This window comes from the organism of the source record quoted next, unplaced genomic scaffold (assembly GCF_019419815.1).
Source record: "Pyrus x bretschneideri cultivar Hongxiangsu unplaced genomic scaffold, Pyrus_bretschneideri_v1 Contig10, whole genome shotgun sequence".
NCBI classification, from domain to species: domain Eukaryota; kingdom Viridiplantae; phylum Streptophyta; class Magnoliopsida; order Rosales; family Rosaceae; genus Pyrus; species Pyrus x bretschneideri.
In genome coordinates, this window is record NW_025999391.1 from 2,795,867 (window position 1) to 2,866,775 (window position 70,909).

A 70,909-nucleotide genomic window follows, 5' to 3' on the forward strand; every position below is an offset into this window, starting at 1 on the left:
TTTCAGAAATTTGGATTGTTGGAGGAAGAAGTTGTTTCCTTGCCATTTTGAGGTATATAATTATACACCCTCATTGTTATTCAAAGCCTAATTAGTTATTTACATTTTTTAATTTATCCTTGTAAACCTTTCATGCTTGGATTTTAAATTATATAATTCAATTTTGTTCGTTTGAACTTAGAAGGAACTGGGCTTCTTTCTATTTTGTGCGTGTATGTATCTGTCCATTTATGTAAAGCTTGAGATAACTGAGCATGTATTTGTTCTAAATCCCAATCAAATTGAATGGTTGGTGTATTTGTTCCAAACGGCATTCGAGTTGGATGATTGGTGTATTTGTTCCAAACCCCATTAGAATTGTATTTGTATTTTTGCCATTTATGGATGATTGGTGTATCTGCTGTGATTGTCAGATTGTGTATGTTGGTTATTGCTTAACTGAGCAAATAAAGTGAGCAAAAAAGTAGATGCTATGTCAGTGTATATCAAGGGGCAAGGGGGAGTGTAGCTGTGAAACATATGATTATATTGATCAGGGATGATGAGAATAGCGTAGTCCTAACTGAGCAGTGTATGTTAGTAACTCAGTGTAGATGCTATGCTTTGAATTTAGTGAATTTTTTTGGGCAAGGGTTTTCGATTTTTTTTGGTGAATTTCTCTTTCTTCATTTTATTGTTTGGTTGTACAAGAATAGAAACCTTCGGTATAGAAACTTCACATCCTCCGTCTTTTTGTTGAAATTATTCATGCCTGTCTTATGTTATGGTTTCAAAACCCAAGCAACGCGCGGACAATTTTCTAGTACATTCTATAACTAGAGGGCGGCACTTTAGTATCCAATCTCATAGCATCCACCTGCTTAGGGCCAGCCCTAAATTATTACAACTAAAATTATCTCAGTTTTTTTTCTTCTCAGAGAACTTAATGTGAGCGCCATCCCCGAATGCCAACATAGGACTTCAAGAAATCCTATTGAACAATATGGAAAAATGATTTAAGCTCTGTCAAAAACCAGAAATCGAAAAAATGATTTAAGCTCTGTCACAAAACATGTAGGCAGAGTCTGGATTTGCTACTTCTGGTGAGATGCTGAGATCAAAATACGAGGGGAGTGGTGAAATATACCTATATTTGGTGACCAAAACATGAAGAAAGGTGGACAAGAACGCTCTGGCGTACTCAGCCCCAGCACATTGCCTTAATCCGTCACCAAACGGCATGAAGTTCTTAGATATAACAAGGGAATCAAGGTCCTAATAACACACAGAACATAAATACGCAAACAAAGTTAGCGCTGTAGGATAGTTTTATGATTGTGATCAGATACTCAATTTTCAAAGACAGACGCGTACTTGCAACGCCATGGATTGAACTCCAATTGATCCTAACGTGTCGGAAGTTAAATGAAGAGCAGGGGTAACAAGCAAAATCGTCCACCCAGCCGGTATTGTGTATCCTTGAAAGCATTTACAAACATTTAATTGACAAACTAAACTAGTATTTTTAAGTAGGAAGTAACAAGGGGCCTAACCAATTTTAATTGAGGACTTACCATTTACCGGGATATGCTTTACGAAACAAGCCTGGGCTACCATTACTCAGCCTAAGAGTTTCATTGACAACCTATAGTTTCCCAAAGTCCAGCAAGTTATAACACTTACTCTATACTAATGTTCAAGGTAGAAAACAACACGAGTTAAGAGAACTAACATGGTGGGTAAAAGTCATCGATTTATATTCGTCCACCGTAAGTGCAGAATTTGGATTTTCTCTATTTTTTTAGCAGTACCTCATGCTCAGGATACTGTGCAAGTAAACTGAAAAATAATGTCAATACTGCTGAAATAGTCTAAGGGTAACGAGTAAGCCCCCAAATAACAACTGTACACACAAGTTCTCCGACAAGTTTCAAAGTATATCCCTGCAATGTGTCTAAATCACATTTGTTTCATGAATATCTATTATCGTTGTATTAACGTGCTAGTTGAGACATATGATTAAATGCATGTTAAAAGGTACCTTGCACAATCAAGGGATATATCGTATTAAACTCATAAGTTATATATGAATAAGACATGTATCAGGTTTTTAATCTGCTACCCAGATTTTTGTTTGCAATTTGTTTTATAAAATGACATGCTACTGCACACTCAATCTATATTAGGACTGGTTAACAATTTCCATTTAATATATGTGATGAAACCGAAAACAATTGATATAAATAACTAAAACTGGAAAAACTATTCTTATATATCAATACTTTTGTTGCCTAATATTTTGCATAAATCATGCCAAAATTGCTTTCAGTTTTTCAATTCGATAGCAGCTATTTTTCATATCATGCATATATAGAATTAATGCATGGTTAAGATCCTGGATGAAATTAGTTTCACATGTTTTAAAACATGGCGTCTAATTAAAACAGAAAATTGTATGTTTTCTCTTACTTTACTAAATAAGCATGCTTGTCGATAGAAAATTTTATTATTAAGACATGCAAATAGTTATGATAAGATCAATGTTTTTGAGATGTTCTTGGGTGAATGGGACACAACAAATCCATTCTATTGATTCAAGGGCTGCTAAAAATTCATAGTTTAGTTGATTGAATTGCATTAGAAGTCATAACAATATGACTATATCCCCAAACAACAATGCGACTAGTCTTACTGGTTCTACTAGTGGCTTAGTGTAAAGTATGGACTCTGTGAAACCTGTGACAACTGATTGCCAAACGAAGGTTGTGACACCCCATCCTAAATTTGTCGTATTTTATTTTATCGAACTTATGAAATTACCAAATTGCCGTTGAGGCATGAACATTGACTTTCGTTGACCATATCGTCATGACGTGTATTACTAATTTTCTTAGTTTATTCTTATTGTGCTCATTACCACTAATGCGTGGGCACGAACATATTCGAATTTGGAGTTACAACGAAGATTTTACATTACGAAACGTCGAATGTTTTTCGAATATTTCATGTTTCCTCTTTAGTGAACTTAATGTGTGAGCCACTAGGGCTCACAATAGATTCTTGTCCCCCAATCCCCTCCCTTTTCCCTGTGACCCTCTCTTCCCTCTTCCATCTTCCCTCTATTATTTTCTGAAAATATCCCTCTCTCTAAGTTCTCTCTCAAACCAGCCTTCCCCGAGGGCACCAGAAGCACGCAACAACAACCATGACTACACCACCACTCTCCCTTGTAGTCCCTACTAGTTTTTAAACCAAAAAAGAAAAGAAAAACATTTCGAAAACTCTCCCCGTGTTGCACAGTGCATTTACTATGCAACGAACTTCTTCAACGATTTCTCGCCATCTCTGACGAAGGTAAGCATCAAAATTGGTCCCTATTATTGTAGATTATGTCTAGGTTCACGATTAGTAAGTTTTTGGGTGGTTTTGGTGGTGCATAAACACATAAAAGCTCAAAGAAATTTACTGTGCAAATCTAGAATTTTTTAAGCCTTAGTCATTTGGCCATCTTCTGGCCAAATCTAGCCACCATTATGTCCCAACTTGGTAAGAATCTCTTCTCCACATTCCTAATTACATTTTGGCCTTTGAATCACTCAATTTGGACTTGTATCGAGCTCGGAATGGGCTCTTGAAGTTGGGAGAAAAATTTGAGAAATTCCTAGAATTTTGAAGGTGGCTCGTAGGCCGCACATGGGTGTGCATAGAGGGCTGCCATGGCCACCGCATAGAGCACACGCGTCTCTACCAGAGGTACTGTGCTCTATCACCGTCCATCTTAGAGCATGCCCTCCTAGGCCACCGCCCTGTGGTGGCGCATGGGGGAAACCGAGGTCCATCCTTAGGTTTTTCATTCGTTTTCCCAAGTTCAATTGTGTTAGTAGAGTTTTATTAATTGGTCCCTTTATGTGCTTAGGTGCATTTGTTAGTGGTGTTTCCATCCTCCGTAGTTCGAACGGCTCTTCGGTGACGAAGTATCTGTGAGTGGACCCTTTCCAAAATGCATAATTTCATTACTAGAAATGCATACATGAAAAGCATGATTTTATGACTACATTTTAAGAAACGTTTATTGAGTTATCGGTTTTACGCTTTATGAAATGTCATGCTTTATCGAAATTATGTTACTAAGATATTTAAGATTATGATTTATGATATGATGTTTGAGCTATTAAGCTCTGATGAGATATATTTTGGAAAGATTATGTTTATAATTTGTTGTGCTTAGTGGATATTTAGATATATATACCTTCAGGTCATCAATGTAGGGCCATTGGGGGGAAGATTTATATATGCCTTCAGGCGGGCGATGTAGGGTCTTTGGGTGATTGTGATACCACTATGAAGCACACTATATATGATATATGTTTTATGAAGGTTTTATGGCATGCTAGGATTTTCAAAAAACCTATTACTTATTAGCTATATGAGTTTTTCTAAAACTAGGGGTTAGTACGTTTGAAGAGTAATTGTTTCAGTATTACTTATATATAAACTTGGTCCACTCATGCTTTGTTTTGTGCCCCCTCAGGATCTAGGAACGAGGCATACGACTCGAGCTACGAGGCATTCCCATATCAATGAATTTGTGTCTTCCTCTCTACATAGGACATCTCTTGCAATCGCACTTTCTAATATTCCTTTCGCTTGTATTTCAAATTAGTAGTATGCTTTTAATATGTCATGCATTATCACTTTTAAATTGTTGGCAATTGAATATTATATTTTATTAAGGTTTGTACTTGAATATTATATTGCGTAGTTACACGCGAAATTATTATGCACGTTTCACATGTTCTCAGCGTATGCATTCATACAATGGCTTGCATCACCCTCGGGTGTCGACCAGCTCGTGACCATCTAGTTGTCCTTCAGACACCAGGACCGAGGCGTGTTAAATTGGTATCAGAACATATTTAGGACTTCATTCTTTCCACTTAGTAGTCATAATCCTTCACGCAACCACAATATTTCGTCTTTCTAAATCTTTTTTGCCTCTTATTAGAATCATGGATACTTATGGTGGGAATGTGCCTCGTTGGCCTTGTTCTGGTTTAAAAGGTGGAATTCAGCAATTGACCTCTGCTCTACGACATGATTTCCCTAAGAATAGCAAGCAGAGTCATACTTACATGGAAATTGCTCAGATCCACGGTGTTACTAAGTTGAATGTAGTTGGTGCTTGTGAAAAGGCCGAGGATTGGTTTGAGTAAATGGAGGACACTTTGGAGGGTATGTCCTACCAGTGGCTGAGTAGGTGAAGACGACATGTTACTTTCTCCATGGTAATGCGAGATTTTGGTGGAAATTAGTAAAGGATTCTCGGCCACCTAACTCGATGATGACTTAGGCTACTTTCAAGAAACTCTTTAGTAAACACTTTTTGAGCCCCAAATACTAGTTGAGAAGGAGAGAATTCTTAAGTTTTTGCCAGGGCAACTTAACGATTATAGAGTTGGATAATACTATTTGACGATTGGCGAGACACCACCTTCTGGTCTATGGGAACCCTCGACAGATGATTGTACAACTTGAAATTGCTCTGAATGATGACATCTGTGAACTTTTGGCACCACAAACTTATGCATCCTATAAAGAGATGATTCAAACAGCTTTGAAGATTGAACAGTCTCGTTATAACAGAGTTACCTAGAATTAGCCTCGAAATCAGAATCAGCGAGGTTGAGGTTTCAAATCTCGGAGCATGACGAAGCCTTTCACTTTTTCTTCTTTTTTGGCCCTAGACACTCATTTTCATTCAAACGTTGTGGTCAAGGTTTGGGATCTTCCAATGAGGGATCTGGCAATGAGATGATGAGATAGTCTTTCAGTTACTTTAATCTAGCTGTCACGGTTTGTGCGCGTTGTGGTATGCGTCATCGGGGAGAATGTATTACAGATGCAAGCACATGTTTCAGGTGTGGTGGCACTATACACATTGCCTGTAATTGCGCTACTACGCACTCACTTGAGAATCTTACTTTTGGTTCAGGTTATGGTGGAAGTAGTAGTTCAGGAACTCAGAATCATGTTCAGAGACAATCGCAGTATTCTAGTGCAACTTCTGGCATTTGTACTTAGGGTACCGAGCAGGCCCCAATACGTAGGATGCTAGGACTCGTGGAAGTCGTAGTGGTGGTTCATGACGACAAGCCCACAGACTTATCAATGCCATGACTCAGCGGGAGGCAAAGCAGGATCCCAAAGTCATCATGGGCACGTTACTTGTTTTTTGTCATTGGGCTCATGTTCTGATTAATTCGGATGCTACATATTCTTTCATATCTCCACCATTTGCACAGGTTGTGAACCCGTAACCTACATCCCTTGGGTTTGATATGTTTATACAATTGCCTATGGATATTTATTTTGTGCACAATGGGAGTTTAGGGATTGCCTAATTATTGTCGAAGAGAACTTATGGATGCCAATTTGACTCTTTTTAAACTAGTGGAGTTCGATATCATTTTGGGAATGGATTGGCTATCCAAACACAATGCGGATGTCAATTATAAAGATAAATTGATGACATTTGATTGGTCTAGACGACCAGCAATCACATTTCAAGGTGAGCGAAGGATTCTTCAAAATAGTATTATTTCTGCCATCAGGATGACGAAGTTATTACTGAAGGATTGTGAGGGATTCTTGGCTCATATGGTCACCAAGGGTGAACCTTCTTCGTGTGCTGAGGATGTGCTAGTGGTGAAAGAATTCACCGATGTTTTTCCTGAAGATTTTCCAGGGTTACCACTTGCAAAGGAAGTTGAATTCACCATAGACTTAATTCCAGGTTCTAACCCTATTTCTTTATCACCACATCAAATGACACCAACTGAATCGAGGAAATTGAAAATTCAACTTCAAGATCTTGTGGACAAAGGCTATGTCCAACCGAGTATGTCTCCCTAGAGTACTCTTGTAAAGACCATCTCCAACCCTTGGCCTAAAACCTAAAATTTTTAGCCCAGAAAATTTAGGTTCCAATCCAGAAACAACTTTTCTGCTCCAACCCTTTTAGCCTAAAATTTTAGACCCAGATTATTAAAGAACGAATTTAGGCCTTTTTTTTTAAATTAACTTTTTTTTAAAAAAAAAAAAAAATATATATATATATATATAGACTATCCTAAATTAATTTTATGAACATTTTAACCCAAAAATATTTAAATTATTATAAACATTGAAAAATCACTAAACTGACAAGTGAAACTTATGAAACACTATAGAAGAATATGAAACACATGATAGAGATGTATAAACACACATGAGTAAACACATGGTTTTGGAAGATGGTAGAAAGAAAAATTGGAAGAATTGTAGGAGAAAAGTGAGTTTTGTGTGGATGTTTCAACAAATATATAGGTATTTATAGAGTTTTTGGGTGAATTTTGAGTTAAATATTTTTTTATAATTATTTTAACCGTTGAATTTAAATTTGGGTCGTCAGATCTTTTTTTTTTTTTTTTTTTTTTACCATTAGATTTGATCATATTCGATCTCAGTCGTTGGATTAAATAAATTTATAAATATAAAACAAAAATATTAACTAAATTAAATGTCGACCGTTGGATAACCAACATTCCATTTGAATGTGAGTCGTTGATCAACCAAAAGAGCCGTTGGGCTCAATTTTATTGGCAAACAAGTGAAAGACACCCTCATGTGGGTGGGGGCTCCACCACTAATCTTGGCCTAAATCTAGCTTTTTTTAGGTTTTAGGTCCAAATTAGAACTTGGGATGGAATGGATTGGGAGGAATAGAATGGGAATTATAGGTTTTAGGCCATAGGTTGGAGTTGGCCTAAGATCGATCTTCGTTCGAGTTACCATCAACTATTGATCCGGAATGAGGATGTACCAAAGATAGCTTTTCGCACTTGGTATGGACATTATGAATTTTGTGTCATGCCTTTTGGTTTAACGAATGCACTTGTAGCTTTCATGGATTTGATGAATAGAGTTTTCAAAATGTATCTTGATTGGTTTGTGATTGTATTTATCGATAACATCTTGATTTACTCCAAGGGTAATATCGAGCATACAAAATATTTGAAGTTAGTATTGGAGAAGTTAAGGAAGCATCAGCTGTATGTGAAGTTTAGTAAGTGTCAATTTTGGCTCGACCAGATCAGTTTCCTCGGACATGTGATTTCCGCTAAGGGATTTTGTGTGAACACCCAAAAGATTTCTACAATGTCTATGTGAAAATAACCGAGGAATGTCACAGAAGTTATTACCGACGCTTTGTGCAGGATTTATTAGCGATTGCCTTGCCTCTTACTAAATTAACACAGAAGTGAGTCAAATTCGAATAGGATGAAAATTCCAAGAACTTAAACATCGTCGTACTCATGCCCCCGTCCTTGCTCTTCCGGAATATGGTTGTGAGTTTGAAATCTATAAGGATGCATCTTTGTCAGGCTTGGGTTGTGTTCTGATGCAGCATGGGAAAGTCATCACTTATGCTTCCAGACAACTCAAACCTCACGAGAAAAATTACCACACTCATGATCTGGAACTTGGAGCATTAGTCTTTGCTTTGAAAATCTGGCAACATTACTTATACAGTGAGAAGTGTCGCATCTTTACGAATCATAAGAGCTTGATATACATCTTCACCCAGAAGGAGTTAAACTTGAGAAGGAGAAGGTAGATGGAACTCATTAATGACTATGATTGCACTATTGAGTATCATCATGGTCAATCAAATGTCGTAACAGACGCTCTTAGCTAGAAATCCTATGGACAGCTTATCTCCATGCAAACTATCCATGTTTCGCTATTGTTTTGTCTTAAAGGAATCAGCGTTGCAGTGATGCCAAATCCATAAGGAGCATTGTTGGCGCACTTCCAAATTATGCTTGTTTTGGGGGATCTGGTTCGGGAAGCTTAAGAGCACGATCAACAGTATGCAGACCTGAAAGAACATGTGTAGAATGGTTTAAGGTGAGATTTAAGGATCTGGAGAGGTAGAGCCTTGACGATGTGAAATAGATTATTTATGCCTAAAACAATGAAGTCGTGAAAAAGGAAATTCTTGATTGTCACATCCTAGACCGGCTCCGCCGTAGCACGATATTGTCCGTTTTGGGCTTACCATTCCCTCACGGTTTTGTTCTTGGGGACTTGGCACGAGAACTTCCCAGTGGGTCACCCATTATAAGAATGCTCTCGCCCGAACTCGCTTAACTTCGGAGTTCCGATGGAATCTGAAGCTAGTGAGTTCCCAAAAGGCCTCGTGCTATAGGGAGGGGAGCATGTACATATAAGGCACATCACCCCCTCTCTGTTGGTCGATGTGGGATCTTACAATCCACGCCACTTAAGGGGAATCCAGCGTCCTCGCCAGCACATCCACACCGAACAGCAGAGTGAATTCGAAGAGCAAGTTTGGGCTAGAGCATTCCTAGGATGGATGACCTACTAGGAAGTTCTCGTCTGAGTTCCCAGAAACAAAACCATAAGAGAATGGTAAGCCCAAAGCGGACAATATCGTGCAACGACAGAGTTAGGATGTGACATTGATGAAGCTCACATTTCGGCGTATGCCATGCACTTGGGCAGTACTAAGTTGTATCACATTATTCGCCCATTCTACAATTGTTATGGGATGAAACGGGATGTTGCAGAGTATGTGAAGAGATGTATAATTTGCCAGCAAGTGAATATAGTGTGCATACTATATTCTTGATATTAAGTTAATAATATAGTCTGCATATTATTGTTACAATAGTTAATTAATCTCATAATACCAAAGCATGGGCCATAACATAAGCAATATATATATTCAAGGTCATAAAGTATCATTAGTTAGAGCTGAAAACTAAGCCATACATGGTTATGACCTTTAAATTAAAATCCATTGAAATAGACATAGATTGAACATATGCATACCTCACCGAATGCATTCCAGACTTATCATGCCTGAAAAATATGTATATCACTGAAGACAAACATGAGATTTACATATGTGCATATGAATTGCAAGACTGTAAGTACCACTGATAGCATATAACATAAACTTAAATGAATAATAGGTAATCAAAATCACTTTAAATTACCACTTTGATGCTATCAAATTTTTCATATATTTATACACATATCAGGACTTCAATGTATGTGAATTAACCAATAACATGAAACACAATACATTAGTAGTACCGAGAATCTCCAAAAAGTAATTTATCAAAAAACTTGAACAAGGAACTCAAGTCAAATTGAACCATATGTTAGAAAAAACTATATATTGTATATATTGAGTTGTGACACACACACACACACACACACACACACACACATACACACACACATACATACATACATACATATATATATATGCCTATTTACATTCCTGAAATTTTCTATGTCAACAAAATAAAAATAAAAAAGGAAAATTAATAGGTTTAAGAACCATTTTTACCCCTTTTGCCGAAAAATGTATGTGGCAAAAAAGGTTTGTCATCATGCTATTTAATATATACATATGCCAACTTCATGAAGTTCTAGATCATGACGAATATACTTAAATATCTTTTTCATAATTTTTTAATTTTAACATCTCAAATTATATGTTCACAACCACATAGGAGACTCAATTAAGGTAGTTGTGATAAAGCAAATAAACATGTATAAATCCAATAGGACAATGAAATCGAAATAGGATGCAATATCAATTAATAGGTTGTAATATTCCTTCCAGTCAAAGGACAAGTTTTAATATATAGTTATCTCAGATTTCAGTATGAATTAGGTTAGAACACAATTCATATTGAAAACCAATTCCTTTTGCCGTGAAACATGAGTATGAAAATTGAGCAAAACTTAAAATATGTCATCGATTCAAGACATAAACTTTTAGGGTTTACCAAGTAGGTCTTTAGTTGTATTATGACATGCTCTGATACCAACTGTTAGACTTTATATATTTCATAAACAACTAAAAACACTAACCTAGAAGAATCCATAGATGATACACGATTAATAGAGTACTTGAAGTCAAAAATGCATGTAGTAAATATGAACCATCTTTGACAGAGCTGTGCAGAATAGAATGAACCATAGGCAGGCTTCTTCATATAATGGATAACATATTGTAATCCTAAAAATAATATGTTAGTTAACCAAAGTCTTCTGCACACTCAACACTTTTTTAAACTTGAACTAATGAAGCGTTCATCTGAGTTTCTGTGTGTTGCAAGCAGGGACCTTAGCCTTGTATTTAAATGACTTAACCCTAATGAATCCTCCCATAATAATGTCATTAGGATTCCTTGCAATCAAAGATAATTGATACACCAAATCTCATTCCATATAGGATAGAATTAGGAGCCCTTATTTCCCAAGGAAATTCAAAATATATTAACTTTACTTGTGGTACAAGCTATAGCTATTACCTAAATCATAATTTTATTTATATTCCAAGCCATTCTTAGATTAACTGTGTAGACCTATTAGTCATTAGATTATGATCCAACGTCCAACACCCTCCACCACCGTCACACTTTGAGCCTAACGCTAGAGTTTATCACCTTTCCTGGTGATTGCGTAGTTTCAATAGCTGTTTTGATTGTAGAATCGACAGAAGCCCTTTTCAACAACAATGAGCATGAGAGTCCAATCAGATTTGGGATTGAGAGAGTGAGGTGAGGATGGCGGAATTGGTTAGAGAGAATAGGTGGAGGAGACGGGGGAGGATGGGGATGTGGTATGATTTTATTTTCTGGGTTTAGGATGGGATGGTATGATTTTGTGGATTTGGTTTGGGTTAGTATGATTTTCTGAGTATGGGAGTTGCGGTGACAATTTGGCAAGTGTGGGGGTGATATTGGCAAATGGGAGAGAGGAGTGGGAGTGAGGGGAGGAAGAATGGACAGCTGGCGTTCTAGAGAGAAATGAGGCGTTTTGGAGAGAAATGAGGGTGAAAGTTTATTTTTAATTTAGTTTTAATTACTAAATAAAAAATTCTTAATTTTTTAATTTTTTAAATTTAGTTAGGTGAGCCCTATGCCTGCCACATCATCACTTAACAGCGAAATTGACAGAAAATTTAACAGAGGTCTGACATTGTAATGTTTAAAACATGAGCTATGAGATTGTGGTTCGACCCATAGTTAAAGTAGTTTTATGTAATTTACCCAATAATTAATGTAAGAATTAGGTCTTAACAAAAATAAATGATTGAATTGAAAATAGAGAAATGGGTCAGGTACTGTTTGATCTATGTGCAAAACATGGGTCTCTATATGGGTTTCAAATGTAATGAAACTATTTCTTTTTTCTTTTTTTTTTTTTATAAAAGGGGGACAACTAACGGTAAGTCACAGTTATTCACTCCTTCCGGGCTTAAAGAGGCTAATGAGAGTTTCACCCTGCTCATGACCACAATTAAGCAGACTCACCAACTTGAAGATCGAACCCTGAACCTCCCACATGAAACTATTAACTATAGTATAAAAAATACGAGTTCTCACATGAACCTTACGTACATTGCCTAGGAGCTGCTTGAGTGCTTGTGGAATCCTTCTCTGAAGTGTCAAAAGAAGAGAATATATATATATATATATATTCACAGCTTTAAGACGATAAATAATTATCATAAAAAATCTATAATTTAATATATTTTTAAATGCAAATGCAGTAAACTCATAGTGGGCTAATTCATGAATTGAATCAAATAGACCTTTTTAACTAAGCGGTACAGTCGCACTCTTTAAACGTCCTAAGAAATAGGCGTAAGTCATCGATTCCAATCAGATCCGAAAAATGAGAAATCAATCAAAGGTAAGTGCAGCAGATCTGAATTGAATCATGACTATATAAGATATTCTGATAATAAGATTCGATATAAATGAAACGGTGGACTTAAAATCTTTCCTGAACTATGACCAGCCATCATATTAGCAAATAAACGTATTCCTAAGCTTAATGCGTGAAAACAATGAGGAATTAGCTCAAGGAGTACTAAAAGGGGTGCTAACGGCACTGAGACTCCTGCAGGTAATGAAAAGTCCTACACTTCCTGAAGACAATAATGGTCAAGGAAATGACCAAGGATGCCTGTGAACGCCTTCAACTTTTATGGGAGGTGCTCAACTTTTTTCAGATTTTCTTAGGATGGTTGGAACCACATGTTCTATCTGTTAATTAGAGCTTATCTTTGAGGCTTAATTTTCTGATATAATTCTTCTCACCAAGGAGGAAAATATATAATGTACAAGAGTGATTTACAAGGAAAGAAATAAACATCAAATAACCTAATTACAATATGATTATAAGAACTCGAAAAAAGGTAACTAAACTAATTAAAAAAAGTCAACTCTCCAACACTCCCCCTCAAGTTGGTGCATAAATGTCGTTCATGCCCAACTTGACAAGAGAGTTGTAAAACGCTTGACTTGCAATAGCTTTAGTTAAGATACCCGCTAATTGATCCTTTGACTTTACGAACGGGAATTAAATAATATTCCCATCCAACTTCTCCTTAATGAAGTGTCTGTCAACTTCCACGTATTTTGTGTGATCATGTTGAATTGGGTTGTGTGAGATATCGATAGCTGCTTTATTATCACAAAATAAATCTGAGGTTGAATTCGAAGGATACCCAAGTTCACCAAGTAACCTCTGAAGCCATAATAGTTCACATACTCCTTTTGCCATACCCCTGTATTCCGCCTCTGCACTTGATAAAGCAACCACTTTCTGTTTCTTACTCCGCCAAGTCACTAAATTTCCTCCCATAAATGTAAAGTAACCAGATGTGGACCGACGATCAGTAGCGTTGCCTGCCTAATCTGTATCCGTGTAACCCTCTTTTCGGCAATGATCATTCTTGGAAAACATGATACCTCTACCTGGTGAGGACTTCAGGTATCGTAGAATGCGTTCAACTGCACCCATATGTGCCTTACTCGGAGAATGCATAAATTGACTAACAACACTTACTGCGTATGCAATATCAGCCCTGGTGTGAGATAAATAAATTAACCTCCTAACTAACCTTTGATAACGATCTCTGTTAGTGGGAACTTGATCACGATGCATGGCAAGATGGTGATTTTGAACTATAAGGGTGTCAGCCGATTTACAATCAAGCATTCTGGTGTCAGCTAACAAGTCAAGAACATATTTTCTTTGAGATAGAAATATACCCTGTTTAGATCGAGCTACTTCTATACCCAAGAAATATTTCAATCCACCAAGATCTTTCATTGAACTCAATTGCTAAGTAATCTTTTAGCCTTGAGATTTCCTCTTTATCATCACCTGTAACAAGCATATCATCCACATAAATAATAAGTGCCGTCAATTTACCCATTCGACGTTTCAAGAAAAATGTATGATCGGAATTGCTCTGCCTGAACCCATACTTCCTCATAGTCATCCGGAACCTACCAAACCATGCTTGAGGTGATTGTTTCAATCCATACAATGCCTTATTCAACTTACACACCAATCCAGGTTGTGAAACCGATGCATAACCAGGTGAAATATCCATATACACTTCTTCTTTAAGATTACCATGTAAGAAAGCATTTTTCACATCAAATTGCTGTAATGGCTAATCCAAGTTAGCTGCCAACGAAAGTAACACTTTTACCGTATTAATCTTTCCTACAAGAGCAAATGTTTCTGTATAACCAGCACCATACGTCCAAGTGTATCCTTTGGCCACTAATCGTGCTTTGTATCGTTCAATCGACCCATCAGCTTTGTACTTAATGGTGTACACCCATCGACATCCCACTTTCTTCTTTCCTCGGGGTAGCAGAACTAAATCCCATGTTTGATTTTTCTGAAGTGCATCCATTTTTTCCTCCATTGCCTTGGTCCATCGATCATTAGATAGTGCCGCCTTCAATGAACTTGGTGTGCTATCATTGGATATTTGTTGTACAAAAGCTTTGCTGGGTTCTGATAATTTATGTGATGACACATAGTTGGTAATGCGATATTTAGAGCCTTTCATTGTTTCCGGTGAATATCGATTAGGTGGCTTTCCCCGGTTATGCCTGAAAGGTAACTGATAATTCAAAATATCGGATACATCAATAGGGATAGTAGATCTTACCTTAAGAATATTCTCTGGAGTATGGTCATCTGGTGGTACTATATTTTGAGACGAGGGGGATTAGTATCAGTAGAAGTCTCAAGATTGGCAAGTGGCAGCACTGTTGCTGTGGGTAAGCACGGTATTGCAGTGTCTGCTGCTAGTTTTGTGGGCAGCGATGCTGCTTTTGTTGGCTGGGCTGGCAGTGCAGCCACTACGAGCTCGGCTAATAGTGGCAACGGAAGATCAGTGGTAGCAGCAGCCATGGTCCAAACCTACTTGTCATGCAGTGTCTCCCCCTGAAGAGAAGGGTTGGAAGAAGCTGAAGAGTAATACATCTCAGACTCGAAAAAAGTAACATCCATAGTAGTAAACATCCGACATGAAGGAAGGTGGTAGCAACGGTACCCTTTCTAATGTAATCCATACCCTATGAAAACACACCGAAGAGCACATGGGTCAAGTTTTGTCTGTTGATTTTTATGTAGATGAACAAAGGCAACACATCCAAAAACTCGCAGTGGGAGCACCAAAACGGACGGTAGAGGCACAAATGTAGCAAGAACTTGCAAAGGTGTAAGAAAATTCAATACTTTGGATGGCATACGGTTGATAAGGTAAGTGGCAGTCTGAAGAGCAACATCCTAAGAGGAGCGGGGAACATCCACCCCAATCAATAGCGATCGCGCTTTTAATAGATGGCGATTTTTGCGCTCAACCACCCCATTCTGTTGAGGAGTCTGAGGACATGTAGTCTCGTAGACGATTTCGTGATTAGTTAAATAATGTGTAAAATCATTATTAACATATTCACCACCATTATCAGAACGCAAAATCCGAATTTTAGTAGAAAACTGTGTTTGAACCATGGTGTAGAATGTCTTAAATGCCAGCAACACATCGCTTTTATGCTTAAGAAGGTATAACCATGTCATCCGTTTGCATCTATGAACGTTACAAACCACCTAATACCGGATGAAGTAGTAATCGGAGATGGTCCCCAAACGTCCGAATGAACAAGACCAAAAGGAATATCACTTTTATTAGAATTCAACAGATAAGAGACACAGTGACTCTTGGCAAGTACGCAAGTGTCACATTTAAAGTCTGAAACCGAACAACAAACAAATAAATCATGTACTGACATCGTCCACAAAATAGAGATCCCCCATCTTAGTACCACGACCAATTATCTCTTTCGTGAGAATATCTTGAATAAAACAAAACTTCGGATACAATAGTACACAACAATTCAATTGCTCAGTAGCTTGGCCAAGAGACATTAATTTATGCTTTAGTGAAGGTACAAGTAGTGTATGTAGCAAAGAAAGAGTAGGCATGAGGCGTACAGTGCCAGCACCAGTTACCGGTAAGGTGATGCCATTAGCATTAGTAATACTTCGTCGAAGTGGAACAGTATCACAAGATAAATCAGTGGGGTCATATGTCATATAATCTGTGGCACCAGAGTCAATAATCCAATCGGACTGGGTATCACAATTATTCATATTAAAAGAATAACCATAGTTACCTGAGGACTCCGGAGGCATGTCAAAAGAACTCGAAACAGGAGGATTCATGGTAGAGTCAGTTAGGGTAGTAGTGTTCAGTATAGGGGTAGGATTGGTTAGGATGAAATTGTTTCCACTGTGGAGTGGTGGTAGGTTCTTCATGGGAGGGCCGAGTTTGCTTGAGGGAACGGACAGAGCAGAAATCCTAGGATCTTTGCTCTGATACCATGCTAATTAGGGCTTATCTTTGGGGCTTAATTTTCTGATATCATTATTCTCACCAAGGAGGAAAATATATAATGTACAAGAATGATCTACAAGGAAAGAAATAAACATCAAATAACCTAATTACAATCTGATTATAAGGACTCAAAAAAAGGTAACTAAACTAATTACAAAAAGTCAACTTTCCAACACTATCCGCTTTGAGTAAAAGCAGTTTATGGAAAGAGCGGGACGAGTCAAAAAATTGAGAGAGGATGTGGATGCTTTGGAGAATGAACTAAAGAGGCTAAGCGGAAGGGTTGGGCTAACTATTGTAGAGGTACATCTTGAGACACTCAGAAGAGAATAGCTATGAAACAAGGATTGGAGGAGACAAGTAAGATGAACAGTGTGCTAGGTTATGGGAGGCACTGGCATTTATTTTATTTGTAATCGTAATATTTGTAAATCTTGACAACAGATTTCCAAATAGGATTTTTACTACCTGCAAAAGTAGGGATAAAAATACTTAAAAATACTTGCAAGAGTACAAGGTTATCGTAGTATAGCAGCTCAAGTAAAATTGTTTTCCACAATGACTAATCCTAAGGCAAAGGGTCGAGAAACTCAACGCCACTATTCTTGAACAACTTGGAGTTGGCCTTCTTTTTGCACTATTACGAATACGAAAATAATGCGATGTCTCTGGAGTTTTGAAAAATCCAAACATCTCAGAAATAGAGAGGTAGAAATTTATCCAACGAACCGTAGGAATTAGTCACTTCAACCGTCTTCGATGGTTAATACAGGTATCCAAAAAACGAACGAGATGGATGTTTGTTGTCCCAACCATTCTTGTTAGTCCCGATCCTGATAAGGAAAATGGATAATTTATAAAAATAAAAATAAAACAAAAGAAAATAGTTTGAAAATCTATTTAAGCACTAGGGTTCTACCGTCACCTTAACAATCATACGTAGTTCTTACAATTACTTATGAATTACCCATGCATATTTGAAGGTTAGGCTTTCCTAATATATATCCTACTTGGAACCTCCAACATAGAACGTATATCTAACATGCAACCCGTCTGTAATGTCCAGATCAAATGTGAACATGCAAGACTCATTAAGTTTTGTGAAAACCTTTTGAAAAACCATATAACCCTTAAGGCGTGTCGTCCATCCTAAGAAGTTACACATACTAACCATAAGAAGTCTTAGTCAGGACAGCCCTTTGCCAAAATTGCATCAAATTGCTTTTCTAAATATCCTAATGTTGGCCAATCACTAAAACACTTAGATAGTATGAACGCGTTGAATCGGTGATTAATAACTCAAAACCTACATGGATGATATCATAAGTAAATTGAAAAGAAATTACATATTCTTACTAAGGCTCGTGGTCTCACCCTAGCAAACGAAACTAGTTACGAATAATCATAAAACAAAATATTATTAAAAACATGGATTAAAACATCTTGTAGGTAAAAAGTCTAAAATTCTCCAAAATAATGCGCTCTTCTCTCCCTCTTCTCCTAAACCCTAATGGCTAAAAAGCCTTATTTATATCACTTCAAAATAAAATCCATACTAGAAAAGGTCTTATAAAAACTAAGAAACATAATAGAATAAGTTAATTAGGAAATAAAATAAAATATTATTAAAAACATGGATATAAAACATCTTGTAGGTAAAAGGTCTAAAATTCTCCAAAATAATGAGTTCTTCTCTCCCCCTTCTCCTAAATCCTAATGGCTAAAAAAGCCTTATTTATTCCACTACAAAATAAAATCCTTACTAGAAAAGGTCTTCTAAAAACTAAGAAACATAATAGAATAAGATAACTAGGAAATAAAAAAATTTCTATTTAAACTGAAATTCGGACTGTAGAGAAAATCCATCTTTTGACCAACAAAATCTACTTCAATTTGGTCCCAAAATGTCTCTTTTAAAAGCTTAAGATGTTCCTAACAAATCCTCAAAAGGAATCTTCCTCAAAATATACCATCTTGACCTTCAAAATACCCAAAATGTCCAGAAACGTCAATTTGGGAAAGCAACGCGCCGGACCTTTATTTCATTGCCACGGTCAAACTGCTTCGTAGAAAAATGTGGAATTTTGATACAATCATCTTGAAACACTCACGAACATCCTTCAATTAGAATCACTCCAAAATTCATCCGTTTGATTACTTTTTGCTCAAGAGAAAGTCGAATGTCCTATATTAAAAATACATAACAAAGTTATACCAAAATAACCAATAAATTATAACTAACATTAGGGTAAAATATAAAGTATAAAATCGACACATCAAAATACCCCAAACTTAGCTTGTTGCTTGTCCTCAAGCAAAACAAAACTCAAAAACAAATTAAAAACTAACAAACTACAAACTTAAGCAAAAGACAATTTTCAACTTCAAGTCGCAAGCCATGGAAAATGTTAAAAATTAGAACATCTTTTCAAAAGTTCCAACCAATCCCACTACAAAGTCTAAGCCATTCATAATCAATTAGGGAAAAGAAAAAAAAAGAAAAACTAACAAAAAGTCCTCAAAAACTCTAGTTTTAATGAAAATGATAAAATAAATGTGTAAGTGAATAGTACTAGGAGTGACTTTTCAAGGTAAAAATGTCATTAACATTAAAAGTGAATGGTACCAAGAGTGTTTCGTTAAAATTCCAAAAAAAAAGAAATTCATGAACTTCTTTTGGTGTAAAGTGAACCAACATGGTTAAGAAGACTCGATTAAAATCCCTAAAATCCCTACCTTTCGTCCTCTTTATTTAATACTTCTACACATACTATCTTAATATATATTTTTTTTTTCTTTTAGATTTTTTTTCTTTTTTATTTTTTTTTTTCAGTAATAGTAGTGGCCGTGCAATGTCAATTCCCTTAAGCTTTCGATCCAACCCATGTAATGAGCCTTAGGTCAGTTCCCTGACAACTACATCAATTTCTTGATAGGATTTTTCAAGGTTCTAATTCCATACAAAACATAAATATGCATAAACAAAGTTAGCTGTCAGATAGCTTTGTGATCGTGATCAGGTTCTCCCAAAAATGAAAGTTATTTGAAAAAAAAGTCACTGGTATACTCAAGTTTGAAAGATGGATGAGTACCTTCCAACGCCATGGATTGAACTCCAAGTGATCCTTGAATGTGTTGGAAGTTAAATGAAGAGCATGGGTAACAAGCAAAATCGTCGAGCCAACTGGTATTGTGTATCCTTCAAAGCATTACAAGTACTTTTATGTATGAATTAACAAAGGGCCCAACCAATTTGAAATTGAGGACTTACCCTTTACTGGGATATCTTTCACTGCTTTACGAAACAAGCCTAGCATAGGGTTACTCAGCCTGAGTTTCATTGACAACCTGTATTTTTCCAAAGTCAAGCAAGTTATAACACTTTCATATATATACTACTGTTCAAGGTAGCACAGAACATGTTGAGCTCAAAGAACTGACTTGAAGGGTAAAATTCATCGATTTATATCGTCCCATGTAAGTGCAGAATTTTGGTCTTATCTATTTTTGAGAAGCGCCTCATGCTCAGCCTGATGATAACTTATTATAGTCTGACATAGAGAAGATGGGAACATTTCAATATATATGTAGAATGCCTAACTTACCCGGCAACTTACAATCCGGGAGATTCATTCAGGCCACGCCTTTGCCTGATAATAACTCCACCAAATGAAGGCCCAGTTGTAATCACGGCGTTAGTAGATACTGGTGCCTCCATATCTACTATACACAGCATATGCCTTCTTAGAAGCTGTTGGATTCCCACACAAGCCTCATTCATGTCGGCATCAGGAACTTTTCAATCACAAGCTTATTAAGCCTCTTCTATGTTCGCTCATGGACTCCCTTACCCATGGACATTCTTTCTACCAGTATGACCATTTTACAACAGGATCGCTACTCTCTACGATGACTCAAGCTAGAATAGATACTTAGACAAGAAAGGTTATACAAACAAGCTCTCTTTTTAAGTTTCCAAAAAACAAAAACAAGCTCTCTTTACTGATATCAAGTATCTTAAAATGCTTGGTGAACCAAGTATGAATGCTCAACTAGGTCTGAGGAATACAAAGCACAAGCACACCTATTTATAGGCCAGGGAGGAAGTCTCCCGAGCCTCACTTAGGAGACAAGATGCATCATCCTCTTTTGACATTTTCCTACAATAATAGAAGAGTGTCTCCTTTTATAACTCATCACACTTTACTTTAGTCATACTTATACTTTACAACACATAGATTCTTTACTTTATGTCACACCATACTATTCTAAGATACTTCTTATTTGGTTGTCACTTCACGTCTTGTCGGTGTCACATGTCGGTGATTGCTTGCTAGAATCTTCTAGAATAATCTCATGCATGTTTGAACTAGAACAATCTAGTTCCTTTGCACCTGACCTTGGACTGGGTTTAATGGGCTGGTGTTGATCTTGAACAAAATATTGTAACGCATCCGGTTTTGGATGCACAAGCCGGTGCAGGTTTGCCGGTGCCTTTGCCTAGGAATACGTTTGTTTTGGTGTATCAAAAGAGATTGCAGAGGAATAGAAGCACGGTTGCGTCTAACCGAAGAAAGGACATCCTTGTTTGAAAACAATGTGGATCTACTTGCATATGCTTCTCTGAATCCAAGCGCCCCCTAGTAGCTGAAAAGAACAGAGAGAGCTTCTCGTCATTCTGTTAGTTTCTTTGGTTTCATTTTCAGATGGCTTCCAATAATTCAAGGGAACCTACTGTATCTCCCGAACGGTTGTCCGCCTTCGCCTACGAAGGCGCCTTCCATCGTTTACAATACGATTTGAGGCATTAGCCTTAACAGTAGAATTCTGTATGATGTTAATCAAACCGTCCCCAGGTTACTGATAGCTGTACTATGCTTAACCCAATCTCAGGCCACATAACCCAATCTCATCAAATCGGAAACTTTAAACAGTGGGACTCTTGCATATTCTTTATTACTGAATCGCTATTAGGATCAATTCCGATTATTCCCGAATAGGGTAAAAAAAAAAAATATTGCATATCGACAGATGTAGGATAACCTACCAACAGTGTAGAAGAAACCATTATAAACCAGACCATGTGACAACGTTGGGTAATCAACAGTCTGAAGTATAGCCCAGGTAAACGCAATTGACATGTTCCCCGTCAATCAGTCCAGTTTACCAATTACGGCATCAACGACCTCTTGGGTAGTGCTGACTCCTCCGAGATCTTTTGTCCGATACTTGCCTTCTAATATTACTCGCTTCACCGCTGTTTCAAGTCGATCAGCAAATGAAGGAAACTGGAGATGCCTCAACATCATTGCTGATGATAGAAGCAAAGCAACTGGATTGGCCTTCTTTTGCTCCCACAACTTTTCATTTCCGACATTTCCTGCCGAAGCACCTTGCTCAAAAACAGCATGATCAGCACCCACATTTCCTGTAGTTACCAAAGAGATAATGAGGCACTTTTTAGAAGAAACCGACTACAAGAACAAGATATATTATAAGTGGGGTTCAGCGCTTAAAGCTAGCAAATGATCTTTCTTCTATCAAGGGATGAAGTAGATATATCATGACAGTGTTGATTAAAAAACACAACTTAAACAATCGGTATAAAATTTGCAAGGCCTGGAAGCATAATTTAATCAATTAAATTAAACAAGAGTTTCTACCTCCTGGCATGACACCGGTGCCTCCAGCAATACCAGCTGCCGTATTTGCCACTAGATTTCCATAAAGATTGGGAGTGACCTGCAAGACATGAAACAACCTCTGTAAATGGGACAGGAAAAAAAGTAGCACATATAACCAACCGTGAAGTTCGAAACCAGGCAACATCTATTTTAAATTTCAATAGACAACTCATTTTTAGCTCAACGACATAGATAGGTGTTTTGGCTAAAATGAAGAGCAAGCATGAAGCATCCGAAGCTGAGGGTTGGGCCCAGATCAATACGTTTTCTCAAATGCAAGATGATCTAATAAACAGAGCCTTTTGCCAGTGTGGGGTCTGGGAAGTGCCACATGAACAGTCTTACCATTTTGTGGAAAGGATACTTCCCATTTGGAACCCAGATTACAAGGGCAAATACCAAGTCCTAGATTCAATTTACCCTCCCCACCAGCTCCCAAGGAATAGAAAAAACCAAGTTCATGATCAACATATGAAACAAGAAGCAAACTCATTAGAAACACAAGATTTTGATCCAAGTTAAAACAGCAGAACTAGGAATTCACATTAGGAAACAAGGTATGAACAGACTATTGGACTATTCGTGTTTTATTCAACTATATGAATCCAGGCTGATATTTCACTTGAGCGCATCCATATTGTTCTTCTTTTCCCGGCTTTAAATAGAGCATTACTATCTTTCTATGCTTACTTCTCGACCTACCACACCAACTCCAAATAGACATCAGACTTGAAAAACTCAGTCAATGTTTTGATGTGACTCACAGGTTTTAAACTCTCAAACTCTTTTCCATTTACTCTTTTACTTCTTCATAGGTTATCACAATAGCATAATACCTACAAGAGCTACTAGCCCAAAGTGTAGCTCAATGCTGGCCGGTCTTGACTTTTTAGGCACCAATAAGGTTGACAAGCCCAAACTATGAAGTAATTCTCCACTTAAAATACATAATTTCTTCAAACCAAAACTAATAGTAAAAGAGAATGTCTAATTTGCATCATCAGTTGGCGTATGAGCCTTTGCAAGATTCTCAACAGACGATTCTGACATATCACAAGCACCTAATATTTCATCTTATATCCAGCCTTTGTATTACGGGTCAAACCCGATCTGAAGCATATAAGAAGATAAGAATAGAACCACTTCTTGACTAAACATTAGAAATGGCTTTCACAATTCAAATCATAGATACATCTCACAAATTCACAATTCAGATCACAGAAACTCCAAAGCTCGAAACTTTTCACATTGGCATCGTTTCAACAGCCAAATAATATTTAAAGGCGAATACCAGTAATTGCAAATTCATCACAATCCAGTCAACTGCAGTCAACCAAGTATTTCCAATAATTCCTAGTCGCAGATCATCATTCCAAGAAATCTGAACTTTGCTTAAAATCGAATCAACCCAAGTTCAAGATGCCTTTGCTAAAGCGTAAAAGGAAAATAGAACAGGGTGAGATGAAAATTAAATTACTTGGCAGCCGCCCCATCTAGGCAGCAAGTCTATTCCAATGCATTTTTTAACTAACGTCTTATTAGTTATTCCAAGCTCTTAAATACAAGAGAGAAGGACAGAATTTGTTACTAAACAAACTCCTAATCACTAGGCAGACACATCTGCCAAACAAAATCCTAGTAACCGATGTCAGACCAAGTCCAAAATTAAACCAAATTATCCACACTTAGTCAAAGCAAAAAATAAAACTTTAATCATGCCACACATCCACACTCCACATATAAAAACCATATTCACAAAACAGAATTCTGAGCTGAAGTCGCATTACCATCACATCAAATTGCTCGGGCTTCGAAACAAGTTGCATACAGCAATTGTCCACGATGATTTCATTGTAATTAATACTTGGGTACTTTGTAGCAACCTCTCTGCAGGACTCCAAGAACAACCCATCAGCCAGCTTCATAATGTTGGCTTTGTGCACAGCAGTCACCTTCTTCCTGTTGTTCAAATAGGCATACTCGAAAGCGTACTTGGCGATTCGCTCCGAGCAGAACTTGGTGATCACCTAACACATTCACAATCAATTCCCAATTTTCAAAAAACTGCAGAGCTAAAGATTGAATTTTGGGTTTTTGATTACCTTGAGGCTCTCAACGACGCCAGGGACGACCTCGTGCTCGAGCCCGGCGTATTCGCCCTCGGTGTTCTCTCTAATTACGACAATGTCCACGTTCTCGTGGCGGGTGGGGAGGCCGGGTAGGTTGAAGCAGTTTACTAGCGAAGCGTACAGGTCGAGCTCTTTTCTCAGCTGCACGTTGAGCGAGCTCACGCCGCCGCCCACCGGAGTCTTCAGCCCGCCCTTCAAGCACACCTTGTTTTTCCGGATCGACTCGATCACCTCCGGCGGGACCCGCTTCATGTCGCCGTGGACGTCGTAGCGCTCGAAGTACACGGGGGCGTGCATCGCTTCCATGACTTGCTCGACGGCGTTGGTCACCAGCGGGCCGATTCCATCGCCGGGGATCAGGGTTACGGGCCGAGGGGCACCGTCGCCGGGTCGGGGCATGTAGGTGACGGATCGGGTGTTCGGGACGGGTTTGGGAAGAAATGGTGCCGGCGTGGGGCGGTGCGTGAGGTTTTTAAAGATCGGGAGGGTCCGGCGGGCCATGGCTGAGGGTTAGGGTTTTGGGTTTTTCTGGACGGAGTAGGTTGTCGGATTTGCGAAGGGTCGACTTTAGCTGCAGAGGAGTTGAAGTTGAGCGGGCGAATGACTAGGGAGGGGAATCGGAAAATATGAGGACGTTGGAGGACTTTTTTGCAATAATGCCACGTTCTAATTTGCATTTCTGGGTGGACTAGGTTTGACTTGCCTTATTGTCCTAATAATTTCAGTGCTCCTTTTTTGAAGGGTACATGCCTAAATTTGTTGGAGGCCCTCCTAATCTCTTTTCCTTTCATTTTCCTCTTATATAAAAAATTACAGTTAAATCACATTAACATCTTATATTGATTTTTTATAAAAATAATAAGATAAAAAACAAAGTGTGAAAGAAAGAGAGGAAAGAGAATGAAAATAAAAAGAAAAAGAATCTAAGACCTCTCACTTTTCTGTACCATTTCACATGCATTTCTTCCGCATCATTCTCTTCACTAGGGGTAGGTTCGGTTCCGTTCGGTTCGATTTTTTGCAAAAATCAGAAACCGAATCGAAATTACTGTTCGGTTCGGTTCGGTTCGGTTTGTATTCGGTTCGGTTTCGGCCCGGTTCGGGTTTTTTTTTTTTTTTTTTTTTTTTTTTTCCCCCAAGTAGCTTAAAAAAAGTATATGAAAACAACTTGCATCCATTTTTGTAATAAGTCCTATTTCAACATAATCGTCAAGACTCAAAATAAGCATTCCAAATTTCTAATATAATCATAGTCTCAACTCAAAGACAATGAAAATAAACATTCAATTCAAAGTTTAATTATAATCAAGTGTTCCAAAGTCCAAAGTTAAATAAACATCAAAGTTTAAATCTTCCAAAAGTCCAAACTTAAAATAAACATCAAAGTTCAAGTATTCCACATCTAAAAGACTAAAATAAACATTCCAAATTTCAACTTTCAAGTGCCCTACAATGAGAGTGATCCACGTACTTTTTCAACGACAATTTGCTTGCTAACGCTTGGGTGGCCTAGGGGGCAACATATCACCTTTTTTTGAACTTCCACTTGCCATTTCTACATAGAAATAATAAAAGAAAAGATACTAATTAAAATGTTATTTAAAATAATCTAACAAAATCAAATGCAATAAAGGTTTAAGGGTTTTGTTAAAAAGATTAAAAAATTAAAAATAACCTCACAAATCCTGAAGGCATGAGGGTTCGAACCCATGCCTCCAGCTTGTAAAGTTTCATTGAAACCAACTTGGCAACAGGTTCTGTTTTGTTATAATTGTATGACTAAACTATTTATAAATATTCAAAAAAAGTATATATATATATATATATATCGGTTCGGTTCGGTTTCCGAGCCTCAAAAATCGAAACCGAACTGGTCAGATTTGGTTCAGTTCGGTTTGAAAATTTCGGTTCGGTTTTTTTGCGGTTCGGTTTTTTTCGGCCTCGGTCCGGTTCGGTTGTCGGTTTTTTTCGGTTTTCGGTTTTTTGAACCCACCCCTACTCTTCACCCTCCTATATCCTTATTGATGCCTACAATCTTTATTGTATTTTCTATGTATTTTTAACAGAAAGTAAACTAAAGGGAATGATAAACCCGTCATTATACTCTTACACTCATTTGTTTAATCATTTTCGTTGTTTTCATTTGATCTATTAACTAAAATTACTAGAAACAAAGAAGAGTAAGATCAGTAAAAATTCGTCTTTAGAGAGACACCAATAAAAATTAAAATATCATATTACAAAGTTCAGTTTTTAGAGAAACATCAACAAGAATTAAAGGGTAAGATCGGTAAACTCATCTTCCAACCATAGAAAGTACACATCAATGAAATACAGAAGTATGTGATTCTGAAAACTTCTGGTTATAACAAAATATAAAACTGGTTTCTTCTTGATCCCGATAGAAAGTTGACGAATCTCGTATGGAACCACCGTGCAGACCTTACAAATAAAACCAGAGAGCATAGCAGTCCTCTGCAGATTCATCCACATGGTTTCTTAGCTTCTCACAATCATCTTTCAGGTGTAAATAACAACTAAACTGCAGGATTTACGTATCAATGAGTTGAAGGAGGAGGAGGAGTAGGAGCACCACCCAATCCCATTTTTTGCCCCAGTACTGCGAGCTGCTCCACAAACTCCTGACCTGTGAGTATTTCTGTTGTTCCGTATATAACATGCTTGACAGGTTGCTGACGCTGCCCAAGCTCTTGTAGGCTCCCGTACTCCACATAATTACCACCTCCAATCATGAAGACGATAGCTTCCTTGAAAGGTCCTTTTAAATGGCTGCTACCTATTCCTGAGCTTGACTTCGGAGCACGAGGATCAAACACAAGATAGGAATCAATTTCTGGATTCGGCCTCCCCTCCACCAAGGCCTCCACTGTTCTTGTTAGTGCTAGCTGCCTATCATTGGATAAAAGATTTTTCACACCTGCTGTCACGGCGCTTATTGATTGCCCATAAAGTTTCTCTGCCCAATCGACTATGTTACTTCTGTTAGCAGAATTTGCTGATGCCAGTGAGACATTCAGCGCCTTGATCTTCTTCACATACTGAAATGCACTGGTATCAACCTCAGATTCCCTGAGGGCTGCTTCCACTGCTTCCACTTCTTGTTGATTAATGGTTTCAGAAGAAATAAGATACATGATTGAAAACCGCAGCTTATCCATCTTACTCCCTTTCCCTCTAAGCACAGCTAAAAGTTCGCTGCGATCAATGCCTCCTCTAACCATCATGTCATACTCCTTTTTAGCAAAAGAATCGAGCAGTCTCTCTTTGATCTCACTCAACAACACAGTTGCAATGTTGGTGTGCTTATCAATCACCTGCTTCCGCGCAGTCAACTCTGGCAATGAGTTCACTGCACTCATCAAATGTTTTGTGTTCCCAATCATGTGTGTCCCATCAAACTCAGCTCCATCATTCCCACCAGTTCGTCTATTGACCTCATCAACATCCCTCTTATACTTATTCAATTGGGTCTCAATCTCTACTGCTACTTCCGGAAATTCTAGAGACCCATTTGCTACCCAAAAGGGATCTGAGCTATCTAACTCATAAGACTTCATCCCACCCTTATCACCTTGAACATTCAACCTATTAAGCTTCAATCCAAGAATATCATGCACCAAGGGCCGGTACCTAAAATCATGCTGTATTCCCACAGATAACTCAAAATTACGGTCAAATATACACAATATGGGGCGCTGGAAAGAGCTCACGAAGTTTCCACCTTCAGTAAACAGATTGTTCTTCGACAACAAGTGGTCACGAAGTCTCTGATCCAATGCTGATGCTACCATCTCAGCTGGACCCCCACGAGGGCACCTGATAATTGGCACAACAGCAAGAGTAGCCAAAACGCAGAACAAGCCACCAACTATCTTTTCAATAATCTCCTCAATCTCACGGTCCCCTGCCTTGGGATCATTTAACTGAACATAAGTGTTCTTCTGTGCCAACGAGAACAAATTATCTTCCAGTGTAACAAACTCCAAGTACTGATCATGCACCTTTGAAATCCGATGAATTGAATCTGAATTCAAAGTCCCAGATGCCAGATCCTCGAGCAGTGGGCGGGGAATCAAGGACGAGAAGTTCAGATGGAAGCTATCATACAGCGAGTTCGAAGTGTCAGCAATGATCCTCTGAATGTTGGAATGGCTGGGTTGCACAAAGTAGACAGCAGGCACATCAAGGACGGGTTTTCGGTCCTTGTCAATCAGGAAGTACAGGGTCACACCGTGCTTACGAAGGTCCTTGACATGGATCAAGGGGGAGAGTATGTTTTGGCAAAACTTATCATAGATCAAGATCTTATAGACCTCTTCATTGGCCATACCGGTTGCATTAACGGGTTGGTTCAGATTCAGCATGCGGGTAATACATTCTGGATCCACAAACCACATATCAAAATCAATAATTTACACAAAACCCGAAACAATTATGCAGAATTAAACAAACCCAATCGAGCAAATTAAATGAAATTTCGTCACAGCTCTGAAACCAATATCACAGATCAAACTCAACGCACAAAACCCACATAAAAATAAACACATTTCATCAATTATAATAGTAATTCCGGTAATAATTCATCTGGGTTTTCTCTATTAGCTAAATGGGTTATCGATTCAATCCAGTATTTTTCAATTTTTGCTTCCTTGGTTTGATTGAGGCAGAGAGATCTGGAGAGAGAAACTAAAAGGGCAAAAGAGTAATTTTACCTGTTTGCCTCTGCCGCAGATTGAGTGCCATGGCCGTGAAATCTACTTCCTCCGGCGAAGCAAAGACTCACAGATCCACTCTCACTAGCAATTTTCTGTTCGCTTCAAATTTTATGAATTCCAAACAGCTCTGCAAATGTGAGGGTCTATATTGTTCGTATACAGCCGTTATCAGAGGAAGATTTCTATGTAGCTAATAGGAGACCGCCACGTCACTTATAATAAAATTATGTTCATTGGTTGAGGCCCACCAATAAAACAACATACACGTAAGTGGAGGGTGTGAAGAGGAGAAGGAGAGGAGTGCGGTAGCGGTGGGTGTGGAGATGGCGGAGACGACGCCGTTTCTGAGGAACAGATACCGGGTGCCGACTGCTGAGGCACGGCAAGAGCATTCCGAATGAGAGAGGCATCGTTGTTTCTTCCATGGTTGTTTTTTCTCTTTGCCCCCTCAATTTTCCTTAATTACCTGTTTGGCCCTGTAGTTTTTGAGTATTTAGAATTTGACACAGGAAAATGGTACCCGCCCAGAATATCAGTTGGCGCCAGAAGGTGTAAGTCGGGCACAATCATCTGGACAATCATTCCAAAAGGCAAAAGGTACTATTTTCTGCTTTAAGATTTTAATCATTTTGCAATTTGTTTCACATTTCAAAAAGTATGAATCTTTATGTCTGCAAAATTCATGGAAGTTAGGAAATGTGAATTAGGGACTGAAAATTTGGTAGGGTTGAAGATTTAACCGAAAACCGGAATGTTGATGGAAAGAAGAAATGGGAGTTTGAGTAGTTTGTAGATGTGCACTGTGCAGGTACTTGAGGAAAAGAACATACCACTTGATAGTGTTCGGATTTGCTACTCCCGTTTTCGAGAACAACTCACACGGCTCAAGTTGTTGCATCTGTCTTGAACACTGCATTTCAGGGTGCTCAATGCAAGGTAAGATAGTCCTCGAAAAACCACCAAAAGGAACGCTAGCTTGATTGGTTTCTGCTTGACAGGAGCGCGGCTGATCGATTTTGTAACGAATGTAATTACACTACAATGGTCAAGACTAATTCAAGATTTCAAACCTGTGATTTTTTTTTCCATTTGTTGGTTTTCTGGACAGGTGATGGAAAATCTTCGTAAATGCTTCTTTGGTCCTTTGTATGACTCATGTCACACGATAAAGTAAGTCCATTGGTGTTGGTGTAGTTTTTTCACTGATTAAAGTGGCAGATTGAAGGCTTTGTCTATATTGTTGGGTTTATAGGTGGTGCTAACTTATTATGATCATCTCTCGTAATTCTGTTCTCCCCTTTGCTGATAGTATCACGACATATGGGCTCTTGATGAGAAAGATCCACTCATGAGACCGGCAGAGGGAGGAGAAAGCGTCGATGATGTTGCGTGCAGACTTGCAGAAGCAATGGAAACTATGGAGTCACAATTTCAAGGGTGTGTGTATAAATACGCGTTTTCTATTCCAGCATTGTAGTCATGTTTGCAATACATCTATCTTAATTATAGAAACATCTTATTCTTATGCTCTACATTGCATATCATCGGGCACTTTGGCATTGCAAAGACATGAAATAAAATGTCTAGTTGTGGCTGCGGAACTCAAAAAGCCTATTTCCGAATAATTTCTACTTAAAGAAAAAAGAAACATCCGTCGACCTTAAGAATTCAAAAATAAGGATGAAAAACTTGTAGCTGTAATTACTCAGTTTGTTTGCGGTTCTTGAGAGATTATTCAATTCAGTTTCTCAGTTGAGAGGTTTTTTCTGTTAGTTGTACAAGACCGTCGGTTTATCCTGCTGTGTCACGGCTTTCCACTTTTAACTGCCATAAGGTTAAATCAAATCATACCTTTTCTTGCCTGCGTACTAAGTGTGACTTTGTCTGTTACATGTGTTTGTTCAATCTACAGGTGCACGATCTTAGTTGTTAGTCACGACGATACCCTACAAATCTTGCAGACAATACTCAATGCTGCCAAGCTAAACGCAGGATCCAGTCACACTGATCTGTCATCAAGAATTCAAGCGGTTCGAAACCCTCTCATCTTATCACAGCACTGGAAATTTTCCCTGCTTACTGCAGAGCTCCGGGCAGTGATATAAGTATCATCTCTGAAGAAACTTTCATCTTTCGTTTGTAGTTTGGCAAAAACTAAGATTATGGATAGTGTTAGTTGTAATTTTGAAGGATTAAATGAAGTATATACATGGCATGAGCTAATTAAGAGCATGTTTGCCATCACTTTGAAATTTTTCGTTGCTCGCCACATTTATGATCAGATTTGTTCACACTTCGGTGATATATACAACTCATCACAGTGGCTTTGCCTTGATTGACCATTTTTGAACAATGCTTGAGAATTGGGGGCCGGAGGAGATGTCAACTCCGGGCTCCGGCCTCTTACAGGGCCGACTCTGATTAGGAGAAACTTTTCGGTGTGAAAATCAAATGAAGATAATACAAATACAATGAGGACCTCTAATACTACTTGGAGGCTAGTTTATTTACTTGACTAAGATAAACTTTTAGTCCTTGAGATTAAAATTGCAGCTCTTGCATATGACAGAGAACAAAAGGTAAGAGATTGAGTCACCTTCTCTAACAAAAAAGAGAATTTTGATTTCAGCTGTTACAATTACCGTCCTCAACGTAAATGCGTAAATTACATACCCTTATAAAATATTTCATCTAACTTAGATACCATTTACATTTTTTACGCCCCCAACAAAAAAGTGGCTCCGAGGCGACAGTTCTCGCCATCCTCTATGAATCAAAAAGAACGAAAAAAGGGAAAAGGCAACAGCTTCAGATGAAAATATCGCTGAGCAAATAACAATGGACAAAACCCACGGGCCACAGCATCCCAAGAGACAATAGCCATGACCTTTCTTCAGTCTTTGGTTACCCACCGACGGCCTCTTACCTGAAACCCACCATAACTCTGATCACTACTGCTCTCTCCCCCGCTTTCTGCACTAGCATATCCAGATTTGCGGCGATGAGGCCTCTTTACCCTTGCAACCCCACTGTCACTCATGCTTCCATTCAAGAGAGGGTCGTCTATCCCACGAATCACCTTCCGTGTAGGTGATGCTGATATACAACTGTCATCCTTTGCCTTTCGTTTCTCCTTGTCATGTTTCTTAATGTTTTGGGAGATCTTGTGTAGCTTCTCGTTGAACCTGGTGAACCCCTTCTCTACCGGCTCCACTGCCTGTGTTACTGTGAACTTCACATCTTGCACAATCTGTATTCCACGCAAAGAGCAGATTCAGAACCCAAACTAAAAAAGCCTACACCATGACCCACAATCAACTGGTTTCATGTAGACACCAACTATCTTTCAGTTCAAAAGATGGTTGGACATATTGAAACATATTAGAGAAAAAAAGAACAGTTTCAATCTGAAACATTTGTATCCGTTCTTTTCCGCATACAGTTATCACCTAACCACAGACATCAATTAGCAGCCTTCGCAATTTACACATGTTTTCAGTGTCTTACGGTGCACATCCAATATCAACAGCAATCTACAAATCTTATTGGCTATACCAAGGTGTAACACTAGTTGTTTTAATATATATCAAAATAACCCTTTCAACAGAAGCTATGTTCCAATGTTTTTTGACATAATGTACAACTGAATAGATACTTACATATCCCCCGCCACCAATGAAAACGTCCCGAACACTCTCTCTGATGGTCATGCCACTCTTGGCATCAATGTTAGGAGTGGGGAGGCGTAGCTTTGTGGGGCGTTCACTGTCCCTAACCTCCTCCGGATCCAAAGGACAGTCAGCCGATACATAGTCTCCAAGAACAGAGACAGTTCCAGGGAAACGATCTCCCATCGTCTCATAAGGTTTGGCAGGAAAAACATATAGGTGAACAACAGAAGCAATGCCCATCTGTGCAGGGTGAAAACACAGAACTGTCAAACTAAAATATGTTGCATAAAGATGGTAAAATGAATAAATCTTTTGTCGCGTAACCTATGTAACATTATTGAGAAATGTAAGACAGTGTAATACAGAATACTACTAGCAGAATAAAATGAGAATTGAGAAGAAAAAAAAACTATTAGTCATGATTTTGTCGACCGATTAACCCTTAATTTTATAGCAACACCTTCAGATGAGGAATAATAATCTCTCAAGACCAAATCAACTCATAAAGTTTTAAGGAAGAATAGATTACCATTTAAAAGACTACGACATAAATAGTCAGTGAAAAGACACAATTATGGCATGCAAACTGTGTTACCCAATGAAAGATTCTACCTCTATAGAAATGATGAAGTCTTGAACACTTGACTTAAACTGCAAGCCTTCAGCTATAGGGCTTTTGAACAAACCCAAGGCATAGAGAAGAGCAATTGCCACACCTTGCCACCATGTCAAAAACACAATTGATTTAAATGTCAAAAACTTGGCTAACGGTTTTATGCGAGCTAGTTCATCTTTTGTAACAGTGTAAAACTGAACAAGACAGTACAAAGCCCATGACTGACTAAAATTCAGAACCACCGCAATATAAAGATACCTGCAAGCACAAGAAAATTATGATGTTGAGATTTCTTTATGAGTTAAACTTCATTAAGTAATATTTATCCAATTCTTTTGTAGGAGAACGAGATATGTAGGGTATCAACAAAATAATAAGAAGGAAAATTGATAAGTCAAAATATCGCAAGCTCTTAAAACAGAAGAAGTAATTAGCAAAATCCCACAAGCTCTGATGCCATAACATAAGTCAAAGGTTCAAAGAAAGAGGCTATGGCTACGGAAACTGAGGTCTTGACAGGCCTCTCCTGCTTGTTTTCAAAATACATACTTTAAAAGAACTAAAGCAAGATCACGTGACCATTTTGCGTCTCTATCAATTGACAAACCCGTAAACATTGCAACAGGCAAAAAAAATGAGCTATCATATGTTAACCACCATCTACAGTGTGTTTAGTGAGATTTTAGAGGTTATTTCAACATGCAGAATTCCTGAAGATTCATTTCTAGGTATACAACATATACCCAAAACTTTCAAGTCCCTAAGGAGCGTCTACTTCACATGCAAATTGACACAATCAATACATAATCAGTATAAGTAACATGCAAGAGTTCCATGAGAAATTCAATACTTAATAGTTCAAAAAGCTTCTTAGGGGCCAAAAAATAAGACTTATCCTATCAAATATATCACATGATAATTTCAAATTACAAATGCTTTTCCTATAATCATTTGAGATTCTCTTACCCACATCCCCATTTAAATTCACCTTCACAGTATACACCAAAAGCTTCAAGGATAACTGCTACAATAGCACTGAGAGACTTAATTAACATCTGTCCAAGAATAAAAAATGAATTTATGTTATATAAGGGAAATGGAATTAGAGAACAAGAAACAATGGCCAGTACAAAAAATAAAATAAAAATTCTCTAAGTGATGGTAAACATACATACTGAACAATTCCAAATTTGACAACTTGGTACAACCATTGGCCAAGTTTCCATGGCTTCAAGATATAGTTCATTGGAAAAGGATGTTTAACAGTTCCCATTTCAGAACTGTGTTCTAATAGGGGAGTCTTAGAACTTGCACGTCCTTCCCTTTCCATGAATTCAACAGTCCTCTCTTCCCCACCTTAGCAAGAGAAAAATATATATATATAAACGGGCAATGTCAAAAGCAGAATAAATATAAACTACGGAAGTAAAGAAGTTTCTTTATCTATTAAAAACGAAAGGACTACAAACTGCAAATGAAAAATATCCTGGATAGATATGTACCCCATCAAACAAGGATTATTTGAAACTACCACACATACACTAAGTTAAAGATGGCAACTGTGATAATTCTACATGATTGTCATATGATTGGCCCTGAACACTTAAAACCCTAAGATTGTGCAGAAAAGGTATTTACTTGTCTGTGCATTGGCCCTGGAAACTTAAAATTTTAACATTGGCCCTGATGTTAGATTCTTATATGCAGAATAGATTTATTTGTGCATGGAGAGAGAGAGAGAGAGAGAGAGAGAGAGAGAGAGAGAGAGAGCTGAATGTGTATGCAAGAACAGCCAAAGAACATTTATTATCACATTGCAGCCAACAGGCCAATCCTGCCATGAACAGTGCAATCTTGTCCACAATCAGAACAAGATTGTCAGTTCAATAACCATGTATTAGACATGAACATGTACTTCCAAAGCTTTTGTGAAATTCAAGTTTGAGATCCAAATAACCATTTAATGTATTATGACATTCCAAACCCATCAAAATTGAATTTTAATGAGCATGTTAGCTAAAGTGTCTATAGATAAACAATGGTGCCATAAAAGTTCTTGAAAGGGACATACCCAAGCATGCAACCAGGTACCTTCCAAAGCAATACATGGCAAAGGATTCATAGCAATCCCGTAGAATCTCGCAATAAACGCTTATCGAAGGGTTCAATAAAGATACTAACTGAAAAGAACACCAAATTAGAATCTGGAAAAAAAAAATACCAAATATCAGAGGAAGAGTACTTTTCTGTCTGTAACACAGGCATACCTGTACATCTAATTCAATAGTAAGAAACAACGATCACTTTCAAATCTAATACAAGAACTTAATCTTCCCAAATTAACAGAAACTTAATGAACAGTACATGTATATTCAACTCATTATCTTCCCAATGTGTCCAAAAGAAACATGGATGTTTGTGAACCAAACAAAAACAAATCACAATTGAAAAATTCATCATCTTTCGTATGTTAAATTTCAATTCACCGTTTACCATGCACATTAAGGTTTAAACAACAAACTACATATAAGGTTCTCCTAGGGAACCACAGGCACACGTCATATGTGCAGACACAAACACCATAAGTCCCCCCACCCCCTTTTTCCTGAACTACTTTTCCTACCCTTTCTCTCCCCTCTGTCCATTTAACACTTACTGTTAATGATCTACACTAATAACCATTGTCTAAAACAAGTGTGGGTTAAAGAAACTATATCTAAAGGACATTTAAGATTAATATATGTTCTACCTATAAACCCAAAGAGAGGCTTGAATAAAAAAAATACAAACAAAATTAAATTTCAAAAACAAAAATAAAAACTTACTGATTCTATTGCAAAGCACGGAACCATGAGGACAACACCAATTAAAAACTTTTGCTCCTGAAAGGGTCACACAAACCAAAATGTGAAAAATGCACCAGATAAACATTACAATAGAACCATGCATATTAAATACAATTTATGGGAATAAATACCTCAGGATTTTTGTATGCAGAAAGGTGCTCAAATACAAGATAAATTGAAAGGGTAAGAGTGATGAGTACAAATACACCACAAACTAGACTTGCCCACGTAGGAGGTGTGTAGGCCAACTGGGTAATGAATTCGAGAAATGGTGCTATCTTCATCAGCCGTATTTCCTTCTGACCAGCCTATATTCTCAAATATTGCCAGCATAATGGAATTATCAAATCACAAACATATGCATTAGGTGGTGAATCACCACAGACAACAGAATATGGACCTGTTCACCCAGATGATGAATAATAAGCATAAATTGAGAGCACAAATTATATAGATACCTAGCACACAACTTAATATAGATTATTCTCGCGTAGTATAAAAAGACAGAATGACAAAGAAACAAAATCGGTAAAAGGGTGCATGGAAAACCGAAAACAAATGCCATAATTTGTTCGGAGATCACCATTCCCTAAGCTCTAAATGAGTTACCATTACACCAAACCACTAGCATGCAAGTATTTAACTACGATGTTTAGTGCTTTGCAACTGAGTCATGATACTGAATCGAAAGAATAAAAAATCATATATTCTTGGACATTTTATCATGAGATCATACCACCACAATGCTCAAAATCCTAAATTAGTATACATTTGCATACGCAAAATATATGCTCGTCAATTCAGACCAACCCTCATACACCATACTCAGTCAAAACTTGAAGCTCAAATCAGCACAGGAAAAAATGCTAGGCATGTTCCCCCAAAAGTGAATATATCAGTCTTTGAGATGAGCAATAAAACCCCATCAACATTGTGCATTCAAGAATCATTTTTCTTTAATAAATAAAATAAAATAAAAAATCAGCTTTTTCGATAACCAATTCAATTAAACAGTTCAGAAGTCAACAGTGCAAAAAACAAAAATTAAGTCACTTTTTATATACATTTTAAATCAATTAGATCAATCAGATAACAGATAGAAGATGGAATTCCACAAAAACTGTAATAAAAGTCAACTCATTTAGGTACAAGTACTCCGAAGATTGAAGTCGAAAACATAAAAGGAAGTAAATTTAAATCATTTTTCCCACACTTTCCCAGCAACCAAACAGAGAATTAAGAAACTGAAAGCAGATGAACTGATTGGCGCAATCAATTTAACCAAAGAAATCCGATTTTACTACGGCGGGAGCAAATATGGAAGAAAAGGGTGAGAAATTACTTACAGAGAGAGCTTCGTCGACTTGGCCCAGAAAGCCAGAGAGGAGATCCTTTCTTATCACAGAATCAAATCAGCGTTATAAACCTCACGAAATTCGCATTACAGAAACCCATCTGAAACTTAACACGGACGCGGCACGTGACACTTTTTTCCAACGGAATAAGTGGAATGGCTATGTTTTTCTTCTTTTCTGTTTTTAGGAAAGTGAAAGTTGAAACTATAAAGTGTAAAACTGTAAAACACCAACGAGGTGTAATTTGAGAGATTTTAATAGATTTATAAATCTATGGATTTTTCTAGAATTTAATTGATTTGTATAAATTTTATGTAAAATTTTGATTTAATTTCCTCGAAATCTCATGAGGAGATGTAAGATTTGTGAATGCTTAAAATACAATACAAAATCTCTTCAATTCTCTCTAATTCCTCAAAATTTTCAAATTCTTTAAATTCAAATTCTGATTAAATACATCATGACTGTTATAAACTTCTTTAAAATTTTAACTAAATACCCCTGGATTCATTAAAAGAATTAAAATCTCTCGAAATCCCAATTGAATACACTCCCATAAAACTGTGTAAAGCGAGAAATTTTTCATTCTGACGGAAACACAAGTGGTATACATTAATTGTTATGATAAAAATGATGGAAAATTTTATTTTTTAAGTTATTAAACTTTTAGTATATATATTTTATCATTTATATAATGATAGGTGACCAATCACCTTGAAAAATCTGAACCAGGATCCTCGCGGGATCCATTCCCTAGGGATTCTAGGGATCACGCAATTGTGTCCGTTTATCGTATATCGTGTGGCTAGTTTTCGTTAGGTACTATTTATATTTGAATTTTAAATTTTAAAGTTTAAATTATTTATGACCGTACAATATACGATGAACTGACAAGATTGCATGATTCCTAGATCTAGGGAATGAATCCGGCGAGGATCCTGGTTCGAAAAATCTAACGTGTGAAGCGGCGCGCAACGCCGCGTTTCGAGAAGATTTTAAAATTGAATAAAAGAGAGAAACACCGAGTTAGTCAACGTCACGCTCACAGAGAAAAAGAAAATGGAGAACTAGTGGTTCGCGCGAGTCGACTCGGCCCATACCGGAAAAGGTACTTCTCGGGCAATCCCTCCGCTCTAATCTTCCCGAAATCCCCAATTTTTGTCTTCCCTCTAACTTGCGACGACGGTTCGATGGTAGTCAGAGCGCTCTTGCGGTTAGTAATCAAGCGAGATGCTTTAAGCCGTGGTTAGCGGTTCATGTTTTCTTCATAATTCGTGCACTTTAATGTGTATCATAGACATTAGGCTACAACTAATCGTGGCTATCTTGTTCCTGATGATGTGCAAGAGGTAATATCTGGTTTTCTCTTTGTATTGGATTAAAAAGGAGAAGTTTGTGCGTTTAGATACATTGCTGATAAATCATGTGTGATAAATGTGTCTGGAACTTGAAGCCTATATATCTTTTGAAACTACTGTAATAGGAAGGTTGTTCCTCCTGGCCTCCGGCCTCTCTCTTATATGCTATTTCTTATCTGAACTCTCAATTGCTCAACTACTGTGACAGGCATTGGTGAAAATCGACTTCTTGCTGGACACTCCTGTAAGATGTGAGTGTCAAGAAGCATGAGTTCTTGTTCTCGACAAACTGATAGCTCAGTGTATGTTTTATCATGTTGAGGAAATTCCGATCCTACTTGGCTAAGATTAAGAGTCCTAATAACATGCAATTATATTCAAGTAACCTTATCAAGACTTGACAAGAGTTCAATACCTATGAGAACTATACAGAAACCCTAATCAGTTTGGAATATCCAAGGTATCAGTTAATAGGCCTGATATCAAGGGAGTATGGATATATATAGGGAGGTCCCTGCACTCACAGTATTATCCTATCTCGTGCTAAAACCCTATTTGATAGCAAGGACTATTGGCTGCTTGAGTGCAGAAGACTACTTATGAAACCCTAGCAGTCATGGCTTCTTCTTCTTCCTCCACTTCAGAAGATAAGTTTATTTCCCTTTAACTGTTTGATTGGTTTATTGTAATTGTTTTGGTTTTATCTGTGATCCTAGTAACTTGTTGATTTTCGAATTACTTCTTACAACTCCTGCTTTCTACAGAGTCTGGGAGGTATATCATCTCATTTGATTTTGAAGATGAAATTCAGAATCTCAACGTTGCTTGTGAAATTTGTTCCGTAGCATTGTTTTCTTTCACCACCAAGGATATGCAACTTTGTCTATAAAGAAACAAGAAGGTGGATGCGGTGCTTCCTGTTTAGTGATGGTAAGATTTGTTTCTTTACATACGGATCTATTGTAATCCTTTTGCTTGTCCGGTGGTTTGCTATGATGAAAGCTTCATTTACTCAAATATTATACCCCAAAAGAGAAATCTAAAGGCTTTATTCAAGGCTTGAGATGGTTTGATATCGCTTATTCATTATTGTGCAGAGCTTTGATTAAAAGAAGAAAGGAATGTTCAGACTAGATGACTTCGTATCTCTTTGTATATTTTTGCAGTCTGCTCGGTAGGTTGCGTTTCAATTCACAAAAGGTGTTTTAAACTTTTAATTCAGATTTAATGAGTCTCGTCATATTTCCTAAGTTAGGTTAGACAAATTACTCACTATAAAAGGTTTAGGTTGGTTGATCGGGGAAAAATCAAAATAGAATGCCTAATCTGTCAAACTGTACCCCTTGTGTCACATCCCAGCCCGGGACGGATCACTTCCCGGGCCCGCTCCACCACCGTAGCACGATATTGTCCGCTTTGGGCCTCGACTACGCCCTCACGGTTTTGTTTCTGGGAACTCACACGAGAACTTCCCGATGGGTCACCCATCTTGGGAATGCTCTCGCGCGCTACTTGCTTAACTTCGGAGTTCCCATGGAACCCGAAGCCAATGAGCTCCCAAAAGACCTCGTGCCAGGTAGGGATGGGAATATACATTTAAGGATCACTCCCATGGGCGATGTGGGATGTCACAATCCACCCCCCTTAGGGGCCCGATGTCCTCGTCGGCACACACGCGGCCAGGGTTAAGCTCTGATACCAAATTGTCACATCCCGGGTCGGATCACTTCCCGGGCCCGTTCCACCACCGTAGCACGATATTGTCTGCTTTGGGCCCCGACTACGCCCTCACGGTTTTGTTTCTGGGAACTCACACGAGAACTTCCTGATGGGTCACTCATCCTGGGAATGCTCTCGCGCGCTACTCGCTTAACTTCGGAGTTCCCATGGAACCCGAAGCCAGTGAGCTCCCAAAAGGCCTCGTGCTAGGTAGGGATGGGAATATACATTTAAGGATCACTCCCCTGGGCGATGTGGGATGTCACACCTTGTTTTACACTTCTTGGTTGCTTAACGAGTATCTTTTCTTCAGGCCACATCTGGAGGTCACTTTTCGAATTATGGTTAGAAGGATAGGACTTTATGACTATATCTGCCCTTAAGCACACGAAGATGGGTTTTTTTTTTTTTTTTGCGCACATGATATTTCAATACTACGGAGAGGCGTGGGCTAAGTCTTCCAATGGGCTAGCAATATGGTTCAAATTCGCTTTTGGCGATTAGCGAGAATCAAATCGAAGACCTGTTACTTGCAAGTGAAGTAAAAATGAATACCACTAAACTCTATTACTAAGTGGCAAATGATGATGGTTTTAAAAAGATAGTTACCATATGTTGGGCCTTTGTGCCACCATTTAACCTTAAAAACATAGGATAAAAGAAAAAGAATAACGTAGGCATGGTAAAATTGGGAAAGGGATCCTTTCCTTTTAATCCACCAAGTTTAGGGATATGTACCATTGAAATTTGATCCAATGGCTAAAGTTGTTATAACTTTTAATACAGGCCTCTATTTGTAGCCGTTAATCAAATTTCAAAGGTCCGGATCTTCGAACTTGATGGATTAGGAGAAAGGGATCCATCCTTTCCGTAAAATTGAATTAGGATAGCTCACTTCTAAAAATTGCGCCGAATGTTATTCTTGTAGGACGCGGAAAGGATCGGGGTTCTCTTTTTGAATTAGGGTTGGCTCACACTCCATCCTATATATTGTTCCATAGTCCTTACCCTAGAACCGAAAATTGAACGCTCTCTATCTTTTGCAATATCAAGGTATTGCAAAATCATTTAAACAGACCAAGAGAGATGAATGAGACTATTTTTGGCGTATCAAAATTCAAAACCTAGGCGACTACCTCTCTTTAAGCAGATGGTTCAGGTTCAAGCAACTGCTGCTTCAATTGGTTAATAAACCAGACAAGAAGAGGAAGCAAAACGAAAAGGGCAGCAGATGGCAGAGGCTACACGAAGATATCATGGAGATGATTGTACCACGCTTGAACATAAGTGACCGTATACGTTTAGGTATTGCCTGCAAGTCTTGGAACTCCGTTTGTATGCGAGGGGACATCGGGAGTGCTCAACTAGGAGTGCCGTGGTTAGTACTCCCTCACGGTCCAGATGGCAACTATATCGAACGAATGACATTTTTGCTGGTAATTTAGTTCGGACAGTTGAGCAACCAGAAGCTTCCAAAACCATAAGCAACACATTATTTATCCTAATATATTACGGTTCGTACGATCGTGTTCATTTTGGTCATGAACAAATTTCGGATTCACGAGAGCTTTAGAGAATTTAGCCATCTCATTCTCATAGAAGCAACCCACTTCTACTCTCACATAAGTGGTTACTCATTAAGAATAGTCAGCTCTATTCCTCTTATTTAAGATATCACTGTCATTAAGTATAATATACACCCTAAAACTTCTGCAAACAACTCACTTCTTCCATCATAGGAATGAGGTATGTAGTGTGTTAACTTCTTTGAATCATGCCAAACCAGTTTGCCTATTGAACTTAGACCATGAGATCTCCAATCAACTAAGTTAGGTTTCCACCCGGTTGATTCATTAGTTATGTTGGCTTTAGCCTCATTCCCCTCGATGATCAACTTACCCTCTAGTCATATCTTTAATAAGAGGTACCACTAAGGTTGACTACTCTTATGGTGTGCACTTCCATAGTATGAAATTATATTTCATACGAAAATAGTTTTCCAATGTCTTCGTAAATAATTTGCTAATACTTAAGAATGTTCTTCCACATTTAGGGTACTTGTAGAAAGGTCCCTAACCTTTCCATACCTTAAAATACTAGTCTCTTTTAAGATGCAAATTACTCTTTCCAATTGTCCTTTCCCCAATTCGACAACCCCTCAGAACATAGGATTTGTATTCTAAAATCTTTTGAATCCAGTATGCTTTCAGGATTGTGCAATGTGCTTTTGTTTGAGATTTTTCTTAAGTCATTGCATGAATATCCCACCTATGTACATTGACTTCACATTGTAAGAAATTCAATTCGTTAACAACTTAACATTATTGAATTCATCTAATACATGTGGACACTCAAAATTATAAATAACACAACCCAATATCTATGTACATTCAATACTTAACGGGCATCATCTTGTTTAAATTCAATTGCGTATGCTTACTCAATAAGCATCATTTTCAGTGTCTAGTCATTCCTTTTACGAAAGACCCCACACTTTAACTCATTGGTTGTCATGACATTTCCCTTTTCTCTGGGTGTGCTCACCGGGGAAGAAGATCAGCGCTGCTGCTGCAGGGGACTGTGTTTTGGTTGAAAAATCGCGGGGCAAGTTCGTGGTTCAATAGTGATCAGGAATATGAACGGAGAGAGGTGAATCTTGACGTTCAAAAACCAAAACCCTTGATAAATTCAAATCGAATTTTTGAAAAATCCAATGATTCCCGATCAAAAATGGGTTAGCGACGACCTTAGGTCATCAGGGACGGTGACCACGTGGTGGGGCGTGGCTGCAAGCCAAGCCTGCCCATGGTTAGTGGCTCTGGGGCTCTCTGGGTTCAAACCTGGAGCCCGTGGCTTCGAGGCTGGTTTTTAGCAACTAGGGGAGTTGCGGCAACGGCTTTGAGCCGCTACCCGTTGGGTTCGAAACCCCTAAAAAAAAATTTATTTTTCAAATCAAATTATATAATTCAATATTAATTCAACAATTATGAATATAATGTATAAACAATTTATGTAAAATCTAAAATTCGTAAAATGTAAAGTTGGGTCATAACATCTGTATATCATATATGCTTATTATGCTGTGATTTGCACTGGTGTCTATTATTTATTATATTGGTCTAGGCACATGACAAGCTCGCTTACATTCATTTTATATCTAGAGTTAGTGCCAGCTTGTTCTCCCTAAGGTTGTGGTAGATTCCTTAGGGCATTGATAGATATGTTGTGATGCACTTAGCGCAACTGCTAGTGGTGTAGTACTAGAATGTAAAACTTAACACCCAGCCCATTCATGTAGTTATTTGTTACATGAATTATGTGCCACCATTACTTAATGAGCATTGATTTATTGTGACAAAGATTTGAGATTTGATGATGAGATATGTATTGTAGTAGTACCTTATATTCTTTTACTCACTTGTGCTATAGGGTACCCTAGTACGTACTAGTATTATATTATTATTTCTAAGAAACTACATACTTGTTTGACAATGAGGAGTTACACATTTTCATAAAGGTTTTCAAAATTTTACTTTTATAGGCCCGCTGGCCCTTTTTTTTTTTCCTCTAGGATTTAGTGGCAATGCTATAGTGAGGACGAGGACTTCTAGCAAAAGCAGGCATATACAAGGTTACTGCTTATTTACATATGCTCTGACATCACTTGTGTGATAACAGTTCAATCCGCTCACTTGCGCACTCTAGAATTAGTTACTTTAAATTTTAAATTAGTAACACTTTACACATCTCAATCACTTTATGGCATCGTCACCTTGAAAATGTCGGCAAACACTGATTGATCATGGTGCCCAAATGGACATTTTGGATCGGGACGTGTTTGGAGGCCCACGATTATGAGGTGAATAAGTTGATTGATCATGCTACCTTCAAGAAGATTAAGGCCAATGACCTTCGGGCAATCCTAACTATGGCCGGAGGGGAATTGGAGTCCAAGCGTAGGGCTAGAATTGAGTTGGAACATGCGTTGCAAATGCACAAACTTGACTACCTGTAAAGCAACAGACAACCTTAAGTAACCTAAGCACCAGTGGGGTGTCGGGCAAAGACTCTTTGACAGTTAAGTTAGTAAGCAATATTTGAGATTTAAGCAGTAGGCGCAAGAAGTATTTATATTAGTTGAGAAAGAGTCATTTTAGGATACAAAATATGTATTAAACTGGGAGAATCGCAAATGATATTTAGGAGCAGATATTGCATCTTTTTAGAAGTGTGATTATTTACGGTGCATGTCAAATTCCTAGTTTACAGGAATCTCCAATAATATAGGAAACTTGACCAATTCCATACTGGCTACTCTTTAGTGTCACACTATGATGTTGGGTGACGTATAAAATGCATTTTGGCACTATGTAATTTGATTGGATTAGGGGAGCGCATTTTGCGCGGGGAGCTTGTCTACTCTCATTTTCCGTTTGGTTAGTTTGATTCCTGGATGCCCCCTCCTTCTTGGTTACGGCTTGTGGTGGTATTGTGGCGGCCGTGCTAGCGGATGTTATGTACTGTGATTGCCTTGATCACAGGCAACAAAGTTTTGGGTCGAAATGTAGTGTTTTGGGGTCGTTATGTAATTTGCCTTTCTTTTGTGCTGTTTGTTAAGGGTTTAGGCTGTGTGTGCCATGTGGCAGTCTTACCTTGGAGAGGTTGCTAGTGCTATTACGCTCTCTCGTTCTAGTTGCAACAGACATACATGAAATCAAATATTAAGAACTCAATTTGCAAAAAATACTCCATCTCCTTTCCCTCACCTTTCCCTGTAATTCTTGCTTCCAGTTAAGGTTGAACTAGAGGCCGGAACTGGTATCTAACAGCGGAGCTGTGGCGGTTGTCTTTCTTGTCGTAGATCTCTGTATTGGGTATGGTTGAAACTGGAATAGAAAGATCGAAAGTAGAGAGATTAAAGATTTGATTCTGTTTATGACAAAAATAAGATCCGGAAAGGTCGAAATTACCACTGCCCGAAAGTTTATACAATTGACCGATTATATTGTGAATTGAAATCTTCAAGTTTCTGTTTTAATTCAAACCTCATCCATCAAATTTCAAGACAAATCTTGATCTCTGTCAATCGACTCAATCCCTCCTTTCTGTTTAGGCTTTTGGCATGGAAAACGGAAGAGACAGACAAACTGGAAATCTAAGAGCATTCATGTTAAAGAAACCGTTGATTCCAGGAAACATGAGTCAACGAAAGACTGCCCAAAAAACACATTCACGTTATCTGCAGAGAGCAGACTAAATAGATAGCTGCTGGAGTTGTCAACAAAAGAAACCCATCCTAATATGTTCAAAGATCCCCCAGGGCAACTTCTGTTGCTCAGTGACAAACTCAAGATAGAATCTTGGTCGCTTATATTTGATCGAAGTTGTCTGTCAGCGCAATGAGTGATCCAAGAGGAACTCAGCTGGTTGAGCTTTAGCTGCATAGCCAAACTTCCATGTGCTGTACTTCCGGTGCACTCCAGTGAGTTTTGCAGTTTCAGCCTTCTGATGAAACGTAACCATCATCCTCGAGCATTCTCTGTTGATACATAAAGTACACATGAAACATTACTTTTCTGACAAGTAAACAAATTTCATGTAATACCACTTAGTATTTCATTTGCCAATGTGAACCAAATAGATTTATTACCATGTATAAAATTGCAATTTGCAATGAATCATGACAGTCAGTGCAAGAAGTACTCACAGGAGTTCATCTTCCGAGTAATTCGTATACCACTCACTAGTCTTGCTCCACTGCTTGAACCGGGACAGAGTACACTGAGCAGTATAAATTGCAGCAGCAGCTAGCATAGAAGGGGGGAACCTGAGCATTTCGTACTCCACCAGGCATAACTCAATGAGGAAGAAGGACAGAAGCTCAAGCTGTTCATTCAATTCCATGAAAATCAAGTACATTAATACCGCTAGGTTTTATAAAAATAAGTGAAATATTACTGCTTCTTATACTGTGTATCACATGACTGACCTTTTTCTCTGATTGAGCTGCCTTGAGGAATCGCCTCATGAACACATACACAGTAGGAACAGAGAAGTTGAATTGTAAGCTGTTCACCATTGATTTCTCCATATCAAGCACATCTTTCCGTGAATATGCCTTATCTGATATCAGAACGAAATCCTCCACAATTGGGACCGAAACCTCCTCATACTTGCAAGCTAGTAGCATGGCTGTCACACCAACCAACTGAAGCTTCTTTCTGATCACCATTTGGCTCTCTAAGAACCTGTCTATAAGATTTACAGTAAGGAAGAGTGTCTCGTCCATAAGCTCAAACTTGTAGTGGACCTGTTAAAAGAATCAAAACCTGTTAACAATCTGTTCACATCACAGTACCAAACCCTTAATACTCAAACTTGGGCATCTTTAAAACGAATCAAACTAATGACACAACATTGTACCTCAATAAGCCAGTCAATGAGAATTGCCCTCATTTTCTCATTGATGTCAGGTTGGTGAGCCATGTAACTTGGGGAGACAGAGCTTGACTTCTGCATGATAAAGATTATCATTTTTCAGTAAACTGAACTTAGTCGGTAACCTCCCTCATTTATGCATCTACTTATCTAGTTAAAGGGTGTCTCACTAGACAATTTGGCCAACTAACCAATTTGATTGATACTTATGGCAGAGAAGAATGTATTTCTTTACCAACAGAAAACCAGAAAAACCAAAACCAAACAATGAAAACCCCAGAAAAGAAAAAGGCAGAAATTGATTGTCAACATATGCACCTCCAGAAATCAGGCCAACCCTAAAATGAAAAGGTATGAGACCAAAAAAACGTAAATATTCTTATCTAATCAAACAGGTCAGTTTTCCAACATTTGCATATCTGACATCCTTGTATAACTATTTCGGGTTAGCTACCCTAAGCCATACGACAACACAAACATGCAGTGCTTTTTAGTTTTGAATCTCATCTGATCAAACAGACGAATGAATTCAGAATTTTCAACATTCGCTCGATTCTACCCTATGCTCATATGAGAACAAAAAGTGCAGTGCTTTTAATTTTGAAGCTCGTATGAGCAAACAGATACAAGAATTCTGCAGTTTCAACATTGGTTAAATTCTACCCTAAGCCATATGAGAACACAAAAATGCAGCCGTATTTCTAAGCTCATCTGGTCAATGATAACACAGACTTCCAACAAATCTTAAGGTTAACATCTATGCCTTCCATTTCTAACCCTCAAGAGCAGAACTATGTTCTTACATTGGTTTCAGTGATCCATCTATTTACCATAGTATATGCTTTCAATAGCTAATGAAAATATACCTCAGATTTCCTGTAGTGAGCATAGATGTCATCTATGTACTCAACAACATTAAGGGGATCCTTTGAGCTGCTGCTGTCAATATCCATAATGGGGTCCTCATCCTCCAGATTTTCATCCTCTTCCTGCAGTAATCAACAGAATGTACCCATTTAGCCTTCTGATATATAAAGATGAGAACTTTCGAATAAGAAAACTACTAGTAGTACTAGACAGTAAGACAGACATACCATCCTATCAATTTCATCTAGCATAGCTTCGGTGTGCTTAACAAACATTGGCACATGAGAATCACAAGCCTCATCCTCAATATTCTCCACATCTATAATTTCGCAATCCACTAAACCACTAGAATTTGCATTATACGAGCTCGGTTTCTTAGCTTCCTGATTAACGTCCTGCACAACTTTCGGATTTGCAGCAAATGAACTCACAGTCACTTCCTTGGTTTCCTAATTACATATAACCAACACCAAAAATTTTAATTCGAATTAAAAGCGAAAAACCAAAATGTAAACAAAAGATCCTTGTCATCGGTCTAAAAGGTACTACCTTTGGCTGCTGCTGGAGCAATTGTGCAAACCTCCTATACAAAAATCAAAATATTAAGTATCAAATTCTTCAGATAGCCTATTACAACAAAAACAGGAAGGCAAATAGAATAAGAGTAAATTCAAACCTTGTCACTGGTCTATGTGGCAGATCTGGCACATTTTTCTTACATTCCGCAGCATCTTTCCTGAATTACATCGTTTATAATGTCTCAAATTAGGTCATTAGTAAACTAAAGGCTACTAGAAAACGAATCAAACATATTAAAACATAAACATGGAAAGAGATTCATCAGATTGTAAGAAAATGTCACAAACCTAGGACATTCTTTTCTGGTGATGTTATGGACATCCCTTAGTGCTGGTCGATGATTCGGCCCAACCTCCTTCACAAACTTGGAACCCCCCATTCTTGGACCTTTTTCAAAATTTAAAGAAAATACATACAAAAGAAGAACATAAATTCAAAGATTCAGAAATTGAAAATTACGTTAAATTACATCATGGGTTTTGGCTGCGGCTCTTACCTTGGAAATTTGAGGGCCTAACGAGAGCTGGGTTGTTCTCCTTTGATCCCATTTCGATCACCTTCAACACAAAATCACCATCAAACAACAAAAATAAAAAACCAAAAATTAAAATGTGAATGAAATCAGAAAAACCCATGATCTAGAACACGAAGAACAAGAAGAAAACGACCGAAAATCTGAAACAATCGAAACCCAGAACATTCGAAATTTAAAAAACAAAACGAAAGATCGAAAGAAACCCACAAACCTTGAAGAGAAATCAAGGGACTTGATCAAAGTAATGCAAATATCAAAGCTTTGAATCTTCAAAATCCCGAGAGAGAAATGAATGGCATATGAAGCCGCTTTCTCTCTCTTTCCCCCTCTCTCTCGTCTTGTCTCTCTCTACTCTGTGCGTCTGTGTTCTTGTTGGGTTCTTTAAAACGGGTTTTTATTTATTAAGCAGATTCATAGTCGAAGAAAAAAGGAAAAAGAATTTTTAAAGCGGAATTTGGGAGAGAAGGGCATGTGCTCCTCCGTTTTGAATACAACGGCTACTAATACCTGACCGTCCGATCTCAATACTGCCGAAAGGTCACGATGGTCTGTCTCCAACGGCTACCTGGCTTTTGTGCTTTGTGCCCTATATATAATTTCAAATGTTTTATGAAGGCCTCCGGTCCTGGTTTTTTTTTTGGGTTGGGCTGGGCCTTTGACCTTTTTGTCTGTGATAATTAGCCCGTTTACTACGCTCCACGCTATTGATTTGGCTTTTTCCTAGCGTCATTTTTGGAAATTTAGCAGATATGCTCTACAGCACTGAGGGGACTGTCCCAATTCTCATACAAGCTCCCCATGCCACGTGCCTCACAAAAAATTAATTTACTGTAAATATATCCACGAATATATGAATTAATATTTTATTTTAAAATTATTATTGAAACTCCGAACAATGTATTGTTAAGGAAAAAATAAGCATGTGGTTATAATTTCAGGACGCTAATATTAATTCTTTATCCTTTAGCAAATTAATTATAAATTAATAATTACGTAATGTGATCAAATAATATATAATCGCATTAATTTTACACAATCACATTTTTAGTTTGAACCTTCAAGTTTTAACATTTTTTTTAACAAACGATATTATTTACACTAAATGAGAGAGAATGGGCCTAGCATCATAATAGGTTAGCAATAATGTGGTTAAAATTTGTCTTTGACGATAATCGAACCTAAGACCTCTGACTTACAAATGAAAATGAATATCACTAGACTGTAGTACTAAGTGATCAAGTTTCAACATTTATTATTGACTAAATAATATGATTTCACTTCATTTTTGCAGGACAAGAAAGGGAAAGATCTAGAGATATTGAACAGCAAAGTTCTTATCAAATTGTATCGTGTCTACCTCCATTTGCATATTCAGTTTCCCATTTTACCTTTTTCTTGCCAAAGTAATTCAATTTTCTTTCCCATATTCCCCTATAAACTCTAAAGGTGAATTGGCCCTATAAAGTGCTATTAATTTGAAATACAAGCTTGTATCTTATTTTATTTTTTAGGCTGGACAGTGGACGTGTTTTTTTTTTTTTTTTGAAATGTGTTGACATGTTTCTTTTGGTACAAGTTGTGCGGGATGGATTGGCCACAAGACTTCAGATGCATAAATAACTTTTCTCATTACGTATGGTCTAAGTCTTTTTCATTAAAGCCAAACATTATGTGTTAGGGTAAAATTGGCAATCCCTGACATAATGACTGAGTCTGTAATAGTTTAGACTTGTTATACATTTTCAATTGTAATAGTTTAAGTCTAGGAAGGGTTCTCACACTTTCGATGCAAAGATGTTACCTACACGCGATAAATATTCAGGTACGTTTGCATGCATACATCCAACTACATTCATCTATATCTCATGTTATTGTTTTTGATATAGGACTCTTAACCATTGTGTGATTTATCTCTTTAAAATATCTTATTCCTTTATATTCGAGATTTTAAAAGCATGCAAAACAGTCTAATTGCATTGGGACTTATCTGTTGGATGTTGATAAGAGCCATCTGGTTATATGGCTTGGATTCTTATCGGTTTGAGTCGGTTAGGCATTAAGCTCATATAAGAGTTGTAAAACCCTTGGAAAAAGGGTGCGGCATATATGCATGTTTTTATTAAAAGATTCAAGGGCAGCAGCTTTGTGTTTTGAAAAGCATATAACATTATTTTTTTAAGTGGCTGCCAGATAGTGGTTTTGATTAGAATGTGTTTTTAAAGGAAGCCGCATATGCATGTTTTTGTGGGGAACAAGATTGGCAGCAACTTTGGTTTTTAAAAGAGAAAACATTACCTTCAGTGCATGAATCTAAAATTAACTTTTTAGTGGTTGCCATCTTGTGGTTTGAATAGCATGTGTTTTTAACGGGAAAATATTATTTTCATGCTGATTTTCATTTGGTTTTTGTTGAATATCAATTATGAAAATGTGCCTTGTGATTTTCGTAATTGATTGATTTTTCAACCACACACTTCATCATATAAACATTCTGCATGATCGAGTTAGCATCATGCAAAGTTCGAGGGAAAGGTGATTGACGGTTGCGTTAGTACCGTGCCACTTCAACTCGAGGACTGAAGAAAGATCGAGTAGCAAAGCGCGAAGACAAAGCTGCCAACTGGTATGAGTGTCTAGTTGATGAGGTTTGTAAGTCTTTATGTATTCTTTCTTTCTTAGTGCTTCCTGGGTTGGTAGCCCGAGGATTTTCCCAGTGGTGGGTTTTGCCTCGTTAAATCCTACATCATGTGTGTGCTTTTTATATTCATGTTGAATATTTGTGTAGGATTAATTTTGCATAACTGATTAATTGAAACCATAATTTGCTTTAGCGTTAAGTTGTCATTTATAGATTAAGTTAGTACCCATCCTAGGACTTTCATTATGGCTTAATTATTTTCCTTTACAAGATATTGGGAGGGTAATCTTTATATGATGATATTGAAAGTGACGCCCTCCACACTAGCACTATTGAAGACACAAGGACTGGTTTAACAATTTAGTTGCTTCCCGCGTTTGTCATATTCGTAGAAACGCCTATATAGTGGCACATAGATTGGCTAAGTTGGCCTATTTCTGATTTTGTATCTTGTTAGTACGAAGAGCTTTCAGATATTATCCAAAATGCTCTCTTGTAGCTTCCTTGACAATGTTAATCAATATCAATAGGGTTTCTCCTTAAGAAAAATGTTCATATTCGTTATTAATGAAAGGAAGAATGACTTGACCTAATAAGCTTGGGGAGTGCATGTATCATGCAACCACATGAAGAGGAGAAGACTTGTTGACGTGCCAAATATGGTGGCTGGCAATCACTCACAAGTCGGAACTTTCTTCGGCATTCGATCTGTGGCCCTTAGGAAGACTTATTCACAAAGACCACAGGCACGAAGTCCAGGTTGACGTGGAAGAGACTCAACCCCAAATCAGACGCATAAATCTTCCACAGATTCAATCCAATCCAATCCAATCCATAATTTGAAATTTTGATATTTTGAATCCTTGTTAACGGGTCAAATTGAACATTTTGAATATCTTCTTAAGTGACTCACAGGCTCAAACCGCGGGCTAATCACTATCAAGAGATTTTCGGGAATAATTGTATCTAGTGTTCGAACATAAGACAACACTTGCCTCATTTTCGACAAGGAGAAAAATCCTAATTTTTTACTATTATGTATAAGTTTGCCGTACATATGTTAAAATTAAAATCGTTCATTTTATTATTATTATTATTATTATTATTATTATTATGTTTTATACAAATAGTATTTATATGATGGTACATAAAATTAACTTTGGATTGTAACATTTGTATGGTAGAATGATGTCACATTAGGAGAAAAATAGACTTTTTGTCCTTGCCGGAAATTAAAAAAAAAAACATTATACTTGCAGATGTTAAAACTGGTTGTTTACCGCTTGTGGCCGAATTCTAGTACTTCAACTTTTTTTTTTTTAAGGCAAAGTAGTACTTCAACTCGAGTTCCTTCACCACTTAAGCTTTGGATTAAGTTTGTTTGAACTTAAGTGGTAAAAGATTGAACTAAGAATTTAGAATCCCAGTGCAAATTGACTTTATAAAGATGAGTAAAGCCAGAGATATTAAATTCGTAGATAAAATTTTATAAACTAAATAACATGAAAATTGATAATTAAGTTACTACTTAATCATTGATAAACGTGCTCATTTTCTATTTGTGATATATCATTTAGTTTGCAAATTTTGTCTACAAAATGAGCCTCTCTAGCATTACTCTATAAAGATTAGGTTAAGACTATATACCTTATTCGACATACATAATTTGATTGGAATGAATAAGACATTGTTTTCAAGGTAAGTTCAAAAAAGAAATGAAAAAATTATGATCAACTTGAAGGTAGGAGAAGAATTACTCAAGAAGAAAACTTATACATTACAATCCTTCCCGAAATGGGAAGGAAGAAGTTTAATTCATGTCTAATCGTCTTCTAATCCCCTCAAAATGAAAACTCATTCACATCAACCTTCCAAATGCCTTGAATTTAGAGCGTTGTCCGTTTCAATCCAATCCTTTATTTCAAACGAACCAATAGACTCCCAATGCCTCCTTAGAAATCCACTAGTGCTCGGATTGGCCTCGCTTTCTTTCCACTTGGCCTGGCCGTTGATCGTATCGACTCGACTTTGGCCTAGAAGCTACTGCTTCATCCTCCTAAACTTTGTTCTCTCTTGTATATCACTTGTGTTAACGTGTGTTTTTGGGAGGTCAACTTTGAGGTCGGCAAGTGTTGATCAAATTTGGAGCGAGGTTGGGGATATGATATGCACTAGGTAAACAAACAGGTCATCCAACAAGCACCCATATGATTCATTTTTTAAATTTTCCATGGATTTTAGCATGTCGTTGGTTATGTGAAAGAAAGATATTCAACCCTTAACGGCATCCAAAATTGGGCATCTAGACAAAACTGAGATCAGTGCGTAAGATAAGGTGAGATGAATGGTAGAAAAATTCCAAATTTTGACATGAACAAGCCAACGGATTCACGAACATCCACCAATTGGAATCACTCCAAAATTCATCCGTTTAACTACTTTTTCTTCTAGGGGAAATCGAATGTTCTACATTAGAAATATAATTCAAAGTATCAAAATTTTTACCAAATAACCAATAAATTAATAATAAGAATAGGATAAAATATTTAGTATAAAATTGACTCATCAATAAATTCTAAGATTAAACTTGATTTTAATTAGGGTTTACCAGACTTGTAACTAACCATACATAGCCTAAGTCCTTAAGTCTGCTGGGTGCATGCATTTACATGCATCAGTACCGTATGTCATCCCGATTTCAAGAGGTAGGAACATTGTCAAACAGACATTCATTTGTGTGCATACAAGTAATTGCATGTCGGTAGTTGATTTTCATAATACATCGCATTTCTTATAATCAGTGAGTCTTAATTAAAATTTATTTTGATATAAGTTATTGGTTTTTAACATCAATACATTATAATTTTTTTGAAAAATTATTTTAAGTAGAAGTTTTTTTATAAATTTCGTACAAAATCCAGTTAAATCTCAGAAAAACTCTGTACCTTAGTTAAAATGCAATCGAAGCGCTCCTAACGACTGTCACATTCACAACTCATTATTATCCCAGGTTCAACTTAGAAGCAAAACCTATGGGATTGTAAATTCTAAACCCTAATTTGTCTGATGCAGTCTCATTCCTACAAAGTCAACATAATATTCTGTAACTATATAGTCAGACAGTGCTGACATACAGCTAATATAATCATTAAGAGCGTAATTAGGACGGCTAATACATGATAAAACAAGGGTCCCACTCCTACACTCCAAGTCACCACTCACCGTTCAGATTTTCCTAGCCCAAAAATCCCACCACAAAAAGTGGAAGAAGATCAGAGCTAAGCGGGACCCCATCACCCAAGGACTCCCAAAGTCCTTCAGAAAACAAAAGAGTGCAGAATGGGACACGTCACGACAGCACAACCTGTAACCCCAATCCAAAATGATTGCACGTGAATGCGCGTCACATTGTCAATAAACCGCGTGAACCGACCCAGACCCGGTCCCACAATCCCAATCCAAATCCCCATCCCCATGCATGTATGAGCAAAACATATGCAACTACTTTTCAAATCTTTCTGTTTCTTTTCTTGGCAAAGTCATAAAAACCCGCCAAAAATGTAGCAAGCACGCACCAAAAACCAATCCTAGACTTCCGGATCATAATCAACTTTGGTTTTCCTTTTTTGACAAGTAGACAATAAAATCTGAGTGGGTTCGAGCATTGATTATATAGTTTTAGCGTGTGATGTTAATATACCCTCTTAACTAATTCGTATCAAAACGGTCAGTGTGACGATGTGTGATGTTGTAATTTGTATACAATTTTGAATAAGGTGCGTGAAATCATCATTATATTTAAGAACAGTGAAACTGCTCAACTAGACTTTAGTATATATAGAAATTGACTCAAAATTTATAGATTTTTGTTTTTTTGTGAATTACATATTAAAATGTTATATACTTCTTAAATATAACATTTGAGTCTAAATGCATTAAAGATGAAAGTTTTGTGTCGCTTGATGGAACATGACCAACTGTGTTTTGTCAAATTTTTAAACATAAAAATCTAAGCACTATTTGTTACACAATCAAGGTAATTACTAATTATTGGGTCTTAATTACTTTCTCGGGAAAATCACCATTTGTCCGGGAAAAGTTGAAGATTTGTACGATTTAAAGAAATCCTTTAAGGGGGTGTTCGTATTGCTTATAGCCACATATAGCTGGTGAAGTGGTACTAGTGGGAAATGGCAGAGAGGCAGATAATGATGGAGGTTGGGGAGAAGAAGAATGTTGGCAGCTCAACCAATGGTGAGGATGGTAGCGACGGCGTCGTTGTGGAATTGATGGGAGTGATTGAGACCGTTGGATCGTACTCGGGGTTTCGGAAATCACACAGGAAGGAGTGCGTGAACTTGGTGAGAAGGCTGAAGCTTTTGGTACCACTTCTGGAAGAGATGAAAGAATTGGACATAGTCATGATCATTTCTACAACAAAGGCTTTGAATTCTCTGGTTAATCTGAAAAATGCACTTTCTTCAGCCAAGAAGTTGCTGAAGAATTGTAGCTCTGGAAGCAAGATTTACTTGGTCAGTCTTCTCTCTCTCCCTCTCTCTCTTCTCTCTTTCTCTCTCCAGAATTGGCTTTTGGCTTTTTGGGTTCTCAGATTAATGGTTTTGTTGCATTTTTGTGTGGTTAAAACATGATTTTAGACGCTCGAAAGTGAGGCAGTGATGGGAAGATTTCATGCAGTTTATGATAAATTAAGCCAGGCTTTGGATGATATGCCATACAATGAGCTGGGGATCTCAATCGAAGTCAGAGAGCAAGTAATTTTGATTCCTTTTCCTTTTAACTTTTCCTTGTTTTGCTTTAGCCATCTTCAAAATTCTGTTGAAACAATCTCGCAAGCGATTTGTAGCTTAAGTGGTTAAGAGTGTTTATATTGTACTTGTATCAAAAAGTGGCGAATTTTTTTTGAAAACAGAACTGGACAATAGTCACAATACAGGAAATTCTGATATTGGGTTAATTAATTACCGATGTGCTTGTAAAATGATCAATTTTTCGTGTCGATTTTCAGGTCGAGCTAATGCGAATGCAGCTCAAACGGGCGAAGAAACGCGCTGACACACAAGACATAGAGCTGGCAATGGACATGATGGTTATGTTCTCTAAGAAAAAGGAAGGCAGGAATGCAGACAGTGCAATTCTGGAGAGGCTTGCCAGTAAGCTGGAACTTCATTCCATTGCAGACTTGGAGGAGGAAACCGTGGCGGTTAGAAAACTTGCTAAGAGGAGATCGGCAAGGCATAATGCTGAAAGCATTCAACAAATCACTGATCTTCTGGGAAAGTTCAAGGAAATTGCAGGGATTTATGAGGATTTCTTGCTCGATGGTCCTGTTTCGACTAGAAGTCTAAGGAGGTGTCAGTCTTTGAGGATTCCTCATGAATTTCTCTGCCCAATTACTTTGGAGATCATGACTGATCCTGTCATTGTAGCAACTGGACAGGTAATCTCGAATAGGAAGAGGACTCACCTGTCGCGGGGGTAAACCCCCAATGTCTCTACCTCACTCCTCACGTGAATTGCGCGAGGAGTATGATAGATACATTGGGATATTAACCCCGGGATAGATAAGTTTTTTCTGCTTAACCATCTAAACCCTTTCTGCAACTAGCTATTACCCTTTATGAATTGTTAGATCAATGCATCTTATTCAAAGTGTTATTACATTTTGGCTTATGGATCATAAGTTAGGGTTTAAGCGTCGGTTACAGTCCCGGTTATTACCATAACAGAAAACTTAATCCTGATAAAAAAGCTGCCTAAGGTCAAAATGTAATCGGATAGCCTTCTAAGTCCAACCATAGTTTAATTTTCTCAAGTGCATAACATGGGGTCTGAGATAGTTTTTTCTGCGTTTTTTTTCTGAAGACTTATGATCGAGCAAGCATACAAAAGTGGCTGGATTCAAATCATCGCACCTGCCCAAAGACAGGACAAAAGTTGGATCACTTATCCCTAGCGCCAAATTTCGCCCTCAACAACCTAATCCATCAATGGTGTGAGAAGAATAATTATGAACTTCCCAAGAAGGATCCCTGCGCAGGTTCGGATGGCTCTTCTGCTGAAATCATAGAGGAAGTATCTCACTTAGTCCAAAATCTATCTTCGTGTCAGCTGGATGTTTTGAAAGAAGCCATTTATAAAATCCGAATGCTCTCTAAGGAGAATCCGGAGAACAGAATTTTGATTGCTAACAGTGGAGGAATCCCGCAGTTGATTAAGCTCCTTTCATATCCGGATTCAAAGATTCAAGAACACACCGTGACAGCGCTTTTAAATTTGTCGATTGATGAGGCGAACAAAAGGCTCATTGCCAGAGAAGGGTCTATTCCTGGTATAATCGAAATCCTGCAGCATGGAACAGATGAAGCTAGAGAGAATTCTGCTGCTGCATTGTTTAGTTTATCGATGCTTGACGAAAACAAAGTACTGGTGGGGGCTTTGAATGGAATTCCTCCCTTGGTAGATCTTCTGCAGAATGGAACAGCCCGGGGAAAAAAGGATGCTGCCACTGCACTATTCAACTTGTCTTTAAACCAAGCCAACAAGTCTAGAGCCATCAACGCCGGCCTAATACCGCCACTGCTTCATTTGCTTGAGGATAAGAACTTGGGCATGACGGATGAAGCCCTCTCGATTTTGTTACTCCTTGCATCACACCCCGACGGTCGAAATGAGATAGGCCGGCTGTCTTTCATTGAAACCCTGGTCAAGATTATCAAGAACGGGACACCGAAGAACAAGGAATGCGCTGCATCAGTTCTTCTGGTGCTGGGATTGAACAATTCGTCTTTCATTTTGGCTGCACTTCAGTATGGTGTTTATGAGCATCTGGTGGAGCTGGCTAAAAGTGGAACCAACAGAGGTCAAAGGAAAGCAAATTCCCTTTTGCAGCACATGAGTAAATGTGAGCACATACCCTAACAGAGTTGTTGATTATTCTTTATGTAGTATAGATTGTATCATGCTGAACAGTTGTTGATTTTGTTGAGTGAAATATATATTTACATACAGACTCTTGGACTGTTTAGTATACGTTTAAAAGAGAGGGATTTCCGCACTCTCCTTTTTCTCCATTCCCTCATCGTTCCTTTTTTTTTTTATACTTCGGACTGAACAAATCAAAAGAGAATGAAGGGCTATATACAAGGAGAGGAGTGCAGCTCCATAAGTTGAAAATGAGAGCGTAAATCAATATCCTATTGAAACTTGCCCAATCATCAACTGTCACGGGGTGACCTAGTAGTTGGAATGAATTTCAAGCTCATATTTTACTAGCACATTCTGGATTCAACTCCTACCGTTGGTGAATCACACGATAGTATCCAAGAAAGTTAAAATGCTTCTATGAATCTTTTTGGACCCGTTATGCTATGATTGTGGGAGCATCAACTCCTTTCCTGTGGGCTTTCGAGGAGCACAATAAATTGTTGGAATTCTATGAAGAGTTTCGGGAGTCAAGATGCATGCCAGTTTCATATGACTAGGTGGAGTGGCACAAGATTTGCCTCTTGGCTTATGTATTGATTCTTCCATGCAACAATTTTGACACGCCCCGACCCCGATATTCCCCGAATACCAGGATAGGCACGTGCTGGCCGACACCCGAGGGTGACGAAAGCCATTTATTGAGTGCAAAAGCTGAAAACAAGGGATAAATAAGGTTTATAAATATAAAAGAATAATGAATATGCAAATAAGGACCGTGTTCAGAGCACACCACTAATCTAGAACACTAAAAGAAAATAATATAAAATTGAATGAAACAAAGAAGTGGGTCCTACACCGAGAGGACTCGAAGATGCCGATGCGGAAGTGTCTGGACGTCGGGATTGTATGCCTCGATTCTAAGTCCTGAAGGGGGCGCAAAACAAACATGAGTGGACCAAGTTGATATATATATAATAAAACAGTTATCAACATACTAACCCCCAGGTTTTATGAAAACACATATATATATATATATAATGATAAACATAGGTTTTCCGAAACCTAGCATGTCGTGCAATGTCTCAAATCATAATTCGCATAAATAATAAACACTAGTGAATGTCCGATATAACACTTCAGGCCCCATGCCGGCTCCCCGTCTCTGAGCACACAGTCAGAGGAAAATACACTTCAGGCCCCTTGCCGGCTCCCCGTCTCTGAGCAGACAGTCAGAGGAAAACACACTCCAGGCCCTATGCCAACACCAAACCGTCGCCCGGGACGGACCGGATCTATCCCTACGTCCCGTAGCGGAAAGGACCACTAGGTAGGTATAAAACCAGTGAACATACATATATTGAAAATCAACTTCATAGTATAAAGTCATCCATCATCTATACTATAAAGAGGTGTTCTAAACATGTTCTAAATATCATATCGTCATCCATCAGATATTCTACCAGAACATGGGTTATAGGAAAAATAGTAATAATTCAAACTAGCCTCAGTAAGCATGTTATCTCGTAAAACGTTTCATAAAACATAATCATCAAATCATGCTTTTCATGTATGCAGTTCTACTATTAAAACATGCATTTTTAGAAGGGGTCCACTCACAGTACTTCGCCGTCGAAAAGCCACGCCATCTAGCAAAGAAGGAAACGTCACAGATAATCGCCCCTAAGCACATAAACGGTACATTTAGTCAAACTCTACTCAAACGGTTGAATTTGGGAAAACGGACATCGGAAACGGGTTCAGGACGTCGAAATTAGCCTAGGAGGGGTCCCGCACGAAAACCCAAAAAGTCAACCCCCGAGGTCAAAGTCAACGTTGACCGTTGACCGGTCAAAGTCAACGCTGACCGTTGACCGGGTCAACGGTCAACGGGTCATGGTCACGGGTCAGGTCCGGGTCAGGGTCAACGGGTCAGGGTCCGGATCAACGGGTCAGGCCCACGGGTTTGGGCTTTAGGGTTTGGGTTAGGGTAAATGGGTTTAGGTTTTAGGTGGATTGGGTTTGGGTATTGGGTTTGGACTTGGGTTGGATCCGGGTTGGGCCTAAGGGTTTGGGTTAGGATAATTGGGTTTGGGTTTTAGGTGGGTTGGGTTTGGGCTTGGCAGGAAAGGCCCAAAGGCCTTGGGTTTGGAGTTCGCCGGATTTCCAAGGAGGGAGAAGGCCGGACTTCGGCCGGAGAATTCCCAAGCTCCGTTGGAGCTCAAAACTTAACCAAAACATGTCATTCAATATACCAAATTGAAGCCCCAAAGGTAAGGAATCAAAATATACCCTTGGTTCCCGTCATTGTGGCCGGAGTTGGCCGGAAAACAGCTTGGAAGCCACGGATGTCCGCCGGAAACTGGGTAAGATTCAAATGAGCATAACTTCTTCAATACTCAATGAAATTAGGTGAAACAAAAAGGAAAGTTGTATTACTCAGCGAGACGAAGAGATTGATACCTTGCACGCCGGCCAACTCGCCGTGGTTTGGCCGGAAATCGCCTCGAAAGGGACGGTGCTCGCCGGAAAACTGGGAAATGTCTCTGAGGTGGTTTCTTCGTGGTTTGACGTCCAAAACACAACCATGGGGTTCGAAAAGAGCTATAGGTGTGGGCTTGGGTGTGTGTGTGTGTGTGTTCTTGTCGGACCGAGAGGGGGGGGATGGAGAAATCACAGAGGACGAAAGAGAGAAGAGAGAAGAGAGAAGAGAGATTTTTCAGAAAAAAGGAAAAGGGAAAGGGATAGGGAACCGGGAACAAAACAGGGGGTGGGCCCCTTGGGCTCACCAATTAAGGCTCAAAAACAATTTTAAAAAGGAAGGTATCCTCCAAACTTAGTGAAAATACAAAAATACTCATTTTCTTCCGTAAATTCCGGGACGGGTTGTTACAAATTTGCTTCTTGAAATTAGAAGAGATGTCAATGGGCAACCATATTTGGAAACAACGATTAGTGGATATCATCGATGTCACTGCACAAGAAGCAAAAGATTGGGGATTCAATCATGTAACGTTAAGAGGTCGTGCGAGATGAACTGTCGTGGCGAAGCCACCAACTTGTCATTTTTAGAAAAAAATGATGAAACTTGCGCAATCATCGTATGGATTATTTTTCATTGCCTCATCTGAATGGATGCTTAATGAGATGAAAATATATTCATGAATAAAGAGTGGGAGTATATTAGTAAACTCAGATTATGGTGGGCTCATTGTGATCTTATTATTTAATTAGTGTCACGTGGAAGTGTTAACTCTGCTGCAATGCTACTTGCAGGACATCAAGCCACCGACGAGGACCACATCACATTTAATTTTTTGAAAGTCCAGAGAAATTCTAACAGAAATCCAACGAAAAATATGCAGAATTTAATAATAATAATTACAAGAGAAAAATAATAATTTTGCAACTAGCAACGTGTATAAAGTATAAACATAAAGAAATCTATCTCACAACTGTAAGGTCCTTTTCCCTTACAACAGAAAAGCATCTTCTCGAATTCTTTTGAACAAGTTGATGACTGATGAGTAGAGCATATGACCACTTTGGATTTATTTTTTAAAACAACTATAAGAGTTATGGTGTGCTAATGGAGCATGAGCTTTGAAATTATTCTTGTACTTTATGTTGCGCTTATATTTTCAATTGCGTTCTTCAAATGGGATAATATATTGAACACTCATCTTTGCTTCAGATCGTTGTCTTTTACCTGTTAGTATTAGTCAGCTTCAAAATAACTTAGTGGTGGAGGACGTCCGGACCCTCCCTGGCTACAACATCCAGAAGGAGTCGACTCTGCACTTGGTGCTCCGTCTCGGTAGTGGCACCAAGAAGCGTAAGAAGAAGACCAACACCAAGCCCAAGAAGATCAAGCACAGACACAAGAAGGTGAAGCTCGCCGTCCTCCAGTTCTACAAGGTCGACGATTCCGGAAGGGTCCAGAGGCTAAGGAAGGAGTGCCCCAATGCTGAGTGCGGCGCCGGAACTTTCATAGCCAACCATTTCGATAGTCACTAGTATGGTGAGTGTGGTGTCACCTATGTTTACCAGAAGGCTGGCAGTGACGGAGTCAAACGCGTCGTTTTATAAGTTTGTTTTGGGTATCGTTATGGTAGCTTGGTGAACAGATGGTTAAGTTCAAATAATTTTGATTTAGACTTGGAACCGTGGTTGTTATGGAGTATGGTTTATGTATTTTGATATGGTATTTAGATTTTTTTTTTTTTTTAAAGTGTGTATTCAGATTTTTATTTATTTTTAAAAGTCCGTATTTTTATGGGCTTTAAATAGTCATTTTATTTCAGGTGTACAAGTCATTTATGTTGCAGTCATATTAGATTAGGAATATAATTATGTAAATCCTAACATATCTAGGATTTCCTTATGAGATTCTATCATATCTGTTAAACTATATATTATCCTATTAGAGTTGTAATCCTATTGGGGTAAGGAATTTACCTTATCTACTATAATAAATAAAGACACAATTGGGTGATATAACACACACCTCACAATTAAATCTCTCTCTTCTCTCTCTTGCCACCGACCTCTCTCCCTTACTAGTCATAAATAAAGTTCAGTCAAATAGGCCTACCACACGTTATCAGCACGCTCTTGACGCTGCACTAAAAAGAGTTTGATCTTCAATCAGGAGACTATTATGTTTTAATCATTCTTTTTATGATTAATTTATTATTTTATTGAATTGATCTACATGCTATTGATTCAATTTAATTTTTTTTATTTGTTGAACGTGATACAATGCATTGGAGATGCAATTCTGGCTTTCCGAGAAAGATCTTCTACAAATTCAAAGGCTTTTGTTGTTTTCTGCCAATCAGTTACGCTTAAAATAAAGGAAGATATTAAAAACGTCCATGAAGCATGAACCCCTTATATTTATATTTTCCTTCCGATATATATATTGTATGTTTCATATGTTTGTCAATACACACACACACACATGGTTCAATGCATTATGCAATTTTTGCTATGTAGAATTTGTGAGTTAAAGAATCAAAAGAAATTAGAAGCAATTAGAGTTTTTCAAACCCTAAGAATTTCGAAGAAAAAAAACAATTAAATTTTTGGGAAAAATTTGCGGTTCAGCCGTGCGCCGTCGTGCCACCTCACCCCAAGTCGAGCCTACAACTCGAGGCTTGGGCACTGGAACCATAAGGCAACATCCCTTTGGGCTTTGTTGCATGCGTGGACCAAGCCCTTAGCCTGGGTTTGAACCTGCTGGGCTTGCAGCACCTCTAGGTCGCATAACAGCCTTGTTGGCCCCTTTCCCACGATCCAGCCTATACTTGACCAAGCCAGTGCTGCTATTGGCCGCCTCTAACAGCCTATGCACTGCTGGGCTCTTCCCATATCTTCGGTCCAAACTTGCGCCTTGCCTTGTAGTGGACTGGGCTACCTTGCAGCCATGTCCCCAAGCCCAAATGCTTGCAACTTTTATTTTTTTGCAGGGCCGTATAATGCAACCAGCCTATATGTGCTAGGCTGCATTCCTCTTTTCGACATGATGCCATATTTTGGCATCTCATGCTTCTTAACCATACCCAAATAATTTTTGGGATGCTTTTTGGTTAACACTAATTAAGTTATAATTCATTTGTCACTTGGCCCGCTACTAATTGAAGCTAATAAGACCCACATGTCATTATTTTGCTTCCATGATCAATCCCGTATGGTCTTGATCTATTGAATTAATTAAAAGTGACCAGTAATCCATTAATCTGACAAGACATCCAAAATTATTGGCTCAAATATCACTTTTGGAAATTAACGATTCAATAATTTATTTTTCTTCTTTGAACTGTTGACATTCTTTCGTAGTCCCGAAGCGCTCACATTGAAATCCACTACACTTAAATCAGCATATTGTATTATGTGTTATTGCAAGAACCTCTCTTTTATGAACTAAACGTTCATAAACTAAATTGAACCTGTAGTTTCAAATTAATGCATTTGAAACTCGAAGTTTTCTTAAAATAATACACCAATGAAAACCCGAATTTTTCATGTATACCATGTCTTAGAACCCGAATGTTCTAACTTTGATGCTTATGAATATCTTATTTCCATAGCACCAATCACAATCTTGTTCTCTCCACTAAGTGGATTGTCGAACCGTCACAAGTTTGATTCTCCTAATTTGGACGTTTCTAATAGAAACCATGTCATGTCTCGATCCTAACATGCCTCCAGGATCGACACGTGACGTCACCCAAATACTCGCATATCTCACATACCCTGTCTCAGGAATATGGCAAATCACAATTCGAGAATCAAATTGCAAAGAAAATTTCCGTTTACCTTATGGCTGCATCTAACCTCCTCATTAGACTGCCTACGTACCCTCAATAGGGATCAAGCCATTTGTAGTTCACTAACACAAAATCAGATGTTTATTCCACTACAGATGTTTATTCCACTAAGTTCAAGTAGAAAAGCATAGTATTCCTCGATCATTCAATATAACTTGACAACATGTAATTCCTGGACTCAGGCTACATAACCAATCCCCATGAAAACATGATTTCTCTCCCATCCAACATATAAATCATTATGTCTCATCATGATATTGCAATTCACAACACACATCAAATTTAAGAGCCGACGAAACACAAAACCATTCTCTAGCCGCATTAATTAATTAATTTGATCAAAATAATAACAATCATTCCCATATCTTCTAAATTCATACCTTATAAAATCATAATTGAATTATAGAAAATCCCAAAGGAGTCACTCAGACGTCCAACATTTTTTCTAACTCAATTCACAAGACTCTCGAAACCATTGACACAAATATATATATATATATATGTAAAACTAAGGCCAGAATGACACAGTTAGGCCAAGCCTACTTCTCCAAACAATGGGATTTTAGGCCGCCCAAGAAATTCAACAACCTCGGGTTCGGAACCACTCAGCGGAACCAAACCAAATATGATCGCCTAAAAATGTACCATGTACAACTAGTCATCATCACCTCTAGAATGCGTATGGTCCCCCATCGCGGATATACCAAGCAGGACCATAGGCAAAACTCATCGTGCAGGCAGTGATCACCTATCACGGATATACCAAGCATTATCACCCTTGAATACATATGGTCCCCCATCGCGAATATACCAAGAAGGACCATCCATGTACCACTACTACGTGATGCAATCTCATCATCACACATTAATTATACGCATACATGCTATCGATTCCACATATCAACCAGTATCTAGTCAGATGGAGCACAACACAAGGAATTCCCTTAATTACTATTTCTACTAGAAATCTAATAAAGTACCTAACTCATCTCCTGACTTCCATCTCCATCTCATGCTAGGTAATAGTGCCAAGTTCAAATAGTTATTCAGTTGGCAAGCATACCCAAATAATTATCAAATAATAATTAGCTCCCATAATTGTCATAACATTCATCATAATTATTATTCACATTATTAAAAAGTTAACTAAAGACATATATATCACAGACATCATCAATACACAAGCCAAATCATAGTTAATTAGCATAGGTCTATGGCTAAATATATAAAATTCACATTTCAATAGAAATCATAATTATAAGACCAATTCGTATTCACAAATGATACTAATATAAGAAATTAAGATAATAATCATATTTCATCTAATCAAGTCGTTATCAAACCAATATAGGCCCACTTGATTTTCACTAGTAATTCCCTAAGGTCCATAAACCATATCTACAATAGCATACTAAAATTTGATGTCAATTCAATGGTAAGATCGTCAATTGTTAGAATATTCAAGTAGCGGACCTTATCGAAAATATATTTAACCAACAGCATTTCATAAATCGAATGTTACATATCGGAAAATTTGACTTTTTCCAAAAATTCTCAATTTTTACAAGAATGAAGATCTTAACAAGTAGAGTAAACTTTATACCTGCGGCTAAGGCCAATTTGGCCGGAAAACACCCCAAACTGGCCACAAACCACCGGAACCCTAAGGTGGGTGTTCTTCAATTCGACTTCCTCGATGTTCCAACACTCCTACAACCTGTTGAGTCTTGTTCCCGGGTCCAATGGGAGTTGACTAAGGGGTGGTGGTGGGTGGTGAAACTCACCGGAACGGCGGAATCGCCGTCAAAGCTCCATGGGTCACCCGCACAGTTTTTACATGGTTTTGGACCTAAAACCCTTCAATCTTGGGCGAGAAAGGTAGAAGGGAGGTAGTGGAAGAGATTGCAGGTAGTAAATGGTGGTTGTTCAACGGAAAATTGCAGGAGGAGGCTATAATCAAACCGGGTTGAAACTGAGTTTTGTTGGGGCTGCATGGGTCAATAGGAAGGGGGAGATTCCTCCCTCCTCTCCTCATTAGTTGTTTCCTTCCCTTCCCGTTCTAATTGGTCCTCTTTTTCCCTTAAGTGATTGGGCCAAAAACCAAGCCTTACATTGGTTCCCCTTCCCACCTAGTGGGAGTTTTAAACAAAATTAAAATCTATAGTTTAGAAACACAACTTCAGATGTCCATAACTATACCATTATAACCCGGACTCGCAAACGGCTTTTGCCTATGAACTCATGGCGTCAAGACCTATTCAAAAACTTTACTTGTGACCTTGAAAGGTCAACGAGTAAATAATAATTTTCCAAACTTCACTCTTCGTAACTAGTTTAATTGAAATCTAATTTCAAATAAATTAAAATAAATTCTCGAAAAATAATATAAAATCTCAATAATACAAATACGTAGATTATAACAATGAAATCCGGAAATGGGATTTCACAAACCACTTCATATGGGGTACAATACGTGAATCTCCACTTGACTATCAAGAAGCTGAGAAACCATGTAGCCAACAATAACATGGAAGAGCTGAATAAGCCTCCACCATGATCTTCATTCAAAGACTTATGTCCAAAGCATTACATACGGAAATACCACCCTAACAAGGATTTCATGGCTTTTTGGTTCGCTCCTACGGACCATTTAATTAGGGCTAGATTCGGTTCAAATAAGTTCGGTTTGGTTCATTTTTTTTTCAGTTCGGTTTCAGGTTTTTTTTTTTTTTTCCTAAAAATGAAAAAAAAATGAAATCTGAAATTTTAACATCTCCAACACAATCATAACATAAGCATTCCAACTAGAATTAAAGAAAATGAAAATAAACATTTAAAGTTCAACTAGAATCATCAATCAAGTCTTCAAAGTCCAAAGTTAAAATAAACATCAAAGTTTAAGTATTCAAAAAGTCCACAACACAAAAATCGAACAAAATCTGCAAACTGGCTTACTCTTTTCCTTTAGGGTTTCACTCGGCAAGTGTGGGCAAAGTTTAGGGTTTGCAGGACTAGCAGGCTGCTAGTGATGCAGGAAAATACGAATAGGGTGAAAAAAGAGGAGGATGATTTGAGAGCAAAACAGAATGAAGGTCCGACTGGGGGGAAAAAAGGGAGAGAAGAATAAAGGTGCGGCTAGAGTCCAGGAGAAAGAAATGAAAAAGAGAGACAAAAAAGAAAAAGAAAGAAAGAAGATGGAGAGATGGTAAGGTGAGGCTAGGGTCAAAGAAAGGAAGGGGGAGAAATATTAGGTTAGGGTTTAGAGTTTCTACAGGCTTTTTTTAATATTTTGGGCTCAAAATTTGGCAACATATTGGGCTTACAAATTGGGTTTAAAAAATAATACCCAAAACAGATAATTAAATAAAAAAAATATTAATTTAATTAATTTGATTCTAGTTCAGTTTGGTTCGGTTTCTAGACCACTGAAACCAAAACCGAACCAAAAGAATTTGGTTCGATTTTTTCTGTTTCGGTTCGATGTTTGGTTCGATTTTTTTCGGTTTCGATTTTATGAACCCACCCCTATGTTTAATCATGAAAGATATTGCCTAAAGCACACCATGATTACGTCTATGAATGAGTATGATTTTGAAGTTTATAAATCTGATAAAGTTTCGACTCGAGATTACTTTTTCTCGTCCTTCCATGTTTCTAACTCGCTTCTAAGGCAGCAGTGTAGAGAGCGAAAGTTTACCAAATTCTCGAATATGATTACTACCACAATGTGAGAGAACGGTATAGACCCAGTTCCGTTGGAGTCTATTGAATGGCTCGACCCACTTTGGTCAAGCCCACTGAACAACATGCCTTGCTTGGCAGGGATGTACTGAACAGACTCCCATGGTTCGATTGAAACCTTTCGAACCCATTTGTCTCTCTCACCCGCTTTAGAGTTTGTTTTTACAACGTGTGGTAGAATCCTGGCCTGCCAAGGTGTGGCATCTTGCCCGAAGCATGATCCTTGGCACCTAAGACCTAAAACTTCAAGAATAAGGGGTATTGTTCCTGAACCTCAACCCTGCATAATCTACTTTCATCTCGATGGAATAGATCATTGGTTATGCACATGTTTGTGCCCCTACCAATGTTGTTGAGGAGTACTATTCTAGTAGTCAATATGTGAGACTAATTTTGCTCCCCCAAACACTATTGAAAAAGCATAATTTTGACATGTTGGCCGAATCCACCTTAGTAACCTTGGTTTACTTTGTGAGCATTTTTCTATGTTCTTGGATTCACGTTTGGTATTTGTTTTCGTTATGGATAATCTTATCGATATTGTCCTCAAATATGAGTAATTGAATCATGTTTCTTGTATACATGTGACTGAATTCAATTAAACACGTGATTAGGTACGAATGTGGGAAAGTTAGTTGTATGGATGAATGTGATACTACGCACACTAACTTTATATCTAAATCACATCTCTAGCAACGACTTCAAATATGTCCAACCTGATTAAAAGCATTGGCACGTGCCTCGTTGTATGAATGGTACTAAATTATCATCTCAGAGACCTTATATTCTCCTCATTCCGGAATAATGTCGTTCAGCTTAAGAATATTTAAGAGAACAATGATCATGAATGAAACCACTAATGGAAAATAAAGTGAAATATCTTTGCATCACCTCCAAAAATGAGCATGAAACTTTGCTTTGGGGCCAATAGGCTATCTCCCAATTGGGAACATGCCACATGTGGCCAGCCTAGAGCCTGATGATTCGAGCAGTTTACTTGCCTTGGCACAACCATTTAGGACACTTAGGTCAAATAATGATGCCACAACGCATATCCTTACCCGAAGTAAGGATCTTGTGCCTACAAACACACTTTGCCAAGCCTGCTCATTGGAGAAATTGATTTTTTTTAAATCATCCCTAGCAAAGATACGAAACCTCTTTTCACAATGGATTCAAGGGAATATATGTAGACTAATCCAACCAAACTGCGGACCATATAAATGCTTATGGTTTTGGTTGATGAATCGAAAACTGGTCACATGTTTATCCACACACATTGCTGCTAAATCTCCTGGCCGATTTTAAAGGGTTCACCACCCTAATTATCCCAAAAAGTCTAAAAGACAGGATAATGCCAGAGAGTTTATATCGACAATTTTTGATAAAGTATTGCATGTCTTTTGGGTTTATAATTGGACATCGAATTCCCATGTTCACCCTAAAACAGCCTCGCATAGTGATCATAAAGCACAATTTAAATGATCGTCCAGACCTTGGTGAACGCACCAAGTTTTCGGTTTCTACCTAGGGCTATGCAATCATGTATGCACCTATGTTGGTTCGCCTTGAGACCCATTGGAACCCAACCATTTTTGACATTACAGTTGGTTACTGGGTACGAACCTAACGCTTCGTATTTACGCGTTTTGGGTGTGCATTCAATGTGCCCAATTGCATCACCACAACGTACCAATATGGGTCTTCACAGAAAGTTGTGAATCTTTGTCAATTACGATTCTCCTTCATAATAACTCTCTTAGAGCCCTTGCAATCAATCTCTTTACAACTAATTTGCGAATTGTCACTTCAATGAGACAATTTTCCCGCCGTTAAGGGGAGATAAGAACGTCAACGCTCCTGTAAAACGATGCGAATTTGCGTGGACATTGCCCACTATGTCTCATCTCGATCTTCATACCGCACAAGTGTGATAAGAAAGT

At 38.0% G+C, this 70,909-nt stretch overlaps 7 protein-coding genes and 1 pseudogene across 11 annotated transcripts; 3 read left to right on the forward strand and 5 right to left on the reverse strand.

The window, feature by feature from the left end:
• Nucleotides 1-1,032: 1,032 nt before the first annotated feature.
• Nucleotides 1,033-14,947, reverse strand: LOC103962452 (cytochrome P450 85A1-like). Its single transcript, XM_048569160.1, has 5 exons — nt 14,579-14,947; nt 1,791-1,805; nt 1,561-1,624; nt 1,354-1,457; nt 1,033-1,254 (listed from the first exon to the last, which is right to left on the reverse strand). Exons 1-5 carry the CDS (start codon nt 14,945-14,947, stop codon nt 1,033-1,035), a joined length of 774 nt encoding a protein of 257 aa, XP_048425117.1.
• A 6,753-nt stretch (nt 14,948-21,700) lies between these two features.
• LOC125468865 (isocitrate dehydrogenase [NAD] regulatory subunit 1, mitochondrial) lies at nt 21,701-25,253 on the reverse strand. The gene is made up of 4 exons (XM_048565434.1): nt 24,567-25,253; nt 24,252-24,491; nt 22,444-22,522; nt 21,701-22,208 (listed from the first exon to the last, which is right to left on the reverse strand). Exons 1-4 carry the CDS (start codon nt 25,092-25,094, stop codon nt 21,934-21,936), a joined length of 1,122 nt encoding a protein of 373 aa, XP_048421391.1. The 5' UTR covers nt 25,095-25,253; the 3' UTR covers nt 21,701-21,933.
• Nucleotides 25,254-26,811: 1,558 nt separating this feature from the next.
• LOC103962418 (SEC1 family transport protein SLY1-like) lies at nt 26,812-29,487 on the reverse strand. Its single transcript, XM_009375114.3, has 2 exons — nt 29,327-29,487; nt 26,812-28,992 (listed from the first exon to the last, which is right to left on the reverse strand). Exons 1-2 carry the CDS (start codon nt 29,355-29,357, stop codon nt 27,152-27,154), a joined length of 1,872 nt encoding a protein of 623 aa, XP_009373389.2. The 5' UTR covers nt 29,358-29,487; the 3' UTR covers nt 26,812-27,151.
• A 165-nt stretch (nt 29,488-29,652) lies between these two features.
• Nucleotides 29,653-31,664, forward strand: LOC103962453 (annotated as a pseudogene).
• A 267-nt stretch (nt 31,665-31,931) lies between these two features.
• On the reverse strand, nt 31,932-37,954 carry LOC103962420 (protein LAZ1). 5 transcript variants are annotated; one of them, XM_048565447.1, is made up of 9 exons: nt 37,805-37,954; nt 36,594-36,862; nt 36,442-36,498; nt 35,688-35,820; nt 34,788-34,972; nt 34,583-34,671; nt 33,613-33,874; nt 32,989-33,240; nt 31,932-32,579 (listed from the first exon to the last, which is right to left on the reverse strand). In XM_048565447.1, exons 2-9 carry the CDS (start codon nt 36,744-36,746, stop codon nt 32,223-32,225), a joined length of 1,488 nt encoding a protein of 495 aa, XP_048421404.1. In that variant the 5' UTR covers nt 36,747-36,862; nt 37,805-37,954; the 3' UTR covers nt 31,932-32,222. The 5 variants fall into 5 exon arrangements, with proteins under 5 accessions (XP_048421404.1, XP_009373392.2, XP_009373393.2 ...); XM_009375117.3 differs by having other exon boundaries at nt 36,594-36,770; nt 37,805-37,951; XM_009375118.3 differs by having other exon boundaries at nt 35,688-35,796; nt 37,809-37,946.
• An 8,088-nt stretch (nt 37,955-46,042) lies between these two features.
• LOC103962422 (G2/mitotic-specific cyclin-2-like) lies at nt 46,043-49,795 on the reverse strand. Its single transcript, XM_009375119.3, has 11 exons — nt 49,525-49,795; nt 49,275-49,335; nt 49,066-49,165; nt 48,876-48,935; nt 48,749-48,782; nt 48,427-48,648; nt 48,199-48,321; nt 47,318-47,407; nt 46,884-47,204; nt 46,602-46,780; nt 46,043-46,433 (listed from the first exon to the last, which is right to left on the reverse strand). Exons 2-11 carry the CDS (start codon nt 49,324-49,326, stop codon nt 46,286-46,288), a joined length of 1,329 nt encoding a protein of 442 aa, XP_009373394.2. The 5' UTR covers nt 49,327-49,335; nt 49,525-49,795; the 3' UTR covers nt 46,043-46,285.
• A 5,964-nt stretch (nt 49,796-55,759) lies between these two features.
• Nucleotides 55,760-58,979, forward strand: LOC103962423 (U-box domain-containing protein 15). The gene is made up of 4 exons (XM_048565469.1): nt 55,760-56,483; nt 56,607-56,723; nt 56,978-57,409; nt 57,835-58,979. The coding sequence occupies exons 1-4, from the start codon at nt 56,142-56,144 to the stop codon at nt 58,888-58,890; spliced, it is 1,947 nt and encodes a 648-aa protein (XP_048421426.1). The 5' UTR covers nt 55,760-56,141; the 3' UTR covers nt 58,891-58,979.
• Nucleotides 58,980-61,861: 2,882 nt separating this feature from the next.
• On the forward strand, nt 61,862-62,910 carry LOC103962454 (ubiquitin-40S ribosomal protein S27a-like). The gene is made up of 2 exons (XM_048569174.1): nt 61,862-61,902; nt 62,610-62,910. Exons 1-2 carry the CDS (start codon nt 61,862-61,864, stop codon nt 62,908-62,910), a joined length of 342 nt encoding a protein of 113 aa, XP_048425131.1.
• The last annotated feature ends 7,999 nt before the right edge of the window (nt 62,911-70,909 follow it).

Coding starts and splice junctions, on each gene's coding strand:
- LOC103962454 (XM_048569174.1), top strand. CDS start 61,862: ATGTCACTGCACAAGAAGCAAAAGATTGGGGATTCAATCAT. Junction 61,903..62,609: donor AAGATTGGGGATTCAATCAT/GTAACGTTAAGA, acceptor TTTACCTGTTAG/TATTAGTCAGCTTCAAAATA.
- LOC125468865 (XM_048565434.1), bottom strand. CDS start 25,094: ATGGCCCGCCGGACCCTCCCGATCTTTAAAAACCTCACGCACCGCCCC. Junction 24,492..24,566: donor GCGTCGTTGAGAGCCTCAAG/GTAATCAAAAAC, acceptor TGAATGTGTTAG/GTGATCACCAAGTTCTGCTC. Junction 22,209..22,443: donor CACCGGTGTCATGCCAGGAG/GTAGAAACTCTT, acceptor TGGTAACTACAG/GAAATGTGGGTGCTGATCAT.
- LOC103962418 (XM_009375114.3), bottom strand. CDS start 29,357: ATGGCACTCAATCTGCGGCAGAGGCAAACAG. Junction 28,993..29,326: donor TCTGCGGCAGAGGCAAACAG/GTAAAATTACTC, acceptor TTGTGGATCCAG/AATGTATTACCCGCATGCTG.
- LOC103962423 (XM_048565469.1), top strand. CDS start 56,142: ATGGCAGAGAGGCAGATAATGATGGAGGTTGGGGAGAAGAAGAATGTT. Junction 56,484..56,606: donor CTGGAAGCAAGATTTACTTG/GTCAGTCTTCTC, acceptor ACATGATTTTAG/ACGCTCGAAAGTGAGGCAGT. Junction 57,410..57,834: donor TCATTGTAGCAACTGGACAG/GTAATCTCGAAT, acceptor TTTTTTCTGAAG/ACTTATGATCGAGCAAGCAT.
- LOC103962452 (XM_048569160.1), bottom strand. CDS start 14,947: ATGAAAGGCTCTAAATATCGCATTACCAACTATGTGTCATCACATAAA. Junction 1,458..1,560: donor GTTTCGTAAAGCATATCCCG/GTAAATGGTAAG, acceptor AATGCTTTCAAG/GATACACAATACCGGCTGGG. Junction 1,255..1,353: donor TTCAATCCATGGCGTTGCAA/GTACGCGTCTGT, acceptor GTGTGTTATTAG/GACCTTGATTCCCTTGTTAT.
- LOC103962422 (XM_009375119.3), bottom strand. CDS start 49,326: ATGGGATCAAAGGAGAACAACCCAGCTCTCGTTAGGCCCTCAAATTTC. Junction 48,936..49,065: donor ACCAGAAAAGAATGTCCTAG/GTTTGTGACATT, acceptor GATGTAATTCAG/GAAAGATGCTGCGGAATGTA. Junction 46,781..46,883: donor CAGCTCAATCAGAGAAAAAG/GTCAGTCATGTG, acceptor TTGAATGAACAG/CTTGAGCTTCTGTCCTTCTT.
- LOC103962420 (XM_048565447.1), bottom strand. CDS start 36,746: ATGAAGATAGCACCATTTCTCGAATTCATTACCCAGTTGGCCTACACA. Junction 36,499..36,593: donor CTGCATACAAAAATCCTGAG/GTATTTATTCCC, acceptor TGACCCTTTCAG/GAGCAAAAGTTTTTAATTGG. Junction 33,241..33,612: donor ACTTCATCATTTCTATAGAG/GTAGAATCTTTC, acceptor CACCCTGCACAG/ATGGGCATTGCTTCTGTTGT.